Genomic DNA, 60,948 nt, shown 5'->3' on the forward strand with positions numbered 1-60,948 from the left:
TAAATATTCTAATTAATGGTAGAATTGTGCTTTTGTTCCCATTCCTGAAGGGCCAAATATTACATTTCTGGATCTGGTAGGTCCCGTGACCTTTTCCTGCCTATTACAACTTTTGCTGGTTACCTGAGCAGCCATGGCCTGCTAATAGCCTCTCATCAGTGCAAGACAATAAAAAAAACACATCTAGGAGTCCCAGACTTTGAAAAATAAGATTCTGGTCTGATGAGACGAAGATTGAACATCTTGGCGTTAATTCTAAGTGATATGTGTGGAGAAACCAGATACAATCCCAACAGTGAAACATGGTGGTGGCAGCATCATGCTATGTGTTTTTCAGCTGCAGGGACAGGATGACTGGTTGCAATAGTAGGAAAGATGAATGTGGCCAAGTACAGAGATATCCTGAAAGAAAACCTGTTTCAGAGTACTCTAAACCTCAAACTGGGCCGAATGTTCACCTTCCAAGGAGACAATGACCCCAAACACACAGATAAAAGGACAATAACAAATGAGTGGCTTCAGAACAACTTTATGACCCTTCTTGATTGGCCCAGCCAGAGCCCTGACCTGAACCCAAATGAGCACCTCTTGAGAGACGCTCTTGAAAATGGTTGTCCACCAACGTTTATAATCCAAAATGACGGAACTAGAGAGGATCTGCAAGGAAGACTAACAGAGAAACCCCAAATTCATATGGAAAAAAAAAAACTTGTTGCATCATTCCCAAGAAGACTTACGGATGTGCTAGCTCAAAAGGGTGCTTCTGCTTAATACAAGCAAAGGGTCTGAATACTTATGAGCATGTGATATTTTAGTTTTGCAAAAATTTCTACATTTCTGTTTTTCTTTCTGTCAAGATGGGGCGCTGAGTGTACATTAATGATTAATAATAATTTATTTTGTCAGACCTGTCGATGACTGTCTGCCTGTCCTGGACTCTAGCTCTCGCTCTAAAGACTACAATTCCCAGTATGCACCTGCGCTCTACCCTCCGCATCACGTGACTGTTCCAATTGCCATTTCCTGTTTCTCCTTATATAAATATCCCTCTGTTTCTTTTCCTCGTTGCAGAGTATTGAACCTATTTTCACAGCTCTTCTTTTTCCGTTTTGACCTCTTTTTTTTTTACTATTCCTTTGCCTTGCCTTCTTGTTCTGTTTTGGACCTTTTGTGTATGACCTCTAGCCTGCTTTCTCTGGTAAATTGTTTATTGCTGCTCTATTTAACATGTCTGTCCCATGTAACTCTTGTAAGTTTAACCATTCTGCTAATAAACTTTACTTTAAGTACCTGCGCATGTCTGCATCTCGTCTGGCCAGCATGACAGATTTTAGCAAATGGCCGCAATGAAACAAAGAGGTACATTTTTAACCCTCCTGTTATGTTCCGGTGCAATTTGATCCGTTTTAAAGTTTGAATATCTAGGAAAAATAGTTAAAAGTATTTTTTTCACTATGAAACTGCTTGTGCTTGCCTTAATTACTGTACTCAACATATAATATGAAAATGGTTCATCTCACATATTTACAACCACCCCCTGCAACAACAAAAGCTAAAACTAAAACTAAAACAAAATTGCAATGTTATGTAAAACTTTTGTTTTATATGTTGGTCTTTTAAAAGTAATAGTGAAAGTAGTGAAATATTAAAAAAGTTGGAACATGTATTTTTTTTATGAAGAACGGGTGAATTATCCTAATTGAACCATCATTACCTTTTAGAGGTAAGAAACACCATTGCACTATATATATATAGAATAATTAGCAATGGAGTTATAAAAAAATATTTACACTGATTGTAAAGATTTTTTAGGGGGGTTTCAGACATTTTTTGTATAATTAAACATGCACCGGTTCAAAATGACTCTGGAACACCACTGCTGTTCCTGACAAATGTATTTTCTGTATGCACTGTACAATATTCTGGAAATCAGTTACAAATAGAGAATCCTGACAGGTGTGACTTGCAGCATCAATACCCATTGGTATGTCAGTGTATTTGAACATCAGCTTTTAAAGGCCCCATACGTCCCAACCTATCCACCAAATCTAAATTGTACATCAGATAACTGGTCCAACCTGCAATAAGCACTAAAAGCTACAGTGGTCCCAGACTGGCTGCTGCATGACTTAGCAACCTCCATCTGTATTCTTTCCACAGAGATGAGCGCTTCAGGATCAATAGCGACGGTTATGGGAGTCCGCTATAAAATGCAGTCCACAGCCAATATCGATCAAACACTGCTTGACAGCCCAATATTGGCTTCTGATGACAAGAACTGATACGTTTGTCTGGGAGTTTGTCAGCACTGAGATGAACTGAAATATGATGAGGGCAGGAGATCTGTACCTGTACTCAGAGGAACACCATGTCAAAAACTGATGCGCCATCAGGGGCACCTGTCCAAAATAAAACCCACTGAAAACCGTTTTGCTAGAGCTGCATGTGTACAATCAGCTTTACCTGCCTGCTGTTTATGGACAAAGTTCACTCTGATACTCTTCAGTCTTAAAAATAAAAAAAATGATGCCATAAAAGAATAAACAGTGATTCTTTGTGTTAGCTATATTAAATTAAAATTTAATATGGATGGCGCCGAGTGGCCCAGCGGTCTAATGCGCTGCCAATATGAGCGGGAGGTCGCAGGTTCGAACCCCCGCTCATGCAGCTTTGCCATCAAGCTGCCGGTGCTTAGAGGGAGCAAAATTGGCTCTGCTCCCTCTGGGGTGGGTAGATGGCGCTCTCTCCCCATCACACTTAAGGTGGCGCTGGTCGGCACGAGGCGTCTGTGAGCTGATGAATCTGAACCTAGCCGCTGTGCTTTCCTCCGAGCGCGCTAGCTGCTCAGGCAATGATTCATCAGCAGCAGCTCGAAAAAGGGGTGACTGACTTCACACGTGTCGGAGGAGGCGTGTGCTCGTCCGCATCCTCCGAAGGTCACGGGCGTCACCGGTGATGGGGACGCACAAAGGGGGGGGGGACAATTGGATATCCAAATTGGGAGAAAATGGGGAAAAATCAGAAATAAAATTATAAAAAAAGAATAATAATAATATGGTCTTTTTTTATGAATGGCATGTCTATTAGACTCTTTAAACACACTAATTTTATAATGTATTCAACCTTCAGCCTTTATAAACTTTTTTTTTATTCTCTCCCAATTTACCCTCAGTTTAGCTAGGCCAACTGTCCCACCCATTCAGCTGCTACTTAAATGTATATCCCCCATCCTTAGTGTTGCCACAACACTAGACAAGCATATTTCTCCTCTGATACATGTAAAATCAGCCTCCGCCTCTTTTCAAACTGCTGCTGATGCAGCATTACCAAATAGAATCACAGCGCACTCAGAGGAAAGAGCAGCGACTCGGTTCCTATACATCAGCTCACAGAAGCCGTGTGCTGATCAACATCACCCTAGGAGTGATGAACGAAAAGAGCACCATCTACCCACCCAGAGAGAGCAAGGCCAATTGTGCTCTCTCAGGGCTCCGGCAGCTGATTTCACAACGACGCATTGTAATACATTAGAAATTAATATAAGCTAATATAATATTTATGTTAAAAGTAATATTGTTCCTAAGTTGTTAGTGGAAAAAATATACAAAATAAATGGAATCAATATTATTTTGCTACCATCTCTGCAAAGCTTGCTTTAGTCCGGTGGAGGAGTGTGGGGGAGAAACGATAGGATTTCGGCTCTTGCTCATGAATATTCATACATGCAAACACATCGCCTCTGATTGGCTTACAGCACTGCGAGGCAGTGAGACGAACAACAGTTAGAAGCGTTTTAAAATAAAGACATTTTTACACTAATAACAGTCTTTGCAATGTCATATGTTACTTTACAACATGTTTAATGCCCTGCTAAGTGCAGTTCAGCCACTGACCTTGTCTTAGAGTCTCTGTAAAACACCAAATCCAACGGAGATCCTATATAAACCTATAGTTACACACAGAGGTGGGCAGTCCAGGTGCAGAAAGTAAAAATCCAGCTCGGGTGATTTTTTACTTTTAATTAGTGTAAACAGAACTGTTCTAAACATACACCTACCTGTCTACCTGGTTCCTTAGCTCTGAATTACTTGGTAAAGTGTATAACACTGATGTGTTATTTGCACAAATAACAACGGAACAAACTGCCATGCTGTTCCTAGTGCTGTTAGATCCTGTCGGTTGAGACGTGCCTGGCTGCCGCCTTCAGCGCTGCCTGTGAGTGGTCGTGAGCCAATGTGTGCGTGTATGATGACCATTAAGATGAAGAACCAGATTTGTAAATGAGATGTGTAAAAAAAGGACACAACAGACAGGTTATATTGTAATTGAAGTGTTTTTACCCAGATCTGTGTACAGTGGAAATATATGGTGAAGTTTGGTTCACTGTGGCAGCAGTAGTTTAAAGATCTATATTGTTAAGCTCATGAAATTGCGCTCCCATTTTCTCTTATTACCCACCTATAATGTCATCTTTACCAGGGTCCCTGCAGAACGTGCACATCAGGCAGCCACTGCAGAGGCTTTAATCAGGGTGTAATGGTCTCGGGGAGAGAGGTGAATGAAACAAATTGCTCTCATTCCTCTGCTGTGACAGGAGAGTTGCCCTACATGCCAGAGGAATTTGCACTGCTGCAGTGACAGGCCTGTATTTTCCTACGACTCACCGACTCACAGATCCACCCAATACCCCTAAACTTAAACAACACTGAGGACTCAGCCCTGTTTCTGAGCCCATAAACCCTCAGTCCTACATACGCTACCTAGAAGGCCTCTGAGGCTCAATCCTATTATCAAATTTTCAAATTGTGTTAAAATCATTCCATTTTAAATGCAGTATACTCAGTATCTCACTAAGATCAGCAGGATCTCTTTTATCCTTCATCACAGATATTTACACCTAAGGCTGCATTCACAAAGCCACCAGCATTGTACTACCAGACTCCACTACAGACAGACTCTGCAACAGCTTCTTCCCACAGGCAGTATGTCATGCCTGACCCTGATTGCGCTCCTGTCTCACCCACACTCAGCTCTGTCAGTGATCTGCACTCACCAGACTACATTGCCCAGGATGCACCACACACAGACACTACACCCAATCTTGATCACATGACACAGTACATGACACTTCCAGGAAGTATGTCACCTGAGTACTAGCACATGGTTTAGCTCTATATAAGGGACTCATTCACGCTTTGTCTTTCCTGAGTATTGAAGGTTCTATCCTCATACAACGTGTCCTCCTATTGCCTGTGTTTAACTCTCATTTTTGACTTTGTTTTGTTTACCGACCTCGATATCTGCCTCCCCTTCAATATTGCCGTGTATGACCTCTGCACTGTTTATCTACCCTGGTATGATATTACTTTGTTACTGCTGTTTGCCATTGTTGACCCTTTTCTGACCCTTTGCCTGATATTTCTGTAAATAAAGTATACTTCTATCTGTATCTGCGTGTGGCTGAGTATTCTCAGACACACGCAGATACAGAAAAAAGTATACCTTTTTTAGTCCAGAGGATATATATTGCAAGGCAATATCAGAGGTCGGTGAACAAAACAAGGTCAAAAACGAGAGATAAACACAGGCTAAAGGAGGACACGTTAAAGCATCAATACCCAGCAAAGGCAAAGAGCAAATTAGCCCCTTATACAGGGATAAACCATGTGCTAGTACTCAGGTGAGCTACTTCCTGGAAGTGTCATGTGCTGTGTCATGTGATCTGTCCCTATACCCATCACCATTTTAAAAGTGAGGACAATTTGTTTTTCTATGGACTCATTACACTCATTACCAATGGCTTTTGACACACACACATCTGAGCTACAATCTCTAACTCTATTCTAGCAAGGTGTACACACAATGCACGTAGGTGTTTCTAATAAAGTGGCCAATTTGTGCATTGTGCAATCCTCTGTTGACGAAGGTAATCATCTCATTTGAGGAAGAATTAATATTATGTGACAAAGTGTGGGATTTACTTTCTCACCCACATAGGCGCAGATAATTATTCATATTAGCGAACATTTGAAGTGAGTCTAATTCGTGCTAACAGCTGTGCGTACGGCTGATTATCTGTGCACAGCGGAGTAATGGGAGGCAGAATGGATTATATTGCTCCTGATTTCAGCACATAGACACTGCGCTGGATTTACACACTTCTCCCCTGCGACACAAACCAATAATCAGCCCTGTGCCTAATTGTGTTTACGGGACTGTAATAATCCAGAAGCCGAGAGGAAGAGTCACTAGCGTTATTGACAGCCCATTACAGGTATGACACTTTACTCGTCTCTGCTAATGATAGCTGTCCATCCATCCTTTCAGCTTCTTAATGGCACGGCAGGAAGTACAAATGTGCTCCTGAGCTCAAACAGATGCTTCACTTTAACCAGTTTTTTTGTACAACGGTCTTTAAAAGACTTATTTTAAGTCAAGCCAAGCCAATTTTTTTTACACAGTGCACAAAATCCATTTTGCTATTAGTTTCATATCATAAAGTGATAGTCTACACTGCAAAAAAAATAAAAAATCATAGCAAGTGGAATTATCTAATTTCAAAACAATAAATCTTTTAAAATAAATAATTATTTTTTCTGCTAAAATGTTTTGTCTTTTTAAAGGAGAACTCCGGAGTAAAATTGACTTTGATAGTAGTAGTAGTTGGGTATAGTCTGTCATTATCAGTACAATGATGGTGGCGCTCAGAGCTGAAGCTAGCTTTATGGGATGTAAACAGTGTTTTTTAATATACTTCTTCAGCACTTTTTAATTTATTAAAACCTATTACTACCAATGAGGTGTGGAGCTACTTTGAGCCTGGATAAAAGTTTTAAAAGATTACTTTATCTCAGAAAGCTGTAGAAAAGCAGAGGTGTGCTATTCAACAAAGGTAAGTACTTTTTATCATGTTTTACTACAGTTCTCCTTTAAGCATTGTAAATGCAAGAATATTTTGCTTATTTAAAGCAGCCTCATGTTGAATGTTTACCTTATTTTAGGTCATTTGAACCAAAATAAGTTTGAAAAGTCACCAGTCACAGTTATGCTGATCCTTGTCTCTAAATTTTAACTAAAACACACGTGATTTTTGCTTGATTAGGTCTAACTTTACTCATTTTGTGATTGCTTTTTTTATCCCACTTTTCACCACAATTTAGCTATGCCAATAATTTCAGCCACACTTTTTAGCTGTAATCCCCCTATATCACTAGTGAAGCCACAACAAAATGAGGGTGAGGACTAGCACATGCCTCCTCCGATACATGTGAAGTCAGATTCCGCCTCTTTCTGAACTGCTGCTGATGCAGAATTGCCGAGCAACATCACAGTGTGCTCGGAGGAAAGTGCATTGACTCGGTTCTGATACATCAGCTCACAGACGACTTGTGCTGATCAACATCACCCTTTTGTAGTGATGTGGGGAGAGAGCACCATCTACCCACCCAGAGAGAGCAAGGCCAATTGTGCTCTCTCGGGGCTCTGGCAGCTGATGGTAAGCTGCATGACTGAGATTCTGTGATTGCTTATTTTAGGTAATTTTACTAATAAAAATGTGAGTGTGCAACTAGGGCATATTATTATGTATATTATATTATATTGTGTTATATTAGTTGCAGCCTGTTTGGCGATTGAACAGGAAGACATAAGTCTTAACTTTCAATGTAAGAAGAGTTCGATTCTATTGGTGATAGTTCTCTACAGCAACAAGACAAGCTCTGTGTGTGCATTTAACTCTTTCAGCTCTATTCACTAATATTCCAAAAGTCATGGGACAGCAGTATGTAAATCAAACATGAAGTGTAATGGTTTGGGGCAACTTGGAAATGCCCACGTGTTATCGTGTGAGTGAGGTTGTACACTAACCAATGTGCTCATGGCAAGGCGATGTGAATTATAGGAGTGATGATAGTTGATGCCAGATGGATGGGACATTTCATCTCTGAAGTCGCGTAGCTATTTAACATTGCTCGACCCACAGTATCAGTTCGGTACCTGAAAAATATCATACAAGGCATTACCACCCACAGTGGACATCAAACACAGTGTGTCTGGCTAGAACTGTCCACACGAACATACAAGCAACTCTGGCAGAAACTAGATCCACATTCAATGCAGGAGACCCCCCACACACACACATCCCAAAGCTCAGTGCAATTTATTTTGCTTCCATTGAACACCACAGAAGTCATGGGGCATGATACTAGTTCCTGTCCCATGAATATATTGGCTTGCCAGTATAAAATAAAATAAAAGGCCTTAATTAATATTATATATTATTTTATGTTATATATTTAAATCAGAACAACAGTAAATGTTAAAAACACCATTAAAACACAAATATATGGATATGGACACACCTCTACTCCTTCAATGTGTCTTCTTTCTTTTTATGATATTTTTTTCCCTTTATATATATAATATTGGAGACTACATTAATTAGTCTGTAAACAAAAAGTGCTAAACGAACCAGAATATGTTTTACACTTTAGATTCTCCTAAGTAGAACATTTATCTTTGAGTGCAGATCTGAACACCCTTGGTAAGATTTTAATCTCAGTGTCTTCATGAGGGAGAGTCACCTGGAATAGTTTTCTCAGCTTCTTGAAGGAAGGAGTTCCTGGAGGTGCTTTTCCTTCACTCTGTGAAGCTCCAGCTCATCCCAATTAAATCACCTCAAATCACCATCTCAGTTCATCAGGTTTAGATCAGGGGATTAATGTGGAGCACTAACACTTTTTTACTTTTTTTCTACAATGTTGAAAATAAATTAAATAAAGAAATACAGAAAATACACTGAATGAGAAGAGGTGTGTCCAAATTTTTGACTGTCACTGTATATCAGTATATACACAGTGGGATACAAAACCCAGATACTACATACAGTAAATCTAAGCCTGTGATTGAGCGATATTTAACTCGATGTGTGGATTAAACTGTGTGTAATGGAAGGAGATGTTTTGGCACTGCCTTCACACTCGCTCTGGTGTGTGGTTTGTGCAGCGTCAGTGCTTGAAAAATGACAAAACTTGTAATGCCAACTCCATCTGCTGGTTAACTGTGATATTGAGCTGGATTTAAAACTGAACTAAAGGCCAGTAAAAAATTAAAAGGAAATTAATTAAAAGGGGGATCTTTAGTAAAGTCATCTACCATAAAGGTCCAAAACAACTAAAAAAGCATTTAAATGATTAAATGGTTCTACACCTGGTTAAATGATTTTATAAGACAATAAAAAAGGAATAAGTTGTGTAGTGCACCAAAGAGGGTTCCACTATTGTTAACCAAAAAAAAAAAAACTTTTTCAGTTCTATGTGGAACCTTTTTCCCAATGCTGCATATCTGAGTAGAATTGCTGTTTGTTAGATGTGTCAAGTAATAAAATACAAATTCTTGTTGGTTATCTATACTTTACCAGAGTAATTCTTAAATTTTCTCACAATTATCTGACCTTTCTACTCCTTACATTTTAAAAATAGCCTTGTTGCTCCTATTTCATTTCCTGAACCTCCCTGAAATCGACTTTTGCAACTTGGGATGTCTGCCATTCTGACTCCCTATTGGTTTATACTGTGATCCATCACACCTGCACATGTCCCCCCCACCCCCCCCCACCCACACACACACACTCCAGCAAGAACATAGCAGGCATATGTAATCTAGTATGAAGATGATACGTGTAGAGACTCAAGAGAACTCCAGACAAACTCCAGTCCAACTAAGATACTTTAATATTATCTTCAAAAGTGAAAACAGAAAAAAAATAAAACAGACTTCAATAGATTGGCCCTATTAATTGCTTTTTTAATTTTTTCAATATAGATAAGTAAAAATATTGTCAATGGTAAACAAGCTGGAATACTGTATTTTTTACGTTATCATTGGAGCACCATTTCTGTTCATTTGCTGAATTAAATATAAGTCAAGTTAATAGTTTTTTATTGGCCTAAAATGTTTTAGTCTATCGTCCACTCTACTGTGCATAAATGAAAAGGTATAATTACATTAAGTTTATATAATGTTTCATTTTTGGCATGCAGCTCCATACATTTTGTTAAATTTGCCTTGTTTTAGGAATTTGTGACTTTTAATCACGCCTCCCAGTTGGACATTAATGGCCAGGGGCAAGACCAGCTGTAGTCTTGCGGAAGTGCTACCCACTGCGCCACCGTGCCGCCCGGGCAGATTTTATAAAAATGCTAAATATGGAATACACTATGCTATTTGAGCGATCTATAACGCACAGGTCAGTTGCGGATCACGCACCTGGATTTAGGGTGTGTCAGAACGAATTCTCTAAATTAATCATGGGTGTGTGTTTTGGTGTAATGTAAAATAAACCAATCAGTGGGCCAGCTATTACTCACTTTAAGAGGCAGCTGTGTCTCAGCAGAGCATCCTGATATACTGTATGATATATGAATATATTTACGCTGAGGGACATGATGGTCTGGCGTATTGCTATCTTGGCGGCCGAACACAAAAGTGCACTACTGATTTAAACCCTGACAACAGTCAACCATCAGACGTCCATTCCTATCTTGTCAACACAGACGCACCACACATACACCCCCACTTGTTACACACGCACATAAACACACATCAGTGCACAAACCCAACTTGTATGTAAAAAAAATGTATAGTACATCCTAGCAAAAACACTGTTACACTCTGAGCTTTTCTATAATTTTATTTCAAATTTGTATACCATCTTTTCCTCCAATTTGCAAGGCGAACCCCAACCCACTCATTAGGACTCCCTCTATCACTATTGATGCCCCCAACACAAGGAGGGTGAAGACTAGCACATGCCTCCTCTGAAACATCTGAAGTCAGGCACCGCCTCTTTTTCAAATTGCTGCTGATGCAGCATTAACGAAAACCATCACAGTGCACTCGGAGGAAAGTGCAGCGACTCGGTTTTGATACATCAGCTCACAGACGCAGCCTCGTGCTGATCAACATCACCCTAGGAGTGATGAGAAGAAAGAGCACCATCTACTTTACCCACCCAGAGAGCAGACAGCAATCTCCTGATCATAAACTCTGAGCTTTTAAAAGCATAGATTAAAAACAATTAAGCCAACAGTAAAAAGTGAAAACTAATAGTAATAGTATACACTTCCAGTAAAAAGTTTTAGAACACCCCTAGTTTTTTGTTGTCTAGTAGCAGTTTTGCATGTTGCAGACAAGCTGCTTTTTTATTTTCTCATCTTATCAATGACTTTATCACTGCACTTCATCTGTCAGACCTCTACTTCTTCTCTTCTCTGCTGAAACCAATCATGTTTAGCTGAGCTAAAGCTGTTGCCATGTAGGTCAGCCAGACGTCTTCCCAGCTCCATAAGAGCCAGCTGCGCTCTGATTTTGGCACATTGATATTTCAACAGCGCAGGGCTTTTACTCGTCTCAGCAGATAATACTGATATATGAATTCACTGCTATCTTGGCAGCAGAACACAAAGGTGCACCACTGATTTAAACCCTGACAACAGTCAACCATCAGACATCCATTCTTATCTTGGCAACACAGACTTTTTATAGGGCAACAATAGGAAAGCAATTTTATGCCTTCTTATGGCATAACCCAGTGTGTAATCAAAGCACACCAGTGACAATTTATAAATCTGCCTCAGACAAAACTGCATGTTGTTTTTTGCAGCATTCTGCTGTGTTATATATACAATGTGAAATGAAACTCAATGCAATGGAACAGATTAAAAACAATTAAGCCAATAGTAACTGAGGTAATGGCATAATTATTAATCCATTAGAAAGTAATTACACATAATTACAGTGTAATTGCTTAAATATGTCCACACTATGTAAGTCAATGAGAAAAACAGTAAGTAATAAATTTATCTGCAGCAGCTCTGCTCCTATCTCACACAGGGCTCTTATTACCCAGTGTACCCAGTGTACCCAGTGTGTGTTTGTGATAAAACTGTGACTTCAACAGAGGCAAAATGAACAGCTCAGCAGATCAGATCTGCCGCAATGTCACGCAAGACCGTGTCAGTGAGGAAATAATCTTTGGACAATCTTTGATTAATCTCATTCATTTCCATTTCCTGTGACTTCCTGGATGCTGCCCAGCTCTTCCCATCTACAGTATATTTCCACAACAGCAAATCAGTACAATTCATTACCTTCTGTGATTACCTGCAGCCTAGACCACCTTACAGCTGCATCACCATTGGCAGATACACAACCTAACTGAAGTGGATTTCCACCTCAATTTCTGAATAATGAACAGTGAACCTGTCTTTTTAGTTCTTGTACTTTGAAGACAAAATACTAGGACACAAGATAAGATCATTCATTATTTCCTCTAAAATCAGTGGTATAATAAAACACTACCATTTTCTTCAGCAGCTATGCCTTTCCATTTGGTTATGCAGCAGGTGGTTTTGCATTTTCTTGTTTAAAAAAAAAGTACAATCCATTGTAAATGTAACTATATAAAATACACTTCCAGTAAAACGTTTTGGAACACCCCTATTGTTTGTTGTCCAGTAGCTATTTTGCATGTCCCATAAAAAACATGCTGCTTTTTATTTTTTCTTTATCTTATTAATGACGTTATTACTGCTTATCACATCCCCTGTCAGACATCTTTAATATTTCTCTTCACTGCTGAAACTGAGACTTAGTTTAATCATGTTAAGCTGAGCTTAAGGCTAAAGCTGTTTCCATGTGGGTCAGCCAGACGTCTTCCTGTAGCAGTTTTCTCCAGTTTCCAAAGCCGTTAACCAATCTGAGCTCTAATAGTTAAAGAGTTCTTTTTGATTATGCGTCTTTTTCTAGTTATTATGATGAAAGTGTGAATGTGCGGTGTGTACATGTGTAAATGCTGCAGTAGAGAGTAACAGCAGTAACACCATCTGTTCCAGCACATTTTTTAATTTATTCCAATGATCAGCCTTTCAGCTGTAAGATGTAACCAATGGTTTATGTTCATTTGTTTTTCTAAAAGACCCTGGCAGTTTACTGCAAATTTTTGCACACCAAATTTTGTACCATTTCTGGTTACTGGCTGGACCTGAAGAGCTTAAATGGCAAAAATAATGGGAAAATAAATGGGTTTTTTCTCAAACTGTTGACTTGTAGTGTATGTCCAAATATTTGTGGACACCCATTGCTGAAACAGTTGCACACACACAGATATAAATGCTTCTATAAAAAAAAGCTAAATTGCAAAGTCTTAAAATGGACACAAGAATTAGAATGACTTGACTGCTAACTTTTTGTGCATGTTTTGAGTAAAAATAAGGTATAAATTCTAAGTAAGAATGATTACAAAAAATATTCCTAAAATACGCAAAATACCCTAACACTTACACAATGCTTAGTAAGATAAAACTTTTTAATCAGAGAAGAAAATAAGATGTATTGCCTAATTCTTTTTTATATTACTTGCTAAGATTAAATTTTGAATGCATTTCACTAATTTAAATAGCACCTACTGCTAACATAGGTGTGCAAATACTCACACAGCTTTAAACTTGCCTCGTCCCTGTAAATAAATATTGTCAATATAATAGGACTCTCTGGATCAGTAATAGAGCATTGCTGAATACACTTTATAGTGATTCTCACTGAAAGGCTTAATAACAGGGAATAGAGGGTGCTCATGAACACCCATTACATTGGCAGAATGAGAAATGGGACACATTAAAGCTTTGTGGCCCTCGGGGGCGGACTACAGGATCAATAGTGAACCATTTGGGACTGGGCTAGCTTTTCTACTCCCTGTAGAGAAGGAAGTACTGCCAATACAATAGGACTCTCTGGAACAGATAATAAACATGCCTAATGCCAGGTGTTGGGTAGAGGGGTATACAGTGTGACATTCCCACTCCTCTTTACAGAACTGTTTTAATTCAGCAACAGTTCCACTTTTTATATTTTCCCAAAGTCCTGGAGATTTTTTTTTTGGCAAATTAGCCGTTGTGTTATTTTTGGTCAGCAGTGAAATGGTAAAATAGGGCTGCAAAAATACAAAAATAGGTAGGCTAACAAAACAACAAAGGTCTAGGAAGCAGGAGTGTTTAAATATACAAACAAGGCATACACCGCAGGGTAGAAGAGCTAAGTATAGAGAATAGATTCAATACCCAGCAAGATAGGACTCAAACAGGGGGCTATTTATACTAGGAGGACCAGGTGACAATTATTAGAAGGCTGGTGAGTTAGAACACAGAAGCGTCACGTGATCAGGCATTGAACTCAGGTGCATCCTGGGAAGTGGAGTCTTTAGTAAGTAAATTCGTGAGTCCGTGACAGGCGGACAGACAACTACAGGACTGACAATCCCACCAGCATTGGGTTTTGGAATGTGGTGATCCATCCTCAAAGTCTGTCAACTGGTCAAAATGTCTTTGAGTGTGTCGTCTCTCCCCAAACACAGCCTTTGAGGGCCTTTTTATGGGGCAACTTATAGTCTTATCTTGTAATGAAAGCCTTTACAGCCTGGGAGATGGTGTTCCAACACTTATGTCACAAAAAACAAGTGCCTTTTCCCATAATAAAGCCTTTTTATTTAGAAGATTCAGGTTAAAAGTGGAGAAAGATGAAAGCAGGCCTGACTTTGCTGGTAGGCCTGTGTGTACTCCTGCCCTGTACTTGTCTAAGACGCCTCAGGCCACAGGCATGACCGTGCTGCGTGAGCAACAAGCGATGACGACGTCTGATACAAAAAAGACTTCCAGGAATCTACTTTCAAAATAGCGCCCGGGTACAGAAGTAAATACCCTCCCCTCTTCGGGGATTGTGAAATCTCCAGCTGTGTGAGGCTGTCCTCACTGAACAGGAGGTTCTGAAACGGCCTGCGTTGTAAAGCCAGGCTATTTGCACCAAAGTGATTTTAACACAGTTCTTTAGAGGATCTAATTCAGAGCCTGGCCCTCACAAATAACACACTCCTGGGCTGCTGTTATCACCACGATGTGCCTGTAATGTTAAAATATACCAATACTTTCCAGAGAGAGGCTGATGTATAGTGCCCTCTAGAGGTCAAAACATCAAAGCCCAAGTTCTTTTCAGTTTTTCCCAACTGTGGCACAGTGGGTATAACCTCTTCTCAAGCCTCCAACACTCTAAACACATTTTCTACTTTACACACATTTGCAGTTCAAAACAGCATTTTTTAAATGCACTAAATTCTGCATAAGAGACAACAATCTGAAATAAAGTCATGTTTCCATATTAAAATACTGCCATTCAAAAATACATAACATGAGCAAACTGCTCAATATATGAGACACCGGGCCAAACAGCTTGATCCCTAATTGTTAACACCTAAATCTGAAGATAAGCACTAAAAAAATGACCACAGGTGAGAATCTTTTAACAACTAAAGTGGAGAACACTGCAGAGAAAGGAGGAGTGAGAAGGGGAAGAAGAGTGAGAGAGGAAGAAGAGGGAAAGGGAGGGTTAGAGTTGATAGAAGAATGAGAGGGAAAGGAGAAGTGAGAGGGAGAGGAGGAGTGAGAGAAGGTGTCAGAGGGGGAGGGAGAATAAGAGGGGGAGGAAGAGTGAGAGGGGAAGGAAGAGTGAGAGGGGAAGGAAGAGTGAGAGAGCACAGAAGTTTGAGAGGGACAGGAAGCGTGAGAGGTAGAGAAAGTGGAAGAGGTGTGAAAGAGTGAGAGGAGGAGGAAGAATAAGAGGGTGAGGAAGAATGAGAGGAGGAAAATGAGAGGGAGGAGGATAAGTGAGAGGTTGAGGAAGAGTGAGAGCTATAGTTATATAAGTGATTTAGTGAAAAATTGATAGTGTTATAGTGATATTTACAGTGCTATAGTGATATTAGTGATTTAGTGTGATATTTACAGTGATTTTCCAGGGCTTTAGTGTTATAGTGATTGAGTGATATTTATAGTGTTAAAGTGATTTTTACAGTGCTATAGTGTTATAGTGATTAAGTGATATTTATAGTTATAGTGTTAGTGATGTTTACAGTGCTGTAGTGATATTAGTGATTGAGTGATATTTATAGTGTTAAAGTGATTTTTACAGTGCTATAGTGATAGTGATTTAGTGTGATATTTATTGTTACAGTTCTACAGTGATTTTAAAATCTGCTATAGTAATATTAGAGATTTATTGTGATATTTACAGTGCTATTGTCAGGGTTGACCCAGGCAGAGAGACGAGGAGGCGGACGTATGTGCAGGTATGGCGAATTTATTAAATAAATATAAACAAATAAACAAGTAAACAAGAAACAAAGAAAAACAAGAAACAGAGGCTATAAAACTAGACAGGATGAACTTAAACAGGGCAAGGGAATAAACTAGAAAACTAAACAGGGAACTAGAAAATAAACAGAGATAAACACAGAACAAGGGACTCGGGTTAAGGCTAAGGAAACACTGAGAGGCTAAGAAAACGCAGAGAGAGACAGACAACGGGAGACAGTGCAAAGACCGACCAGGACAGGTGACAGAGGAAAGCTTTTTAACATAACAGGAAACACACTGGGAGTGGAAACACCTGGGGAAGGGGTGGAGCTACAAATGAGACATGAGGTAATGGAAAATCACAGGCAGAACACAGGGGCACGGGTCACGTGGGACAACACAGGCACGAGGACAGACAGGAAACAGGGCCAGGCGTGACAGAAACCTCCCCCTAAACGCGCAGCTCCCGAGGCGCGGAAAAACAAACCCCGGGGGCTGGCGGCAGGGAGAGGCCGGGGAAAACAGGAGACCGAACGGGAGACTGGACAGGGAACTGGACAGGAGATGGAGACAGGACAGGGGACAGAGACTGGACAGGGAACGGACACTGGACGGGGAACTGGACAGGTGACGGAGACTGGACGGGGAACGGAGACTGGACGGGGAACCGGACAGGTGACGGAGACTGGACGGGGAACCGGACAGGTGACGGAGACTGGACGGGGAACGGAGACTGGACGGGGAACTGGACAGGTGACGGAGACTGGACGGGGAACTGGACAGGTGACGGAGACTGGACATGAGACGGAGACTGGACGGGGAAATGGACAGGAGACTGAGACTGGACGGGGAACTGGACGGGTGACTGAGACTGGACGGGGAACTGGACGGGTGACTGAGACTGGACGGGGAACTGGACGGGTGACTGAGACTGGACGGGGAACTGGACGGGAGACTGAGACTGGACGGGACCGGACATGGGAACAGGGACGAGAACATTGACGGGGACGGACACAAACACTGTGACTGGGACAGGAACAGTCAAACCACAGGGGACAGGAACAGGCACGAACACAGATACAGGGACCAGGACAGGGAGAGACAGGGGGACCAAAAACATAGGTGGGTGCCCAGGACTGGCAAAAGTCTGTGGGGACAGCCTGGGCACATAACTGGGGGCAAAGTCAGGAGGCCTTGGAGCAGGCCTGGAAATACGGGGCCTTGGAACAAACATAGTTCTGGGAGCTGCAGGTGCTTGAGCTGGAGCAGCTGGGACTGCTGGTGCTTGAGCTGGAGCAGCTGGGACTGCTGGTGCTTGAGCTGGAGCAGCTGGGACTGCTGGTGCTTGAGCTGGAGCAGCTGGGACTGCTGGTGCTTGAGCTGGAGCAGCTGGGACTGCTGGTGCTTGAGCTGGAGCAGCTGGGACTGCTGGTGCTTGAGCTGGAGCAGCTGGGACTGCTGGTGCTTGAGCTGGAGCAGCTGGGACTGCTGGTGCTTGAGCTGGAGCAGCTGGGACTGCTGGTGCTTGAGCTGGAGCAGCTGGGACTGCTGGTGCTTGAGCTGGAGCAGCTGGGACTGCTGGTGCTTGAGCTGGAGCAGCTGGGACTGCTGGTGCTTGAACTGGAGCAGCTGGGACTGCTGGTGCTTGAACTGGAGCAGCTGGGACTGCTGGTGCTTGAACTGGAGCAGCTGGGACTGCTGGTGCTTGAGCTGGAGCAGCTGGGACTGCTGGTGCTTGAGCTGGAGCAGCTGGGACTGCTGGTGCTTGAGCTGGAGCAGCTGGGACTGCTGGTGCTTGAGCTGGAGCAGCTGGGACTGCTGGTGCTTGAACTGGAGCAGCTGGGACTGCTGGTGCTTGAACTGGAGCAGCTGGGACTGCTGGTGCTTGAACTGGAGCAGCTGGGACTGCTGGTGCTTGAACTGGAGCAGCTGGGACTGCTGGTGCTTGAACTGGAGCAGCTGGGACTGCTGGTGCTTGGGAGAGCGGCGCGGCCGCCGCTGAAAACTCGGAGAGCGGCGCTGCCGCCGCTGCAGTCTGTGAGCGCGGCGCGGCCGCCGCTGAAATCTCGGAGAGCGGCGCTGCCGCCACTGCAGTCTGTGAGCGCGGCGCGGCCGCCGCTGAAGTCTCGGGGAGCGGCGCTGCCGCCGCTGCAGTCTGTGAGCGCGGCGCGACCGCCGCTGAAGTCTCGGGGAGCGGCGCGGCCGCCGCTGAAATCTCGGAGAGCGGCGCGGCCGCCGCTGAAATCCCGGAGAGCAGCGCTGCCGCCGCTGCAGTCTGTGAGCGGGGCGCGGCCGCCGCTGAAATCGCGGAGAGCGGCGCTGCCGCCGCTGCAGTCTGGGAGAGAGGCGTGGCCGCCGCTAAAGTCTCGGAGAGCGGCGCGGCCGCCGCTTGTATCAAGGGGTGCAGCGTTTCAGACGCGTGCTTCACGGGGCGTGGCAAGAAGAGATCTGACGCTGCAGCACTGGAGCCCGAAGCTGCGGTCGAAGTGAAAACCCGGACTGGAGTCCTACTCTCTCGTGCAGCGTCAGGTGTGAGTAGCGCGGGGAGCGCTGGTTCGCCGGTGAAAGCTGGCGCGGGGAAAGTCTTTGACCGCGGCTGGCTCGCCGCGCAGGGGGTCTCGGAGCGCGGTTCTGCTGCCACCGTGGAAGGAAGTAGCGGCAGGCGGGCTGGTGCAGGAGGATAGTCCTCTTCCTCCTCGCTGGACGCAGGTGTGAGGAGATCGGAGTAGTCCCAGAGAAAGGACTCCTCACAGCCTGCATCCAAGTCACCCCCGTCCTCCTCGGGGCGAGGACCGAGGCCGACAGCACACACCCCCAGCGCCCCCCCAAAATTTTCCCCGCTCCGGAGGGAGTCCTCCCGCGCCTTGCGGGCTTTTCGGGCCTGTTTCCTCCGAGACTTTTTCCCCTTATGAGTCTCGGTGGGCACCGCTGAAGCTGGGTTCACGGGCTCCAACCCAAGGAAAGGCGCCGGGAGCGGGTCATCGCCCCGGATTCGCTCGGCGAGGAGGCGGAGAAACTCCAGGTCCGCCTTCCGAGCAGCATGCCACTGGTTTACGTCCATTGGGTCGGTCTTTTTGTCAGGGTTGACCCAGGCAGAGAGACGAGGAGGCGGACGTATGTGCAGGTATGGCGAATTTATTAAATAAATATAAACAAATAAACAAGTAAACAAGAAACAAAGAAAAACAAGAAACAGAGGCTATAAAACTAGACAGGATGAACTTAAACAGGGCAAGGGAATAAACTAGAAAACTAAACAGGGAACTAGAAAATAAACAGAGATAAACACAGAACAAGGGACTCGGGTTAAGGCTAAGGAAACACTGAGAGGCTAAGAAAACGCAGAGAGAGACAGACAACGGAAGACAGTGCAAAGACCGACCAGGACAGGTGACAGAGGAAAGCTTTTTAACATAACAGGAAACACACTGGGAGTGGAAACACCTGGGGAAGGGGTGGAGCTACAAATGAGACATGAGGTAATGGAAAATCACAGGCAGAACACAGGGGCACGGGTCACGTGGGACAACACAGGCACGAGGACAGACAGGAAACAGGGCCAGGCGTGACAGCTATAGTGATGTTTACAGTGTTATAGTGATATTAGTGATTCAGTGTGATGTTTATAGTGTTACAGTTATTTTTTACAGTGATTTAGTGTGATATTAATTGTTATAGTGATGTTCACAGTGTTATTGTGATAGTAGTGATTTAGTGTGATATTTATAGTGTTGTAGTGATATTAGTGATTTAGTGTGATTTACAGTGCTGTAGTGATGTTAGTGATTTAGTGTGATATTTATAGTGTTTTAGTGATGTTTACAGTGCTGTAGTGATATTAGTGATCAAGTGTGATACTTATAGTGTTATAGTGATATTTACAGTGCTATAGTGATATTAGTGATTTAGTGATATGTATAGTGTTGTAGTGATATTTACAGTGCTGTAGTGATATTAGTGATTTAGTGATATTTATAGTGTTATAGTGATATTTACAGTGCTGTAGTGATATTAGTGATTTAGTGATATTTATAGTGTTATAGTGATATTTACAGTGCTGTAGTGATATTAGTGATTTAGTGATATGTATAGTGTTGTAGTGATATTTACAGTGCTATAGTGATATTAGTGATTTAGTGATATGTATAGTGTTGTAGTGATATTTACAGTGCTGTAGTGATATTAGTGATTTAGTGATATGTATAGTGTTATAGTGATATTTACAGTACTATAGTCATATTAGTGATTTAGTGATATGTATAGTGTTGTAGTGGTATTTACAGTGCTGTAGTGATATTAGTGATCAAGTGTGATATTTATAGTGTTATATGGATATTTACAGTGCTGTAGTGATATTAGTGATTTAGTGTGATATTTATAGTGTTATAGTGATATTTACAGTGCTGTAGTGATATTAGTGATTTAGTGTGAAATTTATAGTGTTATATGGATATTACAGTGCTGAAGTGATATTAGTGATTTAGTGATATTTCTAGTGTTATATGGATATTTACTGTGCTGATATCACATATTATCACAGTGCTGATATCACACTAATATCACATATTAGAGATTTAGTGATATTTCTAGTGTTATAGTGATATTTACAGTGCAATAGTGATATTAGTAATTTAGTGTGATGTGTATAGTGTTATAGTGATTTTTATAGTGATTTACTGTGATATTTAGCTGAATGGAAACCTGACCCACCCACTGTTGGGGACCCTCCCTGTAATTATGACGCGAGCGCGCAGGGGTTGGTCGGTGGTTCTGGTGAATAAAGTTGCGTCGGTGTCTGACGTCAGATCACAGACACTCGCTCAGATCCACCGCGTACAGCAGCAGCAGCTCCAGCTCCGCACCGGCGAACCCAGACAAGCCTAGCCTAACCAGCTCCCAGCGCCCTGCTCTACGATACAGCATCCTGATCCTCCCGGGAAACCCGCTCCATACTCCTCTTTCCTTCTTCTTTTCTCCTTTGGTAACAGAAGCACATCCAAGCTGACGGTCTTTTAGGAAAGGTAACGTGTATATTTTACTCGACTTTACTTTTATTTCGTGGGATCGTATCGCTTTATTTAAACACTTCGGCTCCAGATCCAGAAATGGTTAGAAATCCAAGCCGGGATTTGCGGACAACCGCGTGCCTAGTTCCGCTGCAGCTCGGCTGTACATAGGGCGGGCCGGGCGGTGGCAAAAAAAACCCGGAGTGGATTCACAGCTAGTAGCTATCGTCTTTTAGCTTATCTATTTTCTGGGCCTGATTTTTTTTTTCTCCCACATCTCTCGTCTGTGTTCAGTTTTACTTGCGTTAAAATGGGCTTATCATGTTTGTATTCTGTTCATATAAGCTGTTTCGGGTTTGTACAACGTTTTTAAACCATAATATTAGTAATAATTATCATTTTAACCATCATTTTGGTTAGGATGGGGGGGGGGGGGGGGGAGCACATTTCATGTATTTAAAACAGCAGCAATGCCCCATTTACATTAAACGTTGATTTTAAATGTGAAACATGGGGCAATCAGTTAATGCCTAGAATGTAACATTTTAATCAATGTTTGTTTGGTGTTTAAAATCTGGTTTGAATATTACCTATACACGTTTTAACTGGGCATTTAATGCAACGTTAGCCGGTGTTCTGTCGAATTGTGCTACCCCTAGATATAAGGTTTTTGCCACCAGTGCGCATGCGCGGGCCCACATTATGTGGAATCTATTATGTTTTTATGATGTTTTAATTACCTGGGTCCATTAATGAACCGGAGACCCCGTCACTTTCAGTATTTTTACGTTTAATTGTTACAAACGTATGATTGGCAAGTGGCTAATAAACGTAAGAAATACAAAAGGGAAATGCAAAAACTGAAACAAAAGAAGTCCATTTTTCTTTTTTTAATTTTCTGAGTTTTTTTCCCATCTTAACTGAAATGAAATGCCGTTTTATACCCAATTTTTTATGTTTATTTTTTTTATGTAATTTCTTTTCTATGTACATTTAGCCTTAAACGCTTAGAAAACTGAACTGATAAACGTTACACTGACCAAAGGTTCTAATATCTTCTATTCCCTGTTAACTGTACCCTCGTGTATTGTTTGGTGCGTTACAAATATTATACCGAATCGATTTCTTTATAAATATGCTTTATTTTCTTGTATTTTTCTTTAAACGTACACTAGGGCAGCACAATTTGGCAGGGTGGCACAACTCGACAGCACACCGGCTAACGTTTGCCTGCTAGCTAGGCTGCTAGTCCCCGGATCAGCTGTGGACTCATGCTGCGCAGCTAACTAGTTTGCTTAGCTAGCTAGAAAAAGCTAAAGCTCCCGGCTAAGAGAAATTACACCTTGAAATAAACAAAATAACACACTACAAACATCGTATGTCGTATGTTACATGAGTTGTTTATCTATAAATCATGTTTTTCACGTCGAACCCTTGCTAATTTGTTCGTTAACTAGCTTTAAAAACGGATGCGTTTGCCAGCTAGCCGGTTAGCTTCGTAAGCGTAGCTTAGCTGTGGCTAACTAGCTTTCCTTTAGGACAAAAGCTAGCTAGCTAAAACGCCTGCGTTGGCTGCTTTAGGGCCCTGCTGTTAACAAACCAACCACTTTACACACGTATTTATTCTAATATAAAGCGTGTAAGCGTTTAATTTCAGTAATGCGACATACACAGCGTTTCCACAGCGTGTAATCGTGATATTCCGCTGGTATGTGTCGTGTTCCTCCTAACGCAGGAAGAGAACAACATGGCAGAAGCCTTTGTCCGGCTCTAAAGGCAGCAGCAGAAACCCACAGGCCACACAGGGCTCCAGCGTGTCTCAACACCACATTTCCCACACTTTCTCAAACCTTACATGTTAATAATTGTGGTGTTTAAGTGATTAAGCTGTTACGTTTTTCTGAATTCGTGCTTTCTCACCTTTTGAAAGGGCCGGGTTCCCCTTCCCCCACAGTAGGCCCTTCCTTTAGTAGGCCCAGGCTATTGCTCAACTGTGTTTCCTTTTATTTTAATAGGCTGGCTATTAAAGACCAATTTCACTCACTTGGAAAAACACAAGTGTCCTCCACTAAGTCATTATTCTGAGATAGTGAGTCTTAATTGAGATACTAATCCATTGTTCTGAGTGTCTCAGAGTAAATCATTATTCTAAGGTACTAAGTCATAATTGAGGTACTAAGGCATTATTTGATAGTGAGTAGGGCTGCAAATTATGATTTTTTTTTTTTTTTTTTGGTAGTCCACTAATCTGCCGATTATTTCTCTTTAGTCTGTGATTACTTGTGCCATTCCCTCCTTATTTATTTGCTGTGGGTACGGCTCATGTTTCAAGGTTTCTTTCAGTTCAAAATGAAGGAAGCGGCTAAACGTGACATTTATGTTAAGTGCTGTATATAAGTCCAGAACATTTAAAATGTCATTTAAATGACATTGATTGAAAAGTGCTACTATTTAGTCAGGAAATTTGTAGTCAGCTGTGTTTGGACACAGGTAGAGTTGATTGTAAACTGTGTTTGAGCCCATTACCCTTGTTCCATTGTGTTTCTGTCCACAGTAATCTGTGGTGCAAGAAATTAATGATTAGTCGACAGTGAACATTTGGAATCAACTAATGTTTATCAACAATGTCTATATAGAATAATCATTGCAGCCCTAATTGAGGTACTAAGTCATAATTGAGGTACTACGTTTTGAGTGTCGTAATTTTTTTTCTCTCTGGAACAGTTACAAAGTTTAGAGTAATTTGACAAGGAAAATACTTACATTTGTTGGTTACTTTGGTTGCCAGCTTGCCAGTATCAGATTGTGAGAATATCGTCAAAATTAGTAACTCATAATTGACTTATTCTTATCGCATAATTATGACTTGGTGAATTGTCTTAAATATAATAATGTAGGGGTGGGTGATGCAGTCAAATACTGCTGCTCAAATACTGGTCAGTAGTTAATGCAGTGATTTCTATTAAGTGTGTTGTAATTTGGGTAATTTATCCACCTTAACAGGACACTGATTAACTGACCAAACACAAGAGCTCAGGCCCATTTCTGAATATTAATATTAAGAGCTGCTCACTGAATTGAATCAGATAAATTCAGTCAACAGTAATTCATGTTTGTTTGTTATTGCTGGCACATGCCTATAAGTGTTAGTTAAAATAATGTAACAAGAGCTGTATAAGCAAATAATACTATCTCATACAACCCTATCTCAAGAATAAAATCAGCACTACTACATTTTGTAAATAAGCAGAGCTGAATAAGTGCAGATTCTCACACTGTACTCTGATGCTTTTGGGATGTTTATCAGGCTATTTTAACGATTCTTGTTTTTGTTTTCTAGGTCGTTTTTCCACCCCCTGCCCTTTCTATATTATTCTTTTTGGGTATCATTCGTTGCCAAGCCGCCAAAGTGGAGAGTGTGGTCGCAGAGGGGGGTGCTTCTCGTTTCAGGTGAGTTGTGAATCATCTTTCTAATGTACCTTCGGAGTGGTACTTACTGCTTCCGTTGCTGGTGTGGCTATTCAGCTGAATATATTTAATCTACGTAAAAATAAATAATGTCTTAGTTGTCTGAGATGTATAATGGGTCTCCATTATACATTAGCCTTGATAGTACACATGATAGTACAAGGCATGTGAGAGCCTTGATCCCTTCGAGGTCCCTTCCTTCCCCCAACTCTGAAGGAGTTTTTCCCCTTGCTTCTGTCGCACACTGGGGGTCCTGAATTGTACCTAATGACCACCCTGTAGAATTCTAGGTTTCGTAACTCCTACATGTGAACCTACAGGTGATGTGCGCATCATAAACTTTATAATATGCCTTATACAACCAGAGGCTGATTGCTTTGTCTGTTATCCTTGTGGCTAACGCACAGCCCTTCTAATCTTGGCTTCATAATTTGGGTTTAGAGTAACATATGGACATGATGCATCTTCATAGCAAAGAGCAAAAATGACCCTGTCTAATCGTGTTGGGTGTTGATTTATAATTTGATAGTCAGTGAGTAATCCATCTTAAAATAGCAATTAGCATCATGGCTAACCTTGACACTTGATGTCTGCTTGCATCTCATCTTGTAACGGCCATCCAGTGCATGTGTACATGCCTGTAGCTACATATGTACTGTGTTCCTATGTTAAAAAAAGAAGCTTGTATAAAAGGCCAGTTTACCTCACTGTCAGTTTTAAAACTGAATTTGAATGCCCACTGCTTTGGGCATGTTTGCTCACTTGTATTTGTATTTTAGTGACAAATCAATTCTGTACATTTGTATAATATATTAATATATAACTATAGAAGTAAATTAATAAATATGTGTTCACACTAAGTCTTTCCCTCATGAGGTATGATTTTATAATAATGGAGTCAGATCAATATTGGATGGACACACTCCAGGTTTATGCATTTCAAAACTGAGAGATGGTTTGGTGCATCCCTACTGATAGTCCTTTCTCCTGAATCTGCCTTTACCTGTATGCACATTGGAAGTATTTTAAGTTGACACTTCTATCTTGTAGTGCTTCTTCGGGCGGAGGAGGAGGTAGGGGTGCATCTCAGCACTTTCCCAAGACTGCCGGCAACGGGTATATAAATATCTTTTTAACTTTATAGTTGTTCGCTTTCTCTCTCCATGTTCATATCCAGTGTAAAGCAAAATCTGTTTCTTTCCTCAAGCTTTTTTTTTTTTTTTTTTTTGCTTTGACAGCGAGTTCCTGGGGAAAACCCCAGGGCCTAGCGTTCAGAGATGGGTTCCTTCACGAAGCACTAGACGAGAGGTTAGCTCCTCCAACGAAAAAGAACGACACGATGCAATCTTCAGAAAAGTGAGAGGGTAAGCATAAGATGAGCCATTTTATGACTATCTAGTTTTTAGTTTATGAACGGTGCTTAATATACTTTAATGTTAATGTTTCCTTAGCATACTTAATAAACTGACCCCTGAGAAGTTTGACAAGCTATGCCTTGAGCTTCTGAATGTGGGTGTGGATTCAAAGCTCATCCTCAAAGGAGTCATCTTGCTGGTGAGTATCTTGAGCTGCATTCCATTCCACAGGGTCCTTAAGCTGTTCCATTGTGTTTCACTAGACGTTAATCATGTGCTGTGTCCTGAAGCAGTCTTTTAATGTTCCTTTTGCTTTTTAAAGTAACTTACTTGCAAGCAACTGATCTGTAGCCAAGTATTATGTGGTATTGAGTATTATATTAAAATATTAGACAGCAAAAAATATATAGTTTCTGCAACATAATTTAACTTGCTCCCAAAACTGCTGTGTTCTACAATGTGGAAAACCAAGACTAGCCCACCTGACTTATTAGCACTTGGGTTACGTCCACATTGCCAGACTAAAGTGACTTAAATCAGATTTATACACGTCAGTGTGTGCATGTGTGGCGTTTCAGGGACAAATTGGTGCAGTGTGGTTGGGACTTGCAGCATGTGAGCGATAGAGGAAGATGTGCATACAGTGTAGTAGCAGCTCTGTGTCCATTAAACGTCCACACATTTGACTCTACATGACTCCATAGTCGGTCTTTGCTAGTTCTGTTCGCTGCACAGTTAACACTGACTTTTATATTAAATACATAAGTGTCCTAGAATCTCCTAAATTTCCTATAATATACTTTGTAATTTTTTGTTTAACATGGACATGTCAAACTATCAATGGACTGCAAAATCTCTCTGCGGACCTAAATGTTTAGCTGTCCTCACCAGTAGTAAGTAGAGGTGTGCCATATCGTATTGTACGTGATAATATCGCCAAAACATTTTATACCCTGTAATATCGTGCCAATTCACCCACCCCTAATCATCACGTCAAAGTACTCATTTTCTGTAGGGGTTTTTAGCAAAATAAAAATTCACACTTCTCATTTCCCATTATATATCTACTAGAGACAGATTATATCTTTCCAGTATCATTTATTTTACTTTAATCCTGGATATATGGAGATATTTTGAATGCATTATTAGTATGCCATTCTGAATCATTGACTTCTGTTACAAATCTGATAATTATTTTTTTTAAATATCTCAATTAGCATCATCATATTGCATGCAATAATAAAATTCTAAATAATTTTTCTAATTCAGTGTTTTGTCACATCACCAAAAATATTGTTATCGTGAAAACACCATGAAATATCGTGATATTTTTTTAGAGCCATATCGCCCACTCCTAGTATTACGTACAATTTGAGGACATGACGACAAAAAATAATCGTGACTAATCGAACAAATAATTGGAAGATTAGTCGACTACTAAAATATATTCATTAGTTGTAGCTCTACAATTCAGTTAAATTGACTGCCTGTCAGCTCAGTGTGCAGTGCTTCATTGTTGCTCACTACTCGCTAAATTTTGTTACCTATAAATAATGCTCTTACTTACTGCCAGTGCTTTAACTCCAGTACATTTCCTTAGTCTGATGATGCATTCTGCTTGTGTTGTTGCTACAGAAAATATATAATCAATCCTTAATGGTCCTTTTAAGAGGAGGAACATGTTAATTTCCCCTTTTTTTTGCTTGACTTTTATACTTTTGTGTTTTTACAGATTGTAGACAAAGCCCTCGAAGAGCCCAAGTATAGCTCGCTATATGCTCAGCTATGTCTGCGTTTGGCAGAGGATGCACCAAACTTTGACAGCCAATCACCTGAGATCCAATCATCACAAAAGCAGAGCACTGTAAGTACTCTAAACGTTGTGGGAAGTGTGGGACTGTACTTTGTGGTATTAAATAACTTGCTGATTCTTTTTTTATTTACAGACATTCAGGAGACTTCTAATATCAAAGCTTCAAGATGAATTTGAGAACCGTGCCAGAAATGTTGAAAGTAAGTTCATATCCAAACTCGTTAAGCATGCCTTGCCTGTTCCTGCCTCTGTGGTTTAATATGCAGGTGCTGATAAACTGCTTTTCTTTTTCAGTCTACGAAAAGACCGATGGCCCTCTTACTTCTGAAGAGGAGGAGCAGCGCGCCATCGCAAAGATCAAAATGCTGGGCAACATCAAATTCATTGGGGAGCTTGGCAAGCTCGATCTCATTCACGAGTCTATCCTTCATAAGTGCATCAAAACAGTAAGTTGAAATTAAATGGTTAACTTATTTGTCTACTTCAAGTCTTTGAAGTCCCTTTTGAGTTTATGTATATTGGTTTTTCTCCCTTTATTTTTCAGCTTCTGGAAAAGAAGAAAAGAATCCAACTTAAAGATATGGGGGAAGATTTGGAGTGCCTCTGTCAGATAATGAGAACTGTGGGTCCTAGACTTGATCATGAGAAAGCCAAGGTAAGCCTTTTATAACAGAGTCCCCTCTCTGACCCATCATTTTGTGCTGGGCTTTGGTCTGTCAGAATAACCCCTCTTGTTTTGGATGTATATTGTCCCAACAAGAAGTTGAACTATAGTTTAGTTTATTTGCTTTTTCTTGTATCTCAGTGGAATAAATCAGTCGCCCATTGAAAAAGATCAATGAGCTGTTGTGTATTAATACAAAAATGGATAGATACTTTATTGATCCCAGAGAAATTCTGGACATCCCATAATAGAACAAGTAACTTACTATGTATACCTATTTGCCACACTTGTGTTGGTGTATACTGTGTGCCGAAAATATGTAAAAAAAAAAAAAAAAAAAAAATCTGATTATTAAAAATATATATTACAATAGGAAGACTAATGTATTGAAATTTTAAAGTAACATAGTGCCGAAGTAAGTTCTGCACCTAAAATTTGCGGTTATACATGGGTCACCTTTCACGTCCTCTATGCTCCACACTTCCTCTTGTTCACTATTACCTACACTAGTAACCTCCTCCACCTAACGGCTAGGTTGCTGCTGCTGTGTTTTGCTGAATAAGGCCCACAACACCCCCAGAAGGCTAAGCAGTGAAATCAATCATCTCAGACTCCCTCTCTTTCAAGCTCACTACATAGGATATTGCCTATAGATAAAAATGGAAGAATATTGTAATCAAAAAGAAAAAAAAAATAATAGAAGTTGACATACTGGCATGTTACTGTGAACTGGCTCTCCTTGATCAAACAAAAAGGTACTGTTTTTAAGGCCAGCTAAAAAAAAAAGAGGTGATGGCTCATCACAATAACAAAATTATTGTTAATATAGGGATGAGTTGTGCTATTGTACATTTCTCCATCTTATCTGGTTGTGTTTTTTTTTTTTTTCCAGTCTCTAATGGATCAGTATTTTGGCCGCATGCGATCCTTAATGAACACCAAGGACTTGCCTGCGAGGATTCGTTTCCTGCTGCAGGATACTGTGGAGTTGCGAGAGAACAAGTGGGTGCCTCGGAAAGCTTTTATTGATAATGGACCTAAGACGATCAACCAGATCCGCCAGGATGCTGTGAAGGCAAGTTCTTATCCGTTTGCTTTTTTTGGCTTTATTTTTATTTATTTTTTTTTACGTTTTTAAGCTTTTTGACTTGTGTAGTGTGCTGTATGTTTAGTATGTGTTGTCCTCTCTCTCTCTTCAGGATTTGGGGGTGTTTATTCCAGCGATGAACTCAGGAATGAGGACTGACTTCTTTCAAGAAAACCCCTTCTTGCCAACGAGGATGAGCAGAGAGACCCTTGGGAGTTTAGCTGATATGTTCGGACAAATGCCAGGTATGTTTGACTTGGTACTTAAAGCCATTAGAGGCACTACAGTATTAAAATCAGCCACAATTCCCTTTTTTCTCTAGTTAACAAATTTTAAATTTTCCTTCAAGCTACAGTAATATATTTTAAAGGGCTATAGTTACTTTCTATTTTACTGGTATTAAAAACAGTCGGCTAGAAACGGCAGCAGGCGATGTTTAATTAATTGTTAATAATTCTTAATCTAAAATGTATCGGACCTGATTGCAGGTAGTGGGATTGGAACTGGGCCCGGGGTTATTCAAGACAGGTATTCCCCCACCATGGGCCGTCATCGTGTGAACCCACTGTTCAATGGTCATGGCGGACACATAGCTCCTGCTTCCCAGTCTCAGTTTGACAAGCCTTTCATGAAACCGAACCAGGTAAGTACCCCCTCCTCTTATTTTTTTTTTTTTGTAGTGAGTGTATTTAACCACAGCTTCTCTCCAATCTCCAGGGGCAGAACCTGCTTTTCCAGAACCAGGCTCAACAGCAAGCTCAGTCTAAGGATATGCCACCACGTTTCAGCAAGAAAGGACAGTTAAATGCTGATGAGGTTTGTGTGACTTCTATCTTTACATATTAACTTAACATATTAGAGCAGAGACCCCTTATTTGGATGCTCCAGATTGAAAAAGCAGCAGTTCAGACTTAGACTGGTGTTTGTTGGACATGTTGACTTAATGATTCCTTTTTCCACGTTGCAGATCAGCCTGAGACCTGCTCAGTCATTTCTTCTGAACAAATCCCAAGTGCCAAAGCTGCAGCCGCAGATACCCACCATGATTCCTCCCAGCGCTCAGCCTCCTCGTACATCCACACCTCCACTTGGACAGGTAAAGCTCTCAGTGCACCAGTCCTATCCACTTAGTTGCAGTCTTAGTGTAGCTTCCATCTTGAATCATTGTTTTCTCTCTCCATAGCCTCCACAGCTTGGCCTGAAAACCAATCCACCTCCCATTCAGGAGAAGCCTCAGAAGATAAGCAAGAAGCCACCGCCTGCCAAAGAGGAGCTGCTCAAGATGACTGTATGCATCATTTTCTTCATGTTCTGAACAAATGTATGAAGTATGCTGTTAGATCTCTAAGAAATTCTCATTCTTTTAAATATGTGTCTTTCAGGAGACCGTTGTTAACGACTATCTGAACAGCAAGAACATTGGCGATGCTGTGAACGGGGTGCGAGAGATGAGGGCTCCAAACTACTTCCTGCCAGAGATGTTAAGCAAGATCATTATCTGCTCGCTGGACAGTCCGGATGAAGACAAAGAGCATCTCAGCAGTCTAATCCACGCACTCCGTACAGAGGGACTGATCACCGGGGAGAGTTTCATGCAGGTATGTGCAAATGCGTGAAGGTGCAACTACAGTCTGTTTGAAGCCTCTGGGGTCCAAAAACTTGCCCATTCATCAAATCGTTCAAAAGTTTTATTTATCTGTCCAATAATACAGCATAATTGCACTTGAAACACTTCCTGAATCTGTAGTCTGTCTTTTCAACTGCAACTTTTTGTAAGATAGTAGTAAGACTCTTATGAGGGTTACGGCTCTATGAAGCAGGGTTGAGCTTTTCAGTGCACCCCTGCACTTGACATTACCTTTTTATATCTGTGGAATTATGGAAGGCCCTAAATTAAACTAGATTGATGTTTAGTGATTAGGTGGCTTGTTTCACGCCCACTTTTTGTCCAATTTAAATTAGAGTAGGTGTGAATCACAGTCTGGACCAACGGACCACAGTTTGGTCAGACTAAAAGGTGTTCATGGTCAGGTTTGTCTGCAGTGTGAAAGCTCTTTTCTAGATGGTTCAGACTTTCAAACCAATTACAGGAAAGTGAGTCAGTCTTTAAACTTGAAGCAAAATACACACAGTATTATGAACTAGGGTTGGGCGATATGGCTCTAAAATAATATCACGATATTTCAGGGTATTTTTGCAATAACTATACTTGGCAATATAGAACAACAGAAATAATTCCTTCATTTCAGGAGTATAGTATAATAGTGAAACAGTATAATCATAATGTGGCACAATAAATAATATAGCATAAAATAATATAATGCAGCAAAAAATATTGCAGATTATTTTCATGCATATAAACTGCAAGCAAAAACTATAAACAAACAATTATACAATAAATACACTTAAAAGTAGTCTATTATTTACTGTGAAGCTTTAAGACAAACTATCCCTATTATCACGATATGAGTTTTTAACGATATTTCTGTGTCACTATATATTGTATACAATATAATATTGCCCACCCATAGTATGAACACACATGCTTAGACTGGAAATTCCTATATTTACTGTAACAGTAGATTAACCCTTATTTGTAAAATGAAATAAAAGGAATCTGAGGAGAAACATTTACACTTATTCTGCTGTGGAAGAAAAGCATTTACACAAACGGGAAATTATGATTATGGCAGAGAGACTTCAGCAAGTTGTTTTGCCAGGTGTTGTGCTGAATTCTATGTTCATTAGCTTGTCAAACGTTAGTTATGAAGTATAGAGAGACTCCGCCAACGAAGATGATGACTACAGGATGTAGTAAAGTTCTTCTAAAGCTCTAAACTAAACTGCAGTGTCAAATCAAAACTAGCCAGACCAAGTACTATAAATACAGTGTAACAAACATGAACCTTGTAAAGTTTCCATTGATCAGTTTCACACACAGGATACTGAAATTGAATTATGCATGTACTGTCTGTCTTTACCTAAAAAAAAAAAAAGTTGCTACAGCCAGGTTGAATATTAAATGTTCAGCTGAAAAATAAAAATTAACAAACGTCTGATTTCAGCCTTCAGGTATTTGATGAGTTTGTTTTATTAAATTTTTCTTTTTTTTTTTTTTTTCAATTTTAATAGTGTGTAAATTGTTGTAGCGGTGAGGGTGTGGACCCGAGAGAACTAAATTGTGGGGCATTTAATCATTTTATGACCTTTTTGTCTCTTCACAGGCGTTCCTTAATGTTTTGGACCAGTGTCCTAAGCTTGAGGATGACATTCCCCTGGTGAAGTCCTATCTGGCGCAGTTTGCTGCCCGTGCGGTCATTGCTGAGCTGATGAGCATCGTGGACCTGGCCCACCCTCTGGAGAACGGCACACACTTCCCTCTGTTCCTGCTCTGCCTCCAGCAGACCGCTAAACTGAAGGATAAGGAGTGGCTGACTGATCTGTTCCAGCAGAGCAAGGTCAACATGCAGAAGATGCTGCCAGGTACCGGTTCTGTCTTTCCCACCTCTTCCGCTGCTGCTGCACACCTGAGCTTTCTAAACCTGATTAACCTGCTTCACCCTGAGAGATCAGTTTAACATGTGTTCTCGCTTATGTCTGCAGAAATCGACCAAAACAAAGACCGCATGCTGGAGATTCTAGAGGGGAAGGGCCTGAGCTTCTTGTTTCCTCTCATGAAACTGGAGAAGGAGCTTCTGAAGCAGATCAAAGCAGACCCGTCTCCACAGTCCATCTACAAATGGATCAAGGACAACATCTCGCCCAAGCTTCACACCGACAAGGGTTTCGTCAACATTCTGATGACCAGGTACAAATAGGCTTATCAAATTAATCATTTATGTAATTTCATTTTTTTTTTTTTTCATAATTTAACCCCTTAAAGCACTAGCAGATATGTACATTTTTGGCCTGATATGTCGAATTTGAGTTTCTGTTCAAGCAATACAAAAAGGGTTCACCAATGTTGTGCCAGTTCACAGCTTTTCTGCACTAGTTCAAGTTCAGTTCCTTTTAGTTTTTTCGTGAGCTATTCAAATACTTTCACACTACAAGCTAGAAATCACTATACGTTTTTTGAAACTGCTCATTGTAGACATTTGCTCATGACACTGCAATTGTGGGTTTCTTACCAGGTGATAAATGTTCGTATGAAGAATCGGTGTCTGTCTCCGTGCATCACTTCCACTAGCCATTTTTTTTATTTTTTATTTTTTTATTGCAGCGCTTTCTCTCTCTAGTCATTGGTCTCTCTGTGTTTCTCACCCTCTCCCTCGCGCTCCACACTCTCATCGTTGGTCTCTCTCTCACCCTCGCGCTCTCTAGCCAACGTTCATTTACAGTGTTGCCTGCTGTTCATGACACCTAATGTGAACTAATTCACGTTCAAGTTCTTTATTAAAAAATGTGTTGCGTTCAGTTCAACGTCCACGAAAAAATGAGCGTGCTCAATAAACGCGTTCTTTTGAACTCGTTCACGCGCAACACTGGGGTTCACATTTCATAAATGTTACTGAAAAATTGTTCTTGTAGATATTTAAAAATATTGTAGGAAATCTGCAAGTGTCAAAATAGAATGAATAAAAAGTTGCTTGATTTGTATTCCAAGTTATAAAAGTGACATGATTTTATATATTTTAATGTTCACCAAACGTTTCACCTCTAATCTAGTTTTGTCTTGTGAAATATGCTGATTTTTGTGGTTGATTCCTATTAAGTGTAACAGCGTGAACTGGCAGCTTCTCCGACTGTTCTGTAGGATTTCAGAATGTTAATGGCCTCTTCATTCAGAGAAAAGGGTTTTGTATTACATACACCTGCAGCCTGTACATATATTAAGGTGTTTTAAAAGCTGCATTAACCTAATGTTAATAAAGCATGTTTTAAAATGCATAAAATTGAGCAAATGTATAAGTGTAACCCATAGTGAATAATCAATCGATAAAGGATAATCATGGCAGAAATAAAAAAAAAAATTGTACCTAGGTCTATTAGATCACCCACCCAATGTTCTAGAGTGGGACCAATTTTTCAATTCTGCAACTAAAAGTTTTTCATATAATTAAGGTGATAATAAATGTAGCTTAATGTTCCTTTACAAAGGAGAAAAAGGTTAGTGTGGGTCTGCTGCAGCTGTTATCCTGAACAATGCAAAAAAAAAAAAAAATGTTCAATCCTTTTACTTTGACTAAATGCACCTATGTCTTGAGTTGTGGGGGTCTTTGGGCTGCTGGATTATTTTGGCTGCCCAACATTAATTATTTAGTATTTTTTTATCTTGTCCTGTTCAGCTTTTTGCAGTACATTTCACACGAGGTGTATACCCCCGAGACAGAGGAGCAGTTATCAGCACCTTCAAAAGAACAGCTCGACCAGGAGAAGCAGCTGCTCCTCGCCTTCAAACCGGTGATGCAAAAGTTCCTGCATGATCACGTGGACCTGCAAGTCAGCGCCCTGTACGCCCTGCAGGTGCACTGCAACGCCAAGGCTTTCCCCAAAGGTACGGAGCCGGTGGTTACCACAGTCTGTGTTAAATGGTTTTAGGCTTGATATTTTTGGGGCTATATCACCCACTTGTACTGCAGTCATATGATAACTTCAAGAATGTAATTCTTATATCATTAATGTATATTAAATGGTATATGTTTAAAACAGTTGAGACTAAACTTTAAGTGGAAACATCTTTCGGCTCTTTCAGCAATTACTAAAATTTCCTTAGCTGCACAGTAAGTGACAAGACTGAAAACTAATCCATTGCTCGCTTTGGAATTTTACCGCTCAACTGAGACAAAAAAGACAAACACTCCAAATTCAACATTATAAAAATGGTAATGATATTTCAGAAGACAGAAAACTGGTAACATTTTTTTAACTTCCACAAACTAGAGCATTTTTAGTTTTTACTGATTTTAAATATAGGCTTAAAACTTAAAACTAAAATTAATTATGCAATATGTATGACCTTTATTAATATGAAGTACACTTTTATATCATAGTAAAATCATTTACTGATTTGGTGATGGTCCCTAATTCATGAGCATTAATCATTTTAATAGCTTTTCCAGATGAACTAATGTCACATTTTATTTAGATTAGCAATAATAAATAAGCTTAAATCACACTCTTGACATAAACCATAATAGTGCAAAATAGTGCAATTGAATTATAAACATGTTTTAAGTGACATCACTTACTGCAATTACATAAATGATTAATTTGATGAGCCTATTTGTACCTGGTCATCAGAATGTTGATGAAACCCTTGTCGGTTTATGTGTTCTAAAGAGGTAGAATTGCATGATCTGATCAGCTGAGGGTGTGTAAGATTATCACAGATGGCCCTGCAGCATCATATAGATTACCATATTTTTTGGATTATGAGGAGCATTAAGTAACACTAGTAAGGATGCCTCCATCAAAGTGGGCAAGGGTGCCTCCATTCTTCTCTTCTAATGAGGAAGCTGGGGAAAGCGTATAAATAACTAAGTATTAGTTATATAAATAAACTGTTAAACATTTTCTTTCAAACTCAAAACAAGCACTGGATGTTAATCTACGCATTTCCAGTATTTTTGGCTAAGGGTGAGTTTTAGTGAAGTTTCTCCAGCACTAAGGCTGGGTGCAGTAGCATTAGCATTAGTGGGATGTAAATGTCTCCCAATAGCGCTAGTTCCTGGGTGTTGGGGTAACCCAAGGTGCTATCAGCTAGTGGTTCGTCCCACATAGCTTGTTTTAACACTGATTACAATTTAATATACTTAGCTCTGAACAGCAAGAGAGCTATTGCTAGCACTGTGGTTAGTGGCTAATGCTGCTGCACCCAGCCTTAGTGCTGGAGAAACTTCACTACAAAACTCACCCTTATAACGCTGTACTTCAGCCGAGTGGTTTTATTTCTCCGTAATAGCTGACTGGTAGAATTCATACATAAAATCCTATTTTTTTTTTTTTTTTTTTTTCCTAAAAAAATCGTCCGTGTGTTAAGTGCCTTATAGTGCCAAAAATAGTGTCAATATTTTAGGACCGTTAATATGATCAACATGAAATGGTACGCACCCTTATACCCTCTGCAGCAGTGTATATAACGGCCCGTGTTACTTTTCTCTTTACAGGAATGTTACTGCGCTACTTTGTCAACTTCTATGATATGGAGATCATTGAAGAAGAAGCCTTCCTTGCATGGAAAGAAGATATTACCCAAGAGTTTCCTGGCAAAGGAAAAGCATTGTTCCAGGTACACGGCGTACTGTGCATGTTGTCATGATTTAAACACTGGTTTTTAAACACGTGGGATGTTGAGTAGATGAGGTGTCTGTGCTTGTTTTTGGGTTTATGTTGGCGTCTGACCTGCTGTCTGTCTCTCTCTGCTGCAGGTGAATCAGTGGCTTACCTGGCTGGAGACGGCCGAGGAGGAGGAGTCTGAGGAGGAGGCTGACTAAGAAACCAGCCAAAGCCTTAAAGGTGCAAAGATGTAATTGTACTGCTTTTCTTCTTAACCCATTGTATTGTCAACCTCTCCCTTCTACCCCTCCCTGTCCCTTGTTCTTTTTTTTTTTCTTTTTATTGCTTTGTTTTTCTTTTGTTGTATAACCCTTTGCTTCAGTGACCTCCATTGGCGAATGTCAGTCAGTGTGCAGTACTGTTTTGCCCCCTCCCCTTATTACATTTATTTCCTTTTTTTTTTCTCTCTTCTTTTTCTTTGAACCACCCATAAATGGTATTAGCAGCCTGAATCTGCTTGTTTTGCTTTTAAAAAGAACATGTATTTGCAAGACTCTCTCTCTGTCTCTCTCTCCTGCTGCTGTTCACTATTACACAACTGTAGAAACGCACTTTGTGCTATGTGTCATGAGTTGTTGCAATATGCTTCCATGATTGTTACAAAATCCATAACTCTGTAATCATCAAACCATGCGTTTTAATAGTAGTCGGTTTGTTTCTACCTCTGTAATGTAATGGGGTTTAGTAGGCTGGGTTGAATTAAGTCCCTCCTCCTTCAAATGGGCGGGGATAAACTCTCCAAACCTGTGATACAAAGAGAAACACGGTTTATTTTTTTCCCCCTCCCCCCCCCCCCCCCTCACCCTGTTTTTGGATGAATGGAAAGCCATGTGGGAGAAATGGTTATACAGCTTTTTTTTTTTTCTCCTTTTTTTTAAATCGACCCATGTTTGTTCCCCTCCATTACTTGTCCAGCTTTTTGATACTTGAAATTTTTCTTTACAGCATGTTCAGGGATTACCAAACATGGCCTGTTGAGACGATGAGACAACTTTTGATCGAAACAGCAATCTGTAAACATGACTTTTTAAATTAAAACAAAAAAAAAAAACTTTTAATTGGTGAAATAATAATAATAATAAAGTTAACGAAGTAAGTATTGAACATTCTACGTATGAACCTAACAATCTGTTTGCCATTAATATCTAATGGATATTTATTGAACCTTTTATCATGAAAGAAAATCAATGCTTTATCTCTAGGTAGAACAATAAAACTTGATGCACTTGTGGCATACATCTGTACAATGACTTACTTGCTATTTAAAAGTGTTACTGTAACATGTAAGAGCTCCGAATGTTCAGTGTACCACTATTGCTTAACTTTCAATAAAGTTACACACACACACCAGGATCCTGTGGGCTTTTCTGTTCTTTGTGTGGATGTGATGAGTATGGCTACTACTAATGGTTTATTAGTCTAACTTTTTGTTGTGTGTGTGGGGTTTTTTTGTTTAGTTTTTTTTTTGGGCTAGTTGCATTATAAACCAAGACTTTTCTTGGCATAACTCTTGAACCCTAGCCTGTTTTGGAGTGTTTTTCTCTGGTTTTGTCAGTTCTTCTTTCAGGACTTTTAACACAATAAGACAGACACATGCCCTGATCTCTTTTACTCCAGAAGCCATACGGCTGCTCAAAAATAAAATCATTTAAAATGTTAAAAGAAGCAGAATTGTTATTTTTGAGGAACTGGCCATGTTTTGGTCAATTTTACCAAGTGCCTTTTCGTTCCTACGGTCATGGAAAAACTTGGAAAAGATTTAAAGAATTCCATTTTCAGGTATGGATAAGTTAAGGAAAAAATAAAAATAGTTTTGGTCTACAAATCTGTTTCAGTTTATTGATGGAAAAAATCTATTTTGCACTAAAAAGCTCAGTTAATTCAATGATTGTAAGTCTACACAATGGAGCTCTCAGGATCTGACACACATTTTAACATTTAAAAATTGTGCGTCAACATTTTATTAGATTCATTTTAGGCCTACTATGATCAATTTTAATTGTTTATCTGCACTGATATTTTAAAATTGTAATGTCATGAGTTGACATCCTGGAAATGTATTGGTTAAAGTTTTATGAACCCTAAAATATCTCTTCAAAAATGGTTAGACTAGCGTGTAAACCATAATATTGATGATCGTTTATTACATGGCTTATAACTTTGACAAAATACATGGAGAGAGCATCAGGCATACTTTTTTTTTTTTTTTTTTTTTATAATCCCACCTATGCCTTTTAAGTATTTGGATCAGAACCAATATGGATAATATTCCAACTAATAAAACTGATTTACTATACTAGATATTTCTTTTCAGCTGCTTATTATAACAGCAAATAATTATTCCACAAAATTAAACTTTTATATTTAGGACCCAATGAAAACTATATACAAAAATGTAAACTGTTAAGTCTATATGTTTTATTGCAATTTTTTAACTTAGTAAAAATGCACAAGTGACAAACTAATATAAAGTAGTGCCATGCGTAACACTTTTTTTTAACACTGAGGAATCAGTGGCAGCGATGCCAAGCAGGACCTGCGAGTGAATGTGAATACATCTAATTGTGTTTTGAGCAAATAAATCATTATAATGGAAGAATAAAACGAGGAGACCTTATTTTTAGGTGTTTTTCCCCAAATAGATTTAATGCAGATGCTTTAATGCACTGGGATGTGCTCATGATTTTTAGAAATGAACTGTTTATAATAAGCATGCAGTATTAAATGCTGGGATGTTAATGTGCTGATATTTAGTCATTTAGTGCATTGCACTTACAAATCAAGTCAATCCAATCATGAAAAGTCAATGTTTATTAATGGTCTCTTGTTAACTAGGGCTGAATGATATGACCAATTTATATAAGCTTGTATTTCATTGTAATTGATACTATTTTGATTTATGAACAGCAAACAGTAACGAGGCCTGTAAGAAATCATGTAGAGCTGATAGAGCTGGGCAATGTGGAAAAATGTATCATGATACATTAGCAGCGGCAGATTAAGCTTTTGCTGCACATTAACTAAATATTAATTCAAATTCTTTATACTTAAGTATAATATAAAGTGTACAGTTAGGTCAGTGTTATTTAAGCACTGATATCCTCAATATGATGAATTTTAACACTACACTACAATATAAACTCCTTTCAGCAGCACTACTGTTCACTAATCATGCAGCCCTGGTGCCATAAGTGAAGGTTTTTATTGTAGACTCTAAAATCACCTCCTTCTCCCACATAAAGAGCATCTCAGACCCCCTTCATGCAGCAAATACCATTACAGCTGTTTACAGCTGTGTCTATATCTGTGTCTATATCATAGCCTGTGCAAGCACCCTACACAGCTGCCTTCATGCCTGCACATCTGTGTCACTCTACAGTTTTAACTGTGAAGGCAGGACATGTGGGTGGCTCAGTGGACCAATCACAGCCACTGCCGTCCGCATTGCATAGTTACATTTCTGAGGAGGTGAGCGCTAGGGGTGGGCAATATTACATCGTATACAATATATCGTGACACAGAAATATCATATTAAAAATCCATATCGTGATAATAGGCCTCTTCTGTCTTAAAAGTAGTATATTATTATTATTTACTGTGAAGCTTTTAGTGTATTTATTGTTTAACTGTTTTAGTTTGCAGTTTATATGCATGCACTAAATATTCTGCAATATTATTTGCTGCATTATATTATTTTATGCTATATTATTTATTTTGCCACATTATGATTATTCTGTTATACTATTATACTATATTCCTGAAATGAATGAATTATTTTAGTTTTACTATATCGGCAAGTATATCGTTATCGCAAAAATACCCTGAAATATCGTGATATTATTTTAGAGCCATATCGCCCACCCCTAGTGAGCGCTGGGGTCTGCAGCTACCCATAGATTCAACCCAATTATAAACTGGCTAAAAAAACAGCTGCAAACCATACGTTTTCACTGGATTTCCAGTTTGTCCAGTAGGTGTAATGTTTCAACAGTAAAAAGACTTGTTGTAAGTTCCAGTAATTTATTTCCAGCTTTACTTTTAAAAGAAATTGCCCTGTTCAAGATGTCCTACTGTCAGTTGGTGAGACTGTGAGAGCTATGATAGATTATGAGTGCGAACGTTTTTAAAAATGTATTTTTATTCCTCCAACACAGTTTATAAATGTACATATTTGTAACACGTTCTTTTATTCCCCATGTTTGGGCACCAGCTTGGTTTACTTTGATATCAAGAAAGCACAAAAGGAATTCTTCTACAGTTTTTACTCAAAATTTTAGGCAAAAATTTATCCCTTAAAAAAAACAACCAAACAAAAAACCCAAGAGGAAGTAGAAACTTTGATTTTTTTTTTTTTTAAAGCAATCAAAGCATCATATGTGCAGCTTCACGAACTGCTTAATGTCCGAAAAAAAAAAAAAAAAAACATGAAGTCATGATATCTAAAAAATCTAAGGTGGTACAATGGGTAGGAAACAAAATACATCGACTCTGGATGGCATTTCACAAATAACGCTTTTCTCGATTATAGAAATTAAGCTCAAAATTAAGCCCGTCCAATAGAAAAACAGGATGAACACCGATAGTAGGAATTCCTCACATGTGGCTCAAGCTTCCAGATAACAGAAATTGTATAAGGCGTCCCCCCAGGATCATGGACATCATGACAAAAGCAAAACAAAAAAAAAAAAGAGATCATTCTGTGGCATCATCAGACTCAGTCACTGTCCTCGTCAGAGCCTCGGTTGGAGGCCTCGTTGTTGGACCCCTCTGGTTCGGACTCGTTGTCTGAGCGGCGCGGGGATCCCTCGTTATCTGAGGCCTGATCGGAGGCCGGAGCAGGAGAGCCGCGGCGGGACTCGTCCTCTGATCCCTCGGATCGGCTCCTCTTGCTCTCGTTGTCTGATTGCTCAGAGTCGGACTGCGGCCGCGGTCTCCTCCTCTTCACCGGCCGCTCGGCGCCGGAGTCGTCGTCGGAGTTGGCGGAGCGGCGGGGGCTGCCCGCCTCGCTGCCCGAGCGTTTACGCCCCTGATCCGACTCGCTGTCGGACGCGATGCGCTTCCGGTGCCCCCCCTCATCTGATCCGGAACCGCTGTCCCGAGGGTTCCTGAGAACAGACAGCAGTGCTGGAGTTAGAGTGTGGAGAAAAAGCTCAGATTTCTCTCCTGAAAGCTGTTTATTTGGGTGAGTAAAGCCCTTCCCTTTATTTACAGTAAGCTTAGAATTTCAGTATTTTGTCAAAGAATGAGCACTAGCTCTGTTTAGCAGCACTGCCAGCCACAGTTAGCAGCACTAACTCCCTTAATACTCTGTTATACATCAAAGTAGCTTTACTGCTCACTACAAACTGACCAGTAGAATTCATACATAAGGCACACTGAATTATAAGGTACACTGATGATTTTTGGGGGAATTAAAGGATTATAAATGTGCCTTATTGTCCGAAAAATACGGTACTGTATTCTCAAATGATCAAGAGTCAGAGTTTACCAGTATTGGCAAAAGCAAATGTAAATGTACAGAACCAGTCCAAAAAAAGTTTTCATTATTGTAGATTAATACTAGTGTCATGCAAACAATGACGACTTAAAACATATGTAATTATTTAGTAAACAAAAAAAGTATTAAACAAACCAAAAGATGTTTTATATTTTACAATCTTCAAAGTAGCACCTCTTGGCTGGATTTTCTCATGCAGCTTTATGAGGTCGAGTCACCTGGAATTCAGGCTTTCAGTTAACAGCTGTGCTGAACTCAAGAACTACTCAACTAAGTAAAGAAAAAAAATACTTTAAGAAACTGGCTACTTTAAGAAAGCAGAAAATGAAGAGCAGGATAAGTTTATCAGAGTTACCAGCCTCAGAAACCACAAGTTAACAGCTCCCCATATAAGAGCACCTAAATTCTTTACAGAGTATTTTGGTTTGTTTAACACTTTAAGTTACTAAATAATTCCTTGTGTTCCTTCATAGTCTGGATCACTTCACTATTCATTTACAATGTTGCATATAAACATTAAATATGGTGTGTCCAAACGTTTTCTATACTGTTTAAAACTATTAATACAGTTCTCACCTGTCCTCTGCAATCTTCAGGCCATCCTCATCAGAAGAAGAGTCAGAGGAGGAAATGATGGCTTTGGATTTGATCTTTCCTTTAAGAGACGGTGGCATGCGCTCAGGTTTGGACTAGAAAAAGAGAGAGGGGGCAAAAAACAAAAATAAATGTTGGATCTTAAATTATTAAATGTATCTAATATATATAATAATAATAATAATATACAGCTCTGGAAAAAATAAGAATGATGAGTTCCTTTTTTTTACTAAATAAAAAAAAAACTAAAATATAAATCAATTAAAACTTTATGAATATGAACTTGTTTTCTTTGCATTATTTGAGGTCTGAAAGCTGTTTTTATTTTAATCATTTCTCATTTTCTGCAAATAAATGCTCTAAATGACTAATTTTATTTGGAATTCAGGAGAAATGTTGTCTGTAGTTTATAGAATAAAACCACAATGTTTATTTTAGTCAAACGTATACCTATAAATAGCAAAATCAGAGAAACTGATTTAGAGTTGTATATATTGATTAGCATAAAAGTTGAATAATTTTAATCGATTACACACAAATAAAAAAACATAGTTCAGGCCACAATAAAAATTATGTCTCTACCCTCTCAATCTTCTTGCGCTCTCTGGGTTTGCGCTGTTTCTTGGGTCTTGAGCCTCCCTCCTCGTCATCACTCCCATCTTCTCCTTTAGCTGGTCTAGAGAAACAACATTTAAAACATATATTTAAAAAAAAGAGACAAATATAATAATTTATCTGTATAAAAAAGAGCTGCAGCTAAATGACATGTCCAAAACTGAACAACATAAAACATCTGGCTGAAGGCTGAACATGTTTTTTTTTTTTTTTTTTGCATGTTTTTACTTTTTCATTTATTTTGCCAAGTTTTTCATTAATGCATAAATGAAATAGCCTAAAAGTAAATTACAAAACTACAAATTTAAAATATTTAAACAATGAACGTGATTACCATTCAAGCAGACAAAACAAAGCACAATTTATTTACCTTCATTCACCATAGTGAAATTTCTATTATGAACTTACCTCAGTAGTGCTGCTCAAGACACATGAATGGAATTTTCACATACAAACACTGAGGGTAAGATAGCTTAGCTAACGTTACTATCCTTGTCCTGTACAGCCTGCGGATACAGCTGTATTACAAGACAGTTTGTGTAATAGGGTTGTAAATTGATCCTAAGTGTGATAAGTGATGTTTAATACTTTTTTTTCATTAATTTACGTAAGTAGAGTGTAGAAATAAACTTAAACCTGCCATTCGTAAGCTTCCACACTCCTTGCTTGTCACACTGCAATACAGCTTAAATTAAAAGAGTCATGGTTTGGTAGAATTTGGCATTTTTGGACAGATCATTTTGGTTGCCAAACATGTAGTGGATCTCGAATTTAACATAAGATAAAAAAAACACTGAAACACTGCATGGTGTGCTGAAACACTCCTCACCTTCTCCTCTTCTTGCGAGGTTTCGTCTCACCCTCCTCTCCTCCCTCCTCCTCCTGTTCACTCCCGCTGCGTGGCTTCTTCTTCTTCCTCTTCTTGAGGGGCAGATCTTCGTCGGAGTCGTCGTTAACGAAGTCATCATACTCCCCTCCTTTTTTGCGCTGAAAAATCAGAACACTGGTTTTCGATACTGTTCTTATAAATGAAAACCATGAAACAGGGGTTCATGGACATAGGGAAGTGTGGTAAACTGAGATGCTGGTGCTGCTGTTTGCCCACTGCATTTATGTTCTTTAATTTCTAAAAGTAGAGTGTAGTAAATGAACTTAAACATGTGCAATATGGTTTAAATTACATGAGTCATGGTTTGATAGAACTTGCCGGACAGATAATTTTGGTTGCCAAACATTTAGTGGATCTCGAACTTAGCATAAAATAAAAAACACTTAAACAGAATACTGGTTTTTAATACTGTTCTTATAAATATGAACCATGAAACAGGGGTTCATGGACATAGGGAATTCTGGTAAACTGTGATGCTGGTGCTGTTTGCCCACTGCATGCGGAGAGGGTGGATGCCTGTGTTTCAGGGTGCCTCCGTGTCTATGTTACCTTCTGGCTCTCTGACTTTAGTTAGGCTGTTTTATTCAGATCTGCTGGAGTCATTAGAATATAACACTCTGACAATGTTTTTTATTCTCTGTTTTACATAAATCCAGTAAAAACTAATTCCATCTCTCTGCCTTTCTCTTCCTCAGGATCTTATGTCCCCTGTCCGGCCAGACTGATGGAAGTTTCTGAAAGTCAGCTCTTCTCCATCCACCACCCACCACAGATCAGCTGCTCATCATCCAGTTTATTCACCTGCCTCAGAATAGCTGCTTACTCTCCACTACTGATACATCCAAGCTTACATGAACTCTAACTGCTTTTATTACTGGCGCTGCTATACACCTGAATATATACAACCTATGTGGATGTATAAAGACTTTTTTAAAATTAATTTAAAAGCCGTTTGACCAGTGGTAGGATGGTCCTCCCCCCTTATATGTGAGTCTTGGTTCCTCCTAAAGTTTCTTCCTCCTCCTGCAGCTCTGAGGGAGTTTTTTTCCCCCTTGCCTCCGCGCTCAGTGGGGGCTCTGTCTTCTGTATTTTCTATGTTTAATGTTTTGTCTGATTCTCTGTCCTGCAATGAAATTTCTCTAAAGCTGCTTTGTGACCTCATCAGTTGTAAAAAGCGATATACAAATAAATTTGATTATGAAATGATTTGAAACAGCTTATCCTCCAAACACTCACCCGTCCACCACCGCCTCCTCCCTTCTTCTTCTCCTTGGAAGACTCCTTCATCTCCTCAGTGAAGTTCAGCAGGTTCTTGGTCTTCTCCACGTACTGAGCTCTCTGCTCCAGCAGCTTCTTCTGCTCCTCAGCCTCCTTGATCTTCTTCTCCTCCTGTTCTTTGACGAGTTGCTGCCTCAGCAGCTCTCTCTCCTGGTCCTGTTTGGCCCGCAGCTCCTTCTCCTCCTCGTCCTGCTTACGGGCTCGGGCCACGTGGTACTGCGCCTGGCTCAGCAAGTCCGAGCACTGCCTGGAGGAGCAAGACATGAACTCGAGGTCAAGTTTAGGTTTTCCTCTTATCAGACCATTACTTAATGTCCATAATATTGTTACATCTTTCAGCATTTCTGAAGCACATGCATTTTTTTAAACAACACCTCAGTTTATATTTTATAATTATATTTTATCAATCTGCTATACACAGCAACAGTTTATTATTATTTCTATTTATTTGTCTAATTAAATCAGAAGTACACAGTACAGTTCAACTTCTATATGTGGAGTTGCTTCCAAAGAGTTTGAATGTGCAAAATACTATTAATAAACAGAATTAAAGCCAACAACGATAAACTGGACCTATTGTGGCTGAATTTGCTATAATACATCAGTAAATGATTCAAATCATTTGCAGTTTACAACCGTCTTTACAGCTCACATGTACTAGATACAGTACCAGTCAAAATGTTTAGACACACCACTTTTTTTTTTTATTACATTCTAGTATTAATCTAGAATGTGGAATATGATAAAAAATGAAGACATCTAAAATATGAAGGAATGCATATGCATCCTTAAATACTTTCTTATACTTTACATTCATCAAAGTAGAACCTTTTGCTTTGATGCCTGATAATTTTGCCCATCTGGGCAAAGATCTTCTCAGTCGGTGTGATAAGGTAGAACATTGAATGGTTTTCCAAATCTCCTGAAGGAGTTCTAGAGGTGCTGAGCTCTTGTTAACTGCTTTTCCTTCACTTATATCAGGGGACTGTGAAGAACAAACTCTGTTTTTCATCTACTATATATTGTTTTAAATCATGTTTACGGTTTAAAGCGCTATATAAATAAATAAAAACATAGAATTATTCATGCTTTACTCTTATTTTATTTTTCATTTCCATTTTTATTGTTATTCTTTAACCTGTTTTTTTTATTTGACTCCTCTTTTGTATTTTCTAATTTGTACAGCACTTTAAATGACCGTTGTGTATGAAAGGTGCTATATTAATAAACTTGCCTTGCTGCCTAAGTTCATTGGCGTTCCTTCATAGATTTTACATCTTTAATATTTGTTCTTTTTTATATTGTTTACTATATTTGTAGATTCGTATAATATTAATGAGAATTTGTTGTAAATAGAAGGCACTGTAGGTGCACTAGTTTAAGGACCATCATCTGGAACAAATCCAGAATTTCTGAAGTTGTGGGGACATTTAACAGTCCTCAATCCACAGTGTCACACATGTACAGTGGGTGGTAATGACCGTGACTGACAGGCAGCTGGCCTGGAACCTTGTCCATGGAGCAGGGATAAAGTAAAAGAACACCAGCACTAGTTCCTGTTCCATGACTTTGGCAGGTCAGTGTACTTTTCTAACCTACCTTGCTTCACTGGATGCGAGAGCCAGGTCGAACCTCATCTTGTCTCCTGCTTTACTGAGATAGCTGAAGTACCTGTGTGGTTAAGGAGAAGCGTGTTAAGCGTTAAGCAGATGTTTAATAACTAAATAAATCCATCACAGGTGTTTTACACACTTTGAGCTGAGCTAAGTGAATAACTACCTGTGGGCCAGCTCCAGCTCCTTCACAGCACTCAGCACAGCTTTCAGGTTACTCTTCTCGTCCTTCAGCACCAGCGTGGCCAATCTCTGCAGCACCAGGGCAATGTTGAACATCAACACTGTGTCATTGGGTGCCACATGACGAGCCTGTGGAGCCGTAGAAAAAAAAAAAAAAAAAAGAGACAAGGAATTACTACAGATGCACAAATAAAAATATTTGGCCAAATATTTTAATTTTGATTAGTTTATGACAAGGCTGAATAAGCAACGTTAACATTACAAGCTACATTGCTCAAATCCAATTTTTTGCTCAAATCAGATCTTGACGGTTCACATTCACAAATGTAAGTGATCTGTATCTGTGTGTAATGTGAACAAATCGCCTCACATGCTGCACATTGATACCTGTATAAACTTCTCCTTCACCAACAACAAAAAAAACGTAAAATTTGAGAGGCGACTCGTAGCTTTATAAAGGGAAATGGATGAGTTTGTTAGCAGCTCATATGTAGAGCATCTTTTGCTGGAGTGGAGAGTAAACAGCTGGTCTGAAGTTCATGCTCAGGTCGAGGAGGTGAAAAAAGGTCAGGCGGTTTGCTTTTGCTGTTTTTTCAGCTATAGCTGCACAGCTGCACCAAGAGATGTGTGGGTACAAGAGAGAAGCCAGTAGCGCTAATGCTATATAAATTCTGATTTGATCGTTCACATTCATGTCGCATGTCCATGGATTAGATACAATTTAGGACCACATATGAAATTCACTTAAATCTGATTTGAAAAAAAAATCAGATTTAGCAAGTTTACACAGCCATGAAAAAATATCAGATTTGAGCCACATTGAGTGAAAATCAGATTTGAGTCACTTCAGCCTGGTAATGTGAATGTAGCATAATGTAGTGCCTTTTCTGATTGCTGAATAATCAGAGCATCCCTTGAGATCGCAAAGAACACAAGAGGATTGTAACGTGTAAATCTTCAAAAATAACATTAGAAATATTAACAAATGTTTAACTAAGGTAGTCTGCATGACTCCAAGCCATTCGTTTACAAACCCTCAGTAGCATCTGTTTGCACTCCTGCAGCTTCCCGCACTTAAACAGAGCTCGCGCCAGATACAGCAGCACTTCTGTGTTCTGGTACTTGTAGAATTTCTTCAGGCAGTTCTCGTACTGAAACACAAACGGACAATTCATATCAATGCCAGATCTTAGCAACTTATCACTCTCTTTAAAAGGAGAAATCTGGTGTGAAATGGACTTAGTAGTGAAACATTACACTGAGTACAAACTTCTGTTAAACAGTCCAACTCCGTTCCGCTCTCAGCATTCTGTAATACAGCGCATTTAGCTGATGCTTCCAACAGGTTTACAATGCTTGAGATAGGGGCATAGCATTGCCCATGCAAAGAAATTACTTTTTTTTCTCACATATTTACACCATTAACAAGCTCAAAGTAGCTCCACACTTCACTGATCGAATTAAAACAAGGTATGGTAATGTATGAATCGCAGCTGATAATAATAATGCACTTCCATATGAATTTGTAATCTGTTCCCCCTCTCCTATCTATTCATTCATTCTTTTCAGTTGAATTACTGTGAATTTGTTTCATGATAAAAGAGCCGGAGAACTAGCTAAAGGTACTGTGTGTATAAACACTAAGTTTTGAATAAACTATGTGCACTTTCAAAGCTCTTAGCGCCTCATTTTAAATGTCAGTACCCTAAGATTCCTATCAATGAAGTGCGGAGCTAATTGTGCTTGTTAATGTTGTAAAAATAGCATTTTTTTTTGCATGGGTAACTCTATGCCCCAATCACTAGCATTGTAAGCCTAGAGCTTTGAGCATCAGCTAAATGTGCCGTATTTCTAAATGCTGGGGGAGAACAGAGGTGGACTATATTCGAGTAAAGTTTGTACTCATTATCATGTCATCAGTAATTTTTTATTTATTTATCATGTCCGCATCCTCACCATCTGCACAGCACTGATGTACTGCTTCTGCTCCACGTAAATATGTGCCAAGTTCAGCCAGACATCACTGATATCAGCAGTCGCCTCCCTGACTTGGGCAAACACATCACGAGCCTCTCGGTAATAGCCTTTGTGAGCCAAAACAGCCCCTGTGATAGACATAACATACATTCAGTGCGTCAGCTGGGATAGACTTTGTCAATGTTAAGACAAAGAAAGTGGAAAGAGACATGGTTAATGAAAAAGACATGTAGAACAATATGTAGAAAAGGTCCAGACGTTCTCCTTCAATCTAATTAAAGGCAAAAATGAAGCTGTATTAGATTTAGGTTTATAATTTAAGAAAATGTTTCAAGCAGTCGATACAGTCGGTGGTTCACTTTGATTTAGTTTAACTGTAGTTTTATTGATCAGCGAAAAAATAGCTTTTTATGTCTTATTTTAGTTATAAACTCTTATAATGTACCGGATTTTTTGCACTATAAGGCGCACCAGATTATAAGGTGCACTTTCAATATTTCTTGCCGATTTTCATACATATAAGGTGCATTTTATGGTGTCGCAATGTTTTCCTTCTGATTCAGCAAGTCTCTACACTGGGTGGCCTTATGTATGAAAATAGGCAAGAAAGTGCACCTTATAATCCGGTGTGCCTTATAGTGCAAAAAATGCAATATAGAGTTTATACTCCAAATACTGTCGAAGAGTCAGACAAGACAAAGAGCACCGGATGTTAATCTACGCAGATTTCTCTTGGGTGAGAAAAGTGCTTCTGTTTATTTACAGCTGGAGCATTAGCATTAGCAGCTAACCACTAGCGGTAATGCTAATGCTGAATGCTAAGGCAGTGCTAGGCGAGGCTAGCAGCAGGCTACAAGCTGATAAAAGTAACCTCTGGCCAAAGAGCTAGCATGTAGCGTGGTTAGCAGATAATGCTAATACTGCCAGAGAACTAAACTGAAACTTCTGTATAATGCTGTACTTCAGCTGAGTAGCTTTACTGCTCCTTACATAAGGCACACTGAAAATTTTGTGTTTGACCAAATAAATGAAAAGAATGTTTAGTGTGAGAAAATAGTTTTTTTTGTTTTACTGTAGTTTTAAAATGACATTGTTATTTTAAAAAATAGACAAGAACAATACATGTAATTATTGAATGAAGTAATCAGCCATTTAATAAAAAAACTGCAGGGGAAAAATGTGTGTGGGATTCAAAATTCTGCACTTATATTCAATTCTGACCAAAACTGCTCTTTTTCAGTTCATTGCTACTTTAGGAGTTATTAAATAGCAGAATTGTTTCCATTTGTTTTCAGCATTACAAGAACCTTAAATTACCATTACAAGATTTTAAAATGTCAGAATTAAAAGAGTCAGATTCATTAAGTTTTTTTTTTTTTTTTTTTTACTGTTCACACAGATATAAGCAATACATTAAAGCCATTGAGATTTGGGTTGGAGCTGAACTCTGCAGGACAGTAGCTGAAAACCACTGTTGTAGAATTTGAATTTGAAGTTTAATGTGAAATGCTACTTACCGATACCATTGGCAGCATACAGATTTTTGGAATCATTCCTCAGCACTTGCTTATAAATGGCTAGCGCTCGATCTTGGTGTCTCTTTTCCTGTAACAAACAATCAGGAGCCATTATGACTGGATTATCTTTTTGACAGGGATGGAAATTGCAATCCCACCATTCCTTATAAAAAAAGCAAACACTTTCAAGCATTAAACATCTACCTTTTCCCGATCTCTCGTGGGCTGGTGCAGTGTCTGCAGCCACACGTTGCCCAGTGCCAGCATGGAATAGGTATCGTTCTGTGTAGAAGGCTGCTTCAGGATGCGTTCAAACTTCTTCTGGCCTGGACCCCACTCCTGCTTGGCCAAGTGGAGATTTCCAATCAGGGACCAAGCATCAGGGTGATCCTGCAAAACATCAAAATATGTGATTAAAGCTCTTTAAAGTGATAAAAAATAAATCATAGGGCCCTATTTGAGCGATGTATAAGCGAGCTGTCAAATGTGCAGCTTGAGTTAGGGCACATCTGTGTCTTTGCTATCATAATGACAGGAAAAGTATGTCTTGCACAGCTCAAAACATGCAAAAGACATGTACTAATTCTCTTAATTATTCATGGGTGTGTTTCAGCATTCAGCATTTAATCCTCCATTGCTTTTAATAGCTGAATGCGCTCTGGCTTTGGCAGATTGCTATTTTAATGGCGCAGTGCTTCTGCGCTTCTCCACAGATTAACATGACGTGCTTGTTCATGCTGTGAAGATGTGCAAGCAGCTCATTTTCAGACCACCACACACGGTTGCTATTCAAATGACACAAAAACATGGAGTGAAAATAGACTGTTGGTGGCGTGTTAGATAGCAGTGAGCATTGGGTTCAAGACAGCGTCCATAAAGCAAAAGCAAAATGAGAGAACAAAGATTATTCGGTTATTACCTGGTTGATCTGTAGAGCTTCTTTAAACCAATCTGAAGCCTCATAGAAGTTGCCCTTGTCACGAGCCATGGCACCAAGGCGCAAGTAACCTATTAATAATGACAAAACTCATCAGACTCAGTACTGTATACAAAAAAAGGCAGAATATTCACCATACCTGTAGTATACATGATTTTGAGCTGTACTTACAGTCTACATAATTTGGATGCTCTCTCAGGATGTTCTTGTACAGCTTCTCAGCCTCATGGAACTCGCACATGGCTTCGTAGAGTCGTGCCAGGTTGTAGGAGGTGGTGACGGAGATGGCATTGTAGTAATGCTCGTCGTGTTCTCCCTCAGCTTTGGCTCTTTCCAGAGAGGCCAGGAAGTATTTCTAGAGTGGGAGGAAAAAAGGGGATCAACCATCAAGAGAAGCTCAATACGGGTAAATATTAGAATTTTTTGAACATATCCTTTATTACTACAAACTTTATTATTACCCCCCTTTCACCCTGTTATTCAATGCTCAGGACCCCACAGGATAGACCATCACAAAGCAGATTTTACTGTATTTAGATGGTGGGTCATTATTCTCAGCACTGCAGGGACACTGATTAGCATGGTGGTGATGTGTTAATGGATCAGACACAGCAGTGCTGCTGGAGTTTTCAAACACCTCAGAGTCACTGCTGGACTGAGAAGAGAAGGAATCCTTCTGTGAGCACTAAGGAAGGTCTAGAGTATGAACAGCATAATCTGTGCAGTTACAGATTCAGAGCTTCTGTCTCTGACTTTACTGTATCTACAAGGTGGAGCAGCTGTAGGAAGAAGTGTGTAATAGAGTGGAGGACAACGAGTGATTAAACAGTGTTTAAAAACTCCAGCAGCACTGCTGTATCTGCTGAAACTCCAATAGAAGTAGGACCCCAAGCAGCCATCTAGCTAATGCAAAGTTATCTAATGGATATTAAAAAATAAGATCGCATAACAGAAACACTAAAATCTGTAGAAAAAATTTCTGTGCCTTTTCTAAAGCTTTGGGGTATTTTTAATTTTCCAAAACGTACCCAGGCCTGGAATTAGTTATTTTCATGACCGTACAAACCATGTATGTATATAATTTAAGTGGGCATGTTATGTTTGAGTTGTCACTGCTCTCACCTTTGCTTCTCCAAGGTTGCCCAGTCTAAAATGCAAAGCCCCCAAATTGTTGAGAATCTCAGGAGGAACGTCAGCCTGAACCTTCTCCTGAAGAATGCGTGTAGCCGTGCCGTACGCAGACAACGCTCCCTAGGAAAAATTAGGAGCTTGTTATAAAAACTTTTAAATGAATTTTAAAGTCAATATACATCCACACAGGTCTAATACATTCAGGAGTATAGCAGCGCCAGTAATAAAAGCTGTTAACAGTTCAGGTACACTTCAATGTAATTGGTTAGTGGACAGTGAGCAAATAGTCTGAGGCAGGTGGATTAAAGTGGATGATGGCAGCTGATCTGTGGTGGGTGATGGGGAAGCCTAACTAGCAAGAAAGCTGTACAGTTCTTTCACCAGTAAAATAGTGTGTTTGGGAGAAAGTTTGATATATATTCAGATATTATGGGATGCATTAAACCAGTCTAATTAAGGTCTTTATCTTCTGAGATCTCTGCTCAGTCAAGCTGGTTGGACAATATTTTCTGCAGAAGATGCCTATAGCAGGGTTCATGCACTTTTTACAAATACATTTCCAGGATTTTTTCATGACTTTCACATGCCTTCAAGGCAAATTTTCATGACCATACGATTTTTTAAAGCATCAGTGCAGACATGGACAATAAAACCAAAAAATCAACTAAAATTATAATAGAAATTTATTGCAATATGCCTGAAATGGATCTGATAAAAATGTTGACACACAATCTTTAATAATAAATTGTGCGTCAGATCCTGAGAGCTTCGTTATGTATGGCTTAATTACTGAATTAACTCTGAGCTGATGTATCTGCTAGCTCAAAACAAATTTTCTCCGTTGATAAACGGAAACACAAAGGTTGTAGACCAAATTTTCATGACTTTTCCAAAACTTTATGGGTGTTTTTATTTTTCCAAAACTTATCCAGGCCTGGAAATAGCTATTTTCAAATTCCAAGACTTTTTCGAGGTTTTTTACGACCGTACGAACCCTGCTATAGGCCATCAGAAGCCACTCTAGACTAGACTCAGAATAAAATAACCATTTCCTGTTTATTTAAAATATGCCAGGAGTCAGTGGATTAGATTAGGACATGTGTATTACAAACTTACACTTAATCTGTTCATCTTACCTGGATGTCTGTCTGTTCCAGAATCTGTGCAAGCTCAATCCAGGCCTCTACATCATCAGGATACTGCTCTGTGACTTTCTTTAGATGGCCCTGAAACATTAAATCAGAACAGACAAAAGCATACCTCATTAATGCAGTTTAAATAAGGAAAGCAAGTGAGTCACATTATATTTCTCATAGAGGCAAAGACATACTTTAGCAATATCCCTCTTCTCCTGGTCATCTGAGGTGGCATAAAGTGACCCGAGGATCTTCATGGTCTCGTAGTTATTTGGGTAAGCTTTCAAGACCTTCTCGAAGCACTGTGCAGCGTTTTCTTTGTCTCTGCGGTACACGTACATCTGACCCAGACCAAAGAACGGCAGCACGAAGGTGGACGAGGCAAACTGAGTGGCTTGGTAGTAGTACTGAAAAGCCTGGTCGTAGTCCTCCTGTGTTCATAAAGGAAATACAGAAAGATGAATATCAAGAGATTAAGATTTAAGTGTTGTTAGGGAATAAATTGGGAATTCTGCTCTGAATTCTTACCTGAACGTGGAAAGAGCGGGCCAGCTGATAGCAGCTTTCAGCCTGCATGGCTTCAACCTCTGTGTTGTGAAAGGCATGAAGAGCCAAGTGCTGTACTTTGCTGTAGTCCTGGAAAAAAGAAACATAATTTAAATGACTTGTGTATTGATAATACATATCTATTATTAAGTATATATATGGGAACTTTAATGCACTTGTAAAAAAAAAAATAGGTAGAACAAACATATTTATTGCAAATATATTTATTGCATTGTATACAATTAAGTGATGCTGGTCTTTTGAAAAGCTTGATTTTTCGTGTAAAGCTATATAGCTGATAGTGCTGCTAATTTTTAAACACTGTTATTATTACACATAAAAAAAATAAAAAATCATAAATGTTTGCTAAATAATTATATAATTATGTGTGAAAAAGGTCTGGAGCAAATAAACTAAGACAATTAAAAGATAATTTTTAATGTCTTAAAATGTTATATTTATTAATACAATAAAATATAGTATTTTAATTTAAGTCAAACTGCATGCTTTATTAATTTATTTAAAAATGTTTTTTTTATTTTATTTGTACTTTTCTTGAGAGATTAAAAAAAATAATAATAAATAAAAAAATAATAGCATAACAGAAACACGAAGATTTGTAGAGAAATTTTCCATGACTTTTCAAAAACCTTTTATTTTATTCCAAAACCTCTTATTCCAAAACCTTTACTTTAATTTTTCCAAAACTTATCCAAGTCTGGAAATTGCTATTTTTAAATTCTATGACTTTTTCAGGTTTTTCATGACCGTACAAACACTTCCAGTGTTGAACCAAATCAGTGAAAAGACAATTTGAAGTCTTAATAAAATATTATATTTAGAAATTCAATAAAATAGTCTTTTTTTAATTAAGGTTAAACTATATGATTCGTTAATTTATTTAAAATGTCATTTTATTTTGACTTTTCTAGGAGAGATTCTTCCCCCCATTTACATTTTTTCACTATTTTATTCTATAAGTCATATTTTGGTTTGTATGTTTCTTTAATGGAGTTCAGTGCTCAAAAAATATTTCTACCAGCAATTAAAATTGAAATAAAATAAGATTCTAGATTGCTTCTTTGGGGAAAACAAAAGAGGTCAAATGAATCAAAACCTGTTCAGTATTTATCTAAGTTTTATTTGGTTACATTATAATTATCTTTACCTTTTTGAAGAAAAAGTGATTCGCCAGGTGGTTGAGCACCATGGGGTTGCTGGGGTCGATGGTGTACGCTCTGGAGAGCAGCTGAACTCCGTTCTTGATGGAGTCAGCCTCTTTGTTGTTGAGCTCCAGAACGGCCAGACCAACCAGAGCTCCCACACACTTGGAGTTGAGCTCCAGCGCACGACCGAAAGCCAGGCGAGCTTTCTCCAGCTTGTTGAGCTTCACGAAGCAGTGCCCCATTCCAAGCCTCACTTCAGCTACAGACCAGAAAAGAGAAATGTTCATTCAGAGACAATGTAGAAAACAAAATACAAATAAAAAGGTTTTGGAGGAGGATTCAGTAAGATTTACCTGGACAGCCTGGGTTTGTGCGTAGTGCTTTTTTATAGTAGGCCAAAGCTCCCCTGTAATCCTTTTTGTTGAAGGAAATGCAAGCTTTACCTGTGAGGAAATAATGTGATAGTTTTGTTAAATAAAAAGAGGGAAAACAATAATTCCCACCCCTTTTAGGAAGGTATTTTTCTTTTGCATATAAAGTTGTCTAGGTGTCTAGGTTTTTGCTGTCTTAATAATTTAGGCTAATTAAATACATATACATCTCTGGAAAAAAATAATAAGAGACCACCTAAAAATTTTGAGTTTCTTTGATTTTACCAAATTGAAAACCTCTGAAATATAATCAAGAGGAAGATGGATGATCACAAGCCATCAGATCAAACTGAACTGCGTAAATGTTTGCACCAGGAGTAAAGGCATAAAGTTATCCAAAAGCAGTGTGTAAGACTGGTGGAGGAGAACATACCAAGATGCATAAAAAACTGAGTTTTCCACCAAATATTAATTTATGAACTCTTAAAACTTAATGAATATGATATCTTTTTTTTGCATTATTTGAGGTCTAAAAGCTCTGCATCTTTTTTATTTTTTCAGCCATTTCTCATTTTCTGCAAAACAAGCTATACAATATTTTTATTTGAAATTTCAGCTGTATATTTACATTCTAGTACAGCTCACTTTAAAAAGAAGTACAGTCTTAAAAAGCTCCAGAATTCTTATTCTCTATACACACACACACACACACACACACATATATATAATTACATCAGTGGAATAAAATAAATCTTAAAATGACAATAATAATTTCTGTGGCAATATATTACTCAAGCAAATAAAGTTATTGTATGTATTGCATATTCTCCATCCCTGCCTCTAAACGTTTCTGAAAAGACCACAAGAACATTCACAGTTCACTTACCCAATAGTGCCGGTATATTGTTTGTGGACTGGTTCAAGACGAAATGAAACTGGGCATCTGCCTGATCCATCTTATCCCCTTCCAACAGGCAAAAACAAGCTCTTCCCAGCAAGTGGTTCTGATACAAACAGACAAACAAGAACACTAACTTTATCTCAGCCCACTGCACAATAAACAACTTCCCATATCAACACACTTACTGTGAAATACACATCTGTCCCTTTCTCTCACCTGATCGTACATGATGATCTTGTCTGCCATGGTGTAAAGCAGGGTGGACTGGTTGATGAGATCCTTCTTTGCATCTTTGTTCTTCTCTTTGCGAGCCTGCTGCACATAGTACGCAGCTAACGTGTCGAGACAAGTCATCTGGTCCTTCTCGTGATCTCTGTAGTCGAGGTTTCCATCGATACGAGCCGCCTCCAGCAGCTTCACAAAGTCCTCCGTCTTTCCCTGCTTGTAGTACTCCAGCTGTGAAGAGTCACAGAGATGTTAGTAAGATTTCAAAGTTGATAATGTGGACAGGATGGCCATATGGACCAAATGCCCGCATTGTAAGCTAGACATCAGAGTCACGTTTGTTTGCAGTGGTGTTGTGAACAAGAAACCTGGACTGCTATGAATTTGGCATTTTCTTTTAGCAGGATAATGCTCATCTACACACAGCAAGGGTAGTAATATTTCCAGTAATATCTCTGCCAGATTTATAGGACCAGTTGCAATGTTAGTTTCAGCAACCTACTAACAGTGCTGGGCGGTATGACCAAAAATGTATATAACGGTATTTTTCAAGATTCTGGCGGTTTCACAGTATATTACTGTATTATTCATTTTATTTATTTATTTTGCATGACTGGGCTTTTATATAGGTTTGTAACTTACTTATAAAACATTACATCTTTACATAAAGGCTTTGATTGGTATTGAGTTTACTTTGTCGCACAAAATAAAAAAATATATAAAGAAATCCGACTTAATTAGCAGAAAAACAGCTGAAGAATGTAAACAATAGACCTTAAAAAAAGAGATACGCTAACAACTTTAACACAACTTCCTTTACAAAACTAGACAAATATTTCAGTCCATAAACACAATAAATGGACTTAAAATTCTTAATGTTTAATATCAATTTACAATATGTTATTATTGAAGCCAAGTCATTACATATTTCCCCAGTTAACATAAATTTAGTTCAGTGTGCATTAAAATTATCCTTTAAGCTCCAGTATTAATATATTTAAAAGGGTAACACTTACTTCCTCATATGCAGAGTTTTATCTCTTGTGCTGAATAAAAGTCACAGAATAAACGGCTTTTTAAAGTCACAAAAAAGAGCAGATTCAAACTTACAGCAAGTGCTATCCATATGTGCAGCTGTGTGTGTTCTTGTTTGAGGATACTGATGACTTCGTCTCCTTCTGGTAGCTGATCGAAATCAAGCTCAATCACCTAAATCACATAAAAAATAAAAGAACATTACTCAGCACAGCTGGTTCAGAAGTTATAAATCTCATTGTGGACATTTTTGTGGACATTATAGATCAGTTCAGCAACCTCAGCAGAATTTCTCAGTCATACTGAACTGATGTGAATATAAGCTACTTTTTGTCAGGCCAACAAACTTACTATGTTATGGGAATTTAGGGATTTAAGGATATAGACATCTCTTGTGAGAATGTGGAAGAGTACTCTTAATTGCAGGATAATCTAAATAAACCTCTGTGAATGTCTCAACTATCCTATTTGGGAAACAGTAATTGTTATTGTTTATAATTATAATCTGTAGTTTATTCATGCATCATTGCAATAAATGAGATATAACTCTGAAAAAAATTAAGAGCCCACTTAAAAATGACGGGTTTCTTTGATTTTACCATATTGAAAACCTCTGAAATATAAACAAGAGGAAGATAGATGGCCACAAGGTATCAAACAAATTGAACTGCTGCTTGAATTTTTGTGCCAGGACTGAAATAAGGTCAACCAAAAGCAGTGTGTAAAACTGGTGGAGAAGAACATGCCAATATGCATGAAAACTGTGATTAAAAACAGGGTTATTCCACCCAATATTAATTTCTGAACTCCTAAAACATTTAAATAAATGCTATAAATGAGAATATTTTTATTTGGAATTTAGGTGAAATGTTGTCTGTAGTTTATAGAATAAAACAACAAGGTTTATTTTTCAATGTTCAAACATATACCTATAAATAACAAAATCAGAGAAACTGATTCAGAAACTGAAGTGGCCTCAATTTTATTTTTCCAGAGATGTATGTATCTAAAGTTGACAACACCATCTAGCTATAGTTAGTAATAGAGCTGTGTCTGTAATCACTTTTATACTTTACCACCATTATTACTGCTTAGTAGTAATTAAGTAACTCAGTAAGTAGTAACTGCTGTCTTTAATAACAAGTAAATAACTTACATAACGTTACATTTCACTTTACCTATAGATAGATAGATAGATAGATAGATAGATAGATAGATAGATAGATAGATTAATGAATAAAAATAGTTAGTTATATAAAGAACACGTGTATTACTGCTGTCAGAATTAACATTAACTAGATTATTCCATAAAATACAACCTCTCATTAAATTCAGCCCAACGTTTTCACCTTTTTTACACTGATAGCTTTAGCTACATAACGACCTAACGCTAACTAGTTACGTTAGCTGAGCTAGCTGGCTAGGCTAATCGGACAGTTAGCAGACGCTAGCCTTGTTAGCTTTAACTAGCTGAGCTACGAATAGCGCTGGTTACAGTAGAGAAATTATACAATTTAAGCCGTAAAGCGGCTACAAACCTCGTCCGTGTCCCGCAGGGGGATTTCTATAGATCCCCGAGACATGGTGGCGGGTCTCCGGCTCTCCTCAGCTCAGTAAACCTCAGTAAAGCTCCAGCCGACAGCCCGCTGCTGCTGCTCCCCAACAACAGCCGCGCTTCAGCTCCCGGGTCAGCGCCGCCGGAGAGCAAAATAAAAGTCCCCCAGTAAATAATACACACGCCTGTCCTGGGTTTACACTGTCCACCGTATGGAGCAGCAACTGAGCAAAATCATTTATTATAAACGAGTTTATAAAACTTTAATTATTGTTATACTGAAAATGTATTTTCAGTATTGGATGCATATTTTAGTATCAGATGAATATTTTAGTAATATTCTTTGTTGTTTAGGGTATTTACAGTGTAATAGTTCTATTTTCTTACAGTGGTGTCAACTTCTGGAGTTAAAGCAGCTGGAAACATGCAGGACGGGCAATTTATTCTCATTCAAATTTTTTTTTAAAAAGTTCACAGGGTCATAATAAAAAAAATCTACAGTAATATTCCTTGTCGTTCAGGATATTCACAGTATTTTTGACCTGCTTTTTAGTATCAGATGCCTATGTTAGTATTGGATGCATATTTTAGTGTCTGATGCATATTTTAGTATTAAATTCATATTTTAGTGTCGGATGTATATTTTAGTGTCGGGTACATATTTTAATATTGGATGCATATTTTAGTTTTGGATTCAAATTTTTGTATCAGATGTATATTTTAGTATTTAATGCATATTTTAGTATTGGATGCATATGTTAGTGTTGGGTATATATTTTAATATTGGATGCATATTTTAGTGTTGGGTGCATATTTTAGTATCGGATACAAAATTTTAGTATCAGATGCAAATTTTAATATTGGATGCATATTTTAGTACTGAATGCATATTTTAGTATGGGATGCAAATTTTAGTGTCAGATGCATATT

General features: G+C 39.1%; 2 protein-coding genes across 2 annotated transcripts; one reads left to right on the forward strand and one right to left on the reverse strand.

The window, feature by feature from the left end:
- The first annotated feature begins 24,528 nt into the window (after positions 1-24,528).
- Positions 24,529-38,202, forward strand: eif4g2a (eukaryotic translation initiation factor 4, gamma 2a). The gene is made up of 19 exons (XM_049465535.1): positions 24,529-24,637; positions 25,894-26,019; positions 26,107-26,209; positions 27,743-27,874; positions 27,957-28,023; positions 28,118-28,269; positions 28,368-28,478; positions 29,380-29,562; positions 29,687-29,819; positions 30,063-30,217; positions 30,292-30,390; positions 30,542-30,670; positions 30,758-30,862; positions 30,957-31,172; positions 32,799-33,057; positions 33,178-33,382; positions 34,863-35,071; positions 36,684-36,805; positions 36,945-38,202. The coding sequence occupies exons 6-19, from the start codon at positions 28,186-28,188 to the stop codon at positions 37,008-37,010; spliced, it is 2,076 nt and encodes a 691-aa protein (XP_049321492.1). The 5' UTR covers positions 24,529-24,637; positions 25,894-26,019; positions 26,107-26,209; positions 27,743-27,874; positions 27,957-28,023; positions 28,118-28,185; the 3' UTR covers positions 37,011-38,202.
- A 2,770-nt stretch (positions 38,203-40,972) lies between these two features.
- On the reverse strand, positions 40,973-60,154 carry ctr9 (CTR9 homolog, Paf1/RNA polymerase II complex component). Its single transcript, XM_007254661.4, has 23 exons — positions 60,002-60,154; positions 58,539-58,637; positions 57,420-57,659; positions 57,189-57,306; positions 56,285-56,374; positions 55,934-56,190; positions 54,748-54,855; positions 54,414-54,650; positions 54,220-54,309; positions 53,075-53,203; positions 52,124-52,307; positions 51,935-52,023; positions 51,220-51,405; positions 51,016-51,103; positions 49,478-49,626; positions 48,556-48,672; positions 47,505-47,650; positions 47,325-47,396; positions 45,684-45,972; positions 44,388-44,545; positions 43,526-43,619; positions 42,926-43,038; positions 40,973-41,957 (listed from the first exon to the last, which is right to left on the reverse strand). The coding sequence occupies exons 1-23, from the start codon at positions 60,044-60,046 to the stop codon at positions 41,567-41,569; spliced, it is 3,489 nt and encodes a 1,162-aa protein (XP_007254723.3). The 5' UTR covers positions 60,047-60,154; the 3' UTR covers positions 40,973-41,566.
- Between the last annotated feature and the right edge of the window lie 794 nt (positions 60,155-60,948).

Source organism: Astyanax mexicanus, chromosome 16 (assembly GCF_023375975.1).
Source record: "Astyanax mexicanus isolate ESR-SI-001 chromosome 16, AstMex3_surface, whole genome shotgun sequence".
NCBI lineage: Eukaryota > Metazoa > Chordata > Actinopteri > Characiformes > Acestrorhamphidae > Astyanax > Astyanax mexicanus.

Bases quoted from the DNA above. Each gene is read 5' to 3' on its own strand.
- eif4g2a (XM_049465535.1), top strand. From the start codon at position 28,186: ATGCTGGGCAACATCAAATTCATTGGGGAGCTTGGCAAGCTCGATCTC. The intron at 28,270-28,367 runs GTAAGTTGAAAT...TTTATTTTTCAG, and splicing joins TTCATAAGTGCATCAAAACA to CTTCTGGAAAAGAAGAAAAG. The intron at 36,806-36,944 runs GTACACGGCGTA...TCTCTGCTGCAG, and splicing joins AAGGAAAAGCATTGTTCCAG to GTGAATCAGTGGCTTACCTG.
- ctr9 (XM_007254661.4), bottom strand. From the start codon at position 60,046: ATGTCTCGGGGATCTATAGAAATCCCCCTGCGGGACACGGACGAG. The intron at 53,204-54,219 runs GTAAGATGAACA...AATTTTTCCTAG, and splicing joins TGGAACAGACAGACATCCAG to GGAGCGTTGTCTGCGTACGG. The intron at 49,627-51,015 runs GTAAGTAGCATT...TGTCTATCACAG, and splicing joins GTATGCTGCCAATGGTATCG to GGGCTGTTTTGGCTCACAAA.